The sequence below is a fragment of the Epargyreus clarus genome, unplaced genomic scaffold (assembly GCF_041222505.1).
Source record: "Epargyreus clarus isolate Ecla_fem2 unplaced genomic scaffold, WU_Ecla_fem_2.2 ptg000004l, whole genome shotgun sequence".
NCBI classification, from domain to species: domain Eukaryota; kingdom Metazoa; phylum Arthropoda; class Insecta; order Lepidoptera; family Hesperiidae; genus Epargyreus; species Epargyreus clarus.
In genome coordinates this window covers 4,784,342-4,856,430 of record NW_027332212.1, presented here as the reverse complement: position 1 = coordinate 4,856,430, position 72,089 = coordinate 4,784,342, and the positions used below count along the sequence as shown (strand labels likewise).

General features: G+C 35.1%; 1 protein-coding gene across 4 annotated transcripts; it reads right to left on the bottom strand.

Moving 5' to 3' along the window:
• Window positions 1–25,826: 25,826 nt before the first annotated feature.
• On the bottom strand, window positions 25,827–60,289 carry gprs (speckle type BTB/POZ protein). Of its 4 annotated transcripts, none has more exons than XM_073092964.1 (8): window positions 55,314–55,426; window positions 49,537–49,730; window positions 46,361–46,496; window positions 42,048–42,165; window positions 29,447–29,604; window positions 29,190–29,321; window positions 28,737–28,919; window positions 25,827–28,172 (listed from the first exon to the last, which is right to left on the bottom strand). In XM_073092964.1, exons 1-8 carry the CDS (start codon window positions 55,350–55,352, stop codon window positions 27,330–27,332), a joined length of 1,803 nt encoding a protein of 600 aa, XP_072949065.1. In that variant the 5' UTR covers window positions 55,353–55,426; the 3' UTR covers window positions 25,827–27,329. The 4 variants fall into 4 exon arrangements, with proteins under 4 accessions (XP_072949065.1, XP_072949063.1, XP_072949062.1 ...); XM_073092962.1 differs by lacking the exon at window positions 55,314–55,426 and adding an exon at window positions 60,052–60,289 and having other exon boundaries at window positions 28,030–28,343; XM_073092961.1 differs by having other exon boundaries at window positions 28,030–28,343.
• Window positions 60,290–72,089: the final 11,800 nt, after the last annotated feature.

Here is a 72,089-nt window from a genome sequence, read left to right as displayed (position 1 = left end):
TCCACGTAACGACCGCCATGTTGCGGTCTCAAGGGATACTCGATCCATTAGTGAAAACGGGAATAAAATGCGTTTGTAGAGACATTTTTATAAAAGTCTTTTATGTAATGGGACCGTGACATATTTTTATGAAATAGAACTAAGTAGCGCTTACTACTAGTACGAACGAAACACTGGTTTGACGGTATTGAGACTATAGACAAACTACAAAGGTTGTTTCTATGGGCTACTAGCATCAGATGTATACTGTTTTTGCTCTATTACATAATTTATTAAAATGTACTCTTACTTGACACTTCGGTGTTAACTCTAACAATGTACTGTTCTACTTTGAAGTCTTGTAATCCACACTTGCTCAGCATATGTCTGGACTTAATCCTACTCATTTTGAAAGGGAAGTCGAACCTAACGGGATGATCAATCTCGTCGACCCATTTCTGTCTCACTGCCGTGCATGGATCATTTCGCAGAGCAAAAGAATTTCAACCACGGTCCACCAAGCTGACCAAGTGATTATTGGAAGTCTTGAGATCGTTGAGAACTTTTTTTTAAGAACACTTGTTACTTGTAGGTTACATTCCTTCAGAGGCAGGTGACAATTTATTTAAACAGGTAACTTTAAAAAGTCTAATTAGCGTTCCTGAGATTTGAATCACGGACACCCAATTGAAACGCAGAGTTCCAACTACTACACTATCACTGCAATAAATAGACAATAATAAATATAAAAAAAATCATGTAATACATTAATACATTAAAAATCTTCTCATATCGAATGCGCTAAGAATATATCCCAGACACGAACATGTGCTACTCGTTTGTATTGTTGGCGACACGCCAGATAAAAATATGCACTTTGAAAAGACAACGCTACAACCTTCGTGCATGCAAAAAAATCTCATGTAAATTATCATTATTTACGTGAAGAGAAAAAAAGTACCTATACTTTACGCATAATGATATGGGTGTACTTTATTTACATTTTACCCCAATGTGGAGGGAAATGTTTTTCGAGTGTATGTATTTCTCATTCTTTAGCGCGCCCTACAGGCTAAATTTGGTTTAATTTCATACTATAAGGTGTCGTTGGATTCGTCTAAATTGTGGGAAAATCTTAGTAAATATTTATAAGCAGTCAGGTATTTTTGTTTTTATAATAATTGTTTTGTTTATATTAGATACATTGCAAAACGAACATGAACTTGATGGTAAATATTAACTATCGCTCATGGATATCTGTAATCAATCGCAGGTAAAACGGCAGGTAAAACCCGAAAGCCATCAAGGGTAATAATTAATTTGTGGCCGACTTATATCAACGTAACCACATAGGTATACCTCATATAAGTGATTTTTTAATATTCTTCAAGTCAGAAGACTAGTTCGTAGTTAAAATAGGAGATGCTGTTGTCGCAACTTGAAGAAGGAGTAATAACTCATGACAAAGAGACTAGTAATTAGTTTGTCATTGATTTCAAGTACATCTGCTGTTTAATATGAAATTATGCATTGATACCATCAATGCCCATTGCTCATGAGTGGCTGTGATAATATCATTGGGTGGACATCACGATATTCTTTTATTAAAAACTCTTTGAATCTGACCAATTCCTATTTTTATTTACAGGTAACAATTGTAGGTAAACAGTTAATCTGCAATTTCCCCTGGCCATTACGAGTGCAAACATTTCTACAACCGAGTCCGTGACATAATTCCGTAACAATTTACAGTTGTTCCTGAAAGATTTAATCTAGTTGTGGCATTGTGGAAAGGACGGTTCGTTCTGTTAATGAATAAATGGATTTATAAGGCAAATAAATATTACTGACGTTATGATGAAATTTGATCAATTTGAAGTTCATTAAAGTTGTCCATGAGTGACTATTTTTTAATTTTATACAACACGATTTGAAAGAGCAATTAATTTTTTAATTCAAAATAAAACATTGGTATTGAATATATGCGTTTGGGGGGGTAGGATTTGTGTGCAAACCAATGTTGTAGTCCGCGCCAAACTTCTACTCCGCTCTGAACTTTTTGCGCACAACTACAAGCATATATTCTATGTGCTAGGAGGGGTCACGCGCTGTTTTCGTCCTGCTAATATCTATAATTTGCTATTCGACGCGACTCGTTTCTATGTTCAGAGCGGACTAGCAGTTTGGCGCGTACTTTACCATTTATCTCCAAAACCGCTAGTATGATATTAATGCGGTTTGTATAGAGTTCTATTGCACACAATCATTACGCTTATTTTACGTGTAAATATAATTTTCCCCTTCTATAATTTATTACTTACCAACTTATTAAATTGATAATCCTAAAAATATATAGGATACTATACTTAAAGGCGATACATAATACATCATATTATATGCATAAATAAATATGTGTGTTCTTAAACGTAAACAGAAACAAATTCTACAGCAAAAAAGAAGTTCGAGTATCCTAAAGTAGTAACTATAAATATAATCCTTCAATATAACACTAAACAACACGAAGTTTTCAAGATTTTTGATGAAACAACTTTTATCATACGAAGCACTTTTAACGCGCCTTTATTAAAAATCTGAAAATATTTTCTCCTCTGTTAACTTACATTATGAAAACAAACAATGTTTATGCGGCCCTTTGTCGGTACTAAATCAGTTTCAATGTTAACTTTTTCAGTTACGGTGCATACCAAGATTCTACTTGAAAACTGGGTTGAGGTTATGACGGCCTTCTATAAATTATTTCTGCACCTCCAAGTATTTACGTTATGTTTGATAAGTTTCTGAAACTGTGGTTATTAGAAGTATATTCTAAAAATGTGGCCTTAACTCAAGCCTGCCTTAAGCCCTAAAACTAAAATAAGCTGCAGTAGAAATGTCAAACACGTCAGGGGTGAAGTGTAAGAGATGGTAGAGGAATAGTCAGAGTCCTAGGGTACATGTATTTTTAACATGGAGGTTAAAAAGAGAACATAATCTGAACTCTATCTATCCTCCTTCTCCATTTTTTAATAATAACTATAGAAAGCACGGAATTTGACACTGTCCTTTAAAATATATCATATATGAGCTTTCTGAATAAATAATAATAATAACTTACTACTTCACATTACGGTTATTAGAAATATGTTACTTTTGATAAATATTGATAAATTTACATTTATAACATTAACATCGCTTAAATTTAGGTAGATATCTTGAAACACGATAAAAATAAATAAGTAATTTTTCATACAGATTTGTATGACACAACAAAAGCTGTTAAAAACTGTTTTTCTACGCATATTTGCGTAATTTTTGCAATAGACAAAATTATGCGTGCATTTTTTGGCGAAATAATATACGATTCAGCTGAAAACTTAACACGGTGTAACAATACAAACAATTTCTATTTTACTTGTTGGTAACACAGCAACGGTTGTGTACAAAATTTCCATAATTCTTGGATTTTTAAGCAGAAGATTTTGTTAAGAAATATGCTGGTTGCTTATTTCTTTCGTTGTTAGATGCACGGAGATTCTATTTGAATATCACATCGTCGTCTTGAGAATTGTGTTTTATCTTTCTTTCTTTCTATTTTCTGTTACTGCTTTACTGTCTTAAGTACCTGCCATTTTTTTCTAAATTATAAATTAGTCTATCAGATGTTAACGTTAAGTGATCACTGTCGCGCATGGACAACTGCCAAAGACAAATACATAATACAAGTAGACCTAATATTAGTAGTAGTACTAGTAGTAGTAGTAGTTACAAATTAGTTATCACTTGCTTTACTGAATTAAAATGTAAGTGCGTTGCGGTCATCGACACGGTGACAAAATCCTTCAACATGTTATTCACACGTAACTGCAACTGAACCGAAATGTTGCCGCTGATGTTTAGTGCGGTGGTACGTGTGAGTAGACACTTGACTAAGTTAAATATTTGATACCGTCATGGAGTTGTTATTGATTTTATAGTATCTTTTAGTAGAATTGATGGGATCAAATTGCAACGCAATACATTCTTTCAGATCTCGAACGGTGATCACTCTTAATTATATTCACTTTATTCCTGGGGCGGCAGTCTCGACATTCGTAACGAATCTGACGTTAACTATCGATCGCTAAATCTTAACGAAAAATATCGCTTGCAGAAATCTTCTTTACGACAAATGCAAGTCTCGACTACTCAAATTCCACGCAAAGTCGGTACTTAAAACGTCGGTACGATAGCGAAATCCGTATTCATAGCAGTGACAATTTATATCAAGAAATTTTGCAACTTAAAAAATGTTAGGCAGAATTGGTGAAGTTAATTTAATAAAACTAATTAATTAATTTTGGCAATTACTAAAAAAGTATGTGAAATATTCTAAGTAAATATGTTTTTATAAATCTGATTCATTTTAGTGATATAGTTTTAACATATCTAGAATTGTAATAAAATCAGTGGACATTATAATGTATATTACTGCAACATTAGCCAATTTGACGTTTGCTATGTGACAGATTCACAATTTTTGAAAGGTTATGGAGACAATGTCAACACTGTAAACTGATTATACGCCAACAAAAAAGTGGTTCAATTTTTTGGAGTCTTTAAGTAAAGTCGTTGTAAAGTAAAATGGGTGCGCCGACGGCAACAGTGTGTTGCAACTTAATTGTAGTTTAAATACCTTAACGATCGTAACGATCACTTATCGGGCTGTCAAATTTACACGATAAATGTTTTGCGAATATCGTAAAGTTGACAAATGGATTCGATATGATTGCGATGACAGTCTGTAGTTTTCATAGTCGAGACTACCAAAAATCGTTAAATTACGATCGGTAAGACTTATAAACCGAATTCGGTCGCTAAGCGATCGCTATCTATGTCGAGACTGTCGCCGCTGATAGAGCTTTTAAAGTAAAAGGTTTCTGATTCATTTATACCATTTATTTCATTCATTTTACATTTATGTACCTACATTCTACAAAGTATTTTTTCGAATACATTTTCTGCAATTCAGCTCGTTGGATGGAAGTTATAAAGTCAAAAGTATTTGGGAATTTCTTTTTGATATTTTACCATCGTGTTAAAATAGAATGCAGTCTACATAATAGGTAGAATGCCTTTGACCGTTATATTAGCAATATTTTTTTAAATATTTCCTGCAACTGCTCATAGATTAGGTTATTCGGTTTAGCTTAAGTACTTACTTTGTTCCTGTCCCTGTAGTTCCGGGACTAGAATAGGGCTACGGTATCCCCTGCCTGTCGTAGGAGGCGACTAAAAGGGGGCTTCCGGGGTTGCGGACGGCAAGAGTGGGAGTGTGGAGGGGAGGAGTGGGAGCTCGAACCGTCCAGCAAGCGACCCCGGGAAGGACGGCGGTATGTGTGGTCGCATACACCGTATGTGTGGCCGTCGTAAACACTAGGTGGTGTGGGAGGAGCGAAAACTGCTCCCCCAGGGTAGAGACCGTAGGGCATCGCGCTTGGAGGACTCCGGTTGTGTTCCGTTGGAGATCCCGGAGTTCTCCAACAAGCGTTGAGGACGGCCACCGGGGGGGTTTTAGTGCGGTAAAAATCTCACATAACCCGGCGTCGCTCCCACGTAGTCGGGTACCTTTTGAAGGTTTCCCCCTCGAGAAGAAAAAAAAGTCGCATCTTTGGTAAATTTTATTTATGTAGCGAAGTGATATAATTATAATCACAATATATTTTATGATAATTAAGTGCTAAAAAAATAATTCAAAAAATGTCCCGTTTTCATTGAGTACCTTAGTTTCAAAAGAATTTTCTCAACACTAACAAAAACATTACAATTATATATAAAAATGTTTTTTTTTTTATAAGTTAAACTCATTTATCAGAAAAATAAAAAAACATACTAACCCAGCCAACCAGCCAGTTCCGCTATAAAATATGATGGTTGAATGTCAATAACACATTGGTGTCAAATAAAATATTTACGGCCTTAGCATCGTCGTAAATCCGGAATCTAATCAAATCATATACGGCGACAAGTTTTATAACTATTCCATATGTTGCAAGCTATAAACAGCCTTAGGGAGTCGTTATATTTATCGGCGATGATTAGCAAACTCTTTGTTACTTACTATTGAAACTTAAGCAGCAAACACGTTTGCAGTTAATCTGAAGGTAAGGTTTGCCGCCCACGGGTTTTTGTTGCCAATTCCAAATAGTAATCCTGATGTCAGCCTCAGATTTCCAATTTAGAATGCCTCATGCGTCTTGTCACACCTAATTATATTTAAATATCTCTTGTTAAATATAAAGGTAGTGTTTGTAATACAGTAATGGAGTTGTTTCAAAATCTCTGTGAAGTAAGGGATCGTAGTAAACGAAGTTACTAATTTAATAGGAAGTGTCGGTAAATAAATTAAAAAAATTACGTAGCAAATTGCTGGCATACCTACGACAAATCATCATAGCATCAAGAATATGAGTACATTTAGGAGACTGCTCTATTTAGACCATTGAAATAAAAATAAAAATTATAATTTATTTTCTTTGATTAAAGATGTGTGATATAATAATATCAATTCTATGTTTTTATTAAAATCATGGTATTTATAGAGTTCAATTCCATGTCGGTAGGTTTGATGACTCCCTCATAAACAACACTGAGTGAAGTTGGCAGAAGTTCGAAATATTTTATTACCCATATAATCGATTGCGTGAGACCCTTCGTGAAGGGTTCAGATGATATATTAGACGTTTTACGTTCCGCCAAATATTTACCGTTATGATAGAGCGGTATAAGGAAAATAAAAGTCAAGATTATTGGAGCATTAAAACTACCTAACTATTACATTGTAGGGAAAATCTTATTTGTACATTTTGAACAAAAGTGTTTGATTTTTTATCGAATTACATAAGATTTGTGGTTAAAAAAGGTAACATACTGTTGCCGACCGACGTCTATTGTCGCTTAGAGCAGGTGGCAATAGGCGACTGTATTTAGAGGCGATTGCCTGAGTCAGCTGGCGACAGTCGCGACTGTTGGAGACGGTCGTCAGCCACCGTCGGCCACTCCTGTCAACCGTCCCCGGTTCAGGCTCTCGCTTATATATTAGAGCGATATGACATATCGCTGCTTTGCAAGAATGGCACAACTCAAAATTCATTTTTCTGTTAAAGATACAATTGAATCCTAAATATTTCCTATTTTAACGTGTCCTAACAGTACTGTGTGTATAAATGTCTATACTATGTATATAAATAACTACTTATAAGTGAATTTATCATTTACATAAAAGATTTCGAAACGAAAACTTTGTTTAATTTTAAACTGGCTCTCCTGGAAAATTACCTTTTTTACTTGTGCCATTATTCTTGCAAAACAGTGATATATGAAAGCAGCGCCCGCGCTTTCTTTCACGTGGTTTAGGTTTTGCCTTAAGTAAGTATACGGATAGGTAAAGTAACATGAACTCCATAAAAAAAATTTTTCATAAGAAAATGCTGATCGAGCAAACTGGCATTTGAGTTAACTATCTCCTACATACCTATACATACAGCAGGATATTTTCTTATATAATATTATGACTACTAAAGCTGAAAACAATAAAGATTATGAAATAATGACTTCCTAGCTACCGCCTACAATAACGGAAGTCATCTTAAAGAAATTACAGGTTAATCTATAACTAAATAACCCGTACAAATACAAAGACAAGATTTAACAACCGGTACCTAAATACAACCGAAACCGATCATGCCTTAAATCTGTCTCGTAAAACGCTAAACAATAACCATTCATGCAAATATAGACTAACCAATAAAAGAACAAAGCAATCCATTTCATTTCAAAATAGGCCACATTACGGAAGTAGTTACGATGGAAATACTCGTAGGTATCTGCGTTTCAAATTTACGAGCGGAATTCCTGCATTAAACTCTAGGAGAGGGTTTGTTGCATGTTAGTTGTATTGTACATACACTAGTTTATCGTTGTAAGAACACTTCTAGGTAAGAGTACGGCTGTAGTCCCGGGAATAGAATAGGGCTACGGTATCCCCTACCTGTCGTAGGAGGCGACTAAAAGGGGCTTTCAGGGTTGTGGGCGGCAAGAGTGGGAGCTCGAACCGTCCAGCAAGGTCGGGAACGACGACGGTATGTGTGGTCGCATAGCGACGTAAACACCAGATGGTGTGGGAGGAGCCAAAGTGCTCCCCCCAGGGCAGACCCCGACCGGGGCAGTGCGCTTGGAGGACTCCGGTTGTGTTCCCTCGGAGATCCCGGAGTTCTCCAACAAGCGCTGAGGACGGCCACCGGAGGGGTTTTAGTGCGATAAAAATCCCACATAACCGGGCGTCGCTCCCGCGTCGTCGGGTACCTTTTGAAGGTTCTGTGTTCTTGCGCTGTCGTTCAGTCTCTTATAAGGGTCCTATTTTGGGAAATAATGTTAATGACAAACTAAAGGCCCATTTCCTTTCTTTTCTTTTTTTTTCTTATTTTATTTAATATAGAAGAATATAGATACAAGTTTATGGACATAAATAAATATACGCACCTTAAACAGAATCATCAAACATTTGACTTCACCAGGAATCAAACTTACAGCTACTTAGCACCCACGCAACGCGCAGTCGACTCAAGCGCCCGAGGCTCAAAATATTGAAACACATTGAAACCTCATTAACATATTCGCCGTTAACGAAATTGTGAAAGAGAAAACATTTTACGTACGCATTAATATTCATATCACATGTTAATATTGGAAATTGGGGGTTTTATTCATTGAATTTGAAATAGGGATGTGAACAACCCTTACCACCAGATTTTCTTTATTAGGGCGAGCGAAGCGAGTCCTCTATAATTCGAAAATCTTGCAAGCTTTCCATCCCTTTTTTGAAAAAACTACAGGGCTTATAAATTTGAAACTTAACATAGTTACTTAAGGTCATGTCTAGATTGGACCAACACGATTGAAATAAGGTTTTGTACACAAAAAAAAAAACATTTTTTTATCAAATTTAAATTTAGTGTTACATTGATGGCTGTATGACTTGGATTATTTTTGTTTAAATAATGGCAGAATAAAAAAAACCTCATGATGAATGCAGACATTTATGACATAATTATGTCAATCAAAAATATGAAAATGCTATCGTGGCAGCGTTTCACCGGTTTCACCGGTGTATTTTAAAAGCGTTTTGTTTCAAGTTTTTCTTTGTTTTATAATATAGGAGTAGCCGACGAGCATACAGTCCATATGATGGTAAGTGGCTACTGCCGCCCATGGACATCTGTAATTAACAGAGGTCGGCCACAGAAGCGCCGCTCCCCTGAGGACTAAACTGGAACGCCTCAGATAAGTTTTTTTTTTTAAATAATATATGAGTAGCAGACGAGCATGCAGTCCACCTGTAGTAAGTGGCTACAGCCGTCCATGGACATCTGCAATCAAACCCAGATAGGATTACATATTCCTACCTGAGGTCGGCCACAGATGTGCCGTTACCCCTGGACTAAACTGGACTAAGCTGGAACGCCTCGAAAAACCATGTTTCCCTTACCACACTTTTCGAACCAGAACACAGCGCTGTTGTTATGAGGCAGAACTAGGTGTAGCGGTGGTGCCGCCGGAGTCGAACCACATAGGGTTCTACCACCTTAATTTAAACTATCCGTCCAATTTATTTAGTGTCAAAGAAAAAGTTAATCTATTTACAATATGCGTACCGAAAATGTATCTAATTAATTACTATTAATCCATTCATATAAAATTTACGTATCATCGTATGGTAGGTACATTAATATAGCTCTGACAACTAATTATAGTATAGCCATATCTTTATGAATTGTATTCTCCAGGTTATACTGGTGTACTTATAGACTGTAATACTATAAAGTTTCATTCAAATCCGATTATTATAAGGCACAAACATCCATCCATACTCACAAACTTTCGCCTTTATAATATTCGTTGGATATTATAAATGTTTTGACGCAGTGCAGTTTCAAAAACTCCACATATCCGATTAATCTAAGTTTTTGTTTACAGTGGGAAATTATAAAACGATCAAATAAAAAAAAATCTTAGCGACTGATAATGACATACTGTTTTAATAACTTGTGCGACTACATTACTAAGTGAGCGACTGGAAATATAGAGAGGCAACTTTAGTATTAAGATAGATTAGGTTTTTGTAATTGAATTGGTTAGGTTAGGTTGGAACATATAAGACAATATAAAACGAAGCGAGCAGGGCGCGACAGCGCCCAGCGAGCGGGTGGGCCCAATCTGTATGAATACCCCTATACCTTACCTTACCTTACCTTTATTCATGATCAATGACATGAGCACACAATATTCTACTTATTATAGTATTTTTAAAAGTGATTTGCACGACTCATGATGCGAAGCATCAGAGAGTGCTTTACGATCGACAAATTTTTTTCGCTTCATTTTGGCGGCTATTTTTATTATTATAGCCTTGATAGTTCACGGAATCAAGATATTTTGCATACTATTGTCGAGATAATTTAATGGAGATTAATTACATACTTTTTAAAAATTGATTTACTGCAATAGAATTGGAAAAAAACACCAAAATAGGTCAAAAAATTTTCCTGTCCGTCATGTGTGAAACCTGAAAACACTGTAACTTGTGAAAAAATCCATCATTTGAGTTAATTTTTTTTTTAAATTCTAATCGACTATTGTAGGTCACTGAATGCGAATGATTAATTAATTCAGTGTCGTTTAATTGCAATTAATAAAAAACGAAAACTACAAGACTGTATATCTATAGATATTATGTACATTTATTCCACCAGGGGCGCTTGTGCAGTACCTTCTTCCTACTACAGCTGTTTTTTCGGCATTTAATTTTGAACGACTTAAGTTTTTTTTTTTTTTTTATATTTCATAATTAATGAGCATTATGAGTCGTGCACTTTTGGATTTTCCAAACTTTTTTGTATTCGAAACACTTCATTAAAAATAAAATGCTGCTCAGTATTAAAAAAAAAACATTTGCTAAATATTGAATAAAACCACAGACCTATATCTAAAAATAGGTCTGTGAATAAGACCCAGGACGTAATGTTTACACTTAGAAAAATATTAGGTCGCTCAAATTAATGTTTGTAAGTTGCTGTTCTGTTGATTTCTCGTCACTCGCAGCCAGTTGCTCCCTTAGTAATACTATAACCAAAATTCATTATTTTTGTCATTCAAAACTTTTATTTGCAGCCACTCGTTTAAATACTACCCGTTTAGAATCTATCTTCAAATTTCATTTCCATCGTCAAAAAATACTTTGTTTGTGACAAAAAGCCTTTTACGGAAATTCGTTCCTGTATTGTATAGAATTGGTTATGTTAGGTAGAAACATAAAAGAAAATACAAAACTAATTGAGCAGGCCACACACATAATTCATTAATTTAATTCATAAATTTAATAGTTAATTTAACAATTGATAAAAATGTTATTTAATAGAATTAATTAGTAGCTCATTCGCAGCTTTACGGAATGTATCCCTCGGAGCTTTAGTAAATTAAAGAAGTCGTGGTGAATTCAACATTCACTGATAAATGACCCAAATCGACATGAAGAGAATAATAAAGGTCATTCACCATCTCGTTGATTGGTAACAGCCCCAGGTTAGCTTATAATGTACTGCGTTTCAGACATCCACAATAGCTTATACCTATATATACTTAAAAAATATTTTTTGCAAATCAGACGCAATAATTTTATAAGTATGGCGGAGTTTAAATTCAAGAGTAAAAAGATACCAAGGATAAATCGCAAAAAAATTACAATCCCAAAAAATGGATCTAATATAAGTTATCCACCACAAGCATTTAAAGTGGTTCTGGTTCTGGATCAAAGGTAGCTTTGCTCTTCATAGGTCTTCTGACGAAAGGTTTTAGGGAAATTATTAAATCTATAATTTATTGTTAATTAATAAGTGACCACATCATCTTTGATATAGGATCTTAAACTGAATATACCATTGACGACACGCGAGCCCTTATAAAGCTGCGCTTTTTGCTAGTAATATTAAAGTGGTAAATGAGGATGCAGTCCCCACATCAGATGAATAGGGTCCATGGGAGTTACTCTATAGAACTCTATATAACAGTGGTTCTAAATGAAGCCGATCACAGTTGCGTTGATATACCTGAGGACTAACATGATCGCCACATGATATACATATAAGTTGGTAAGTTTCCTATTAGGAAGTTCATATAAAAATTGTTAATAAGATTACCATGGGTGTCAGTAATCGCTTTCTATCATATAGACTTAGGTTTCTGTACCCAAAGGGAAAATGAGGAACCCTATTACTACGCCTTCGCTGTCTGTCCGTCTGTCACAGGGCTCTATCTGACTGACTGAATGTTTACAAAAGATGCAAAACTGTGGCCGCTATAACGACAAATACGTATATTTCATACTCATATAAGCAATAAGCAAAAAATAATGAACATTTGGTGGTATGGAATTCGGTGCTCCATGTGCGAATTCGACTCGTACTTGGCGAATTATTTTCATATAAAATATATATAGAACATATTTTCATCATCGTTGCGGTTTTAATCATAGATTATAAAAAAAATATATTAAATATTTATATAGATACTTAATACAAATTTTCATTACTTTTGTTGCGGTTTCAACCATACAGTGGTATGGTGACACGCGAACGGATATTATCAAACGAGCCTCCTCTGTAATGGATGGAGCCATTTAGTCTGTCGTTAACTGGTCACCTCTTTGACCTCTCATGTCACCTTAGGGCACATAAAGTAGGTATGGACGGATTTACTTGTTATTATATTTGTAGTAAGGAATATATTCAGGGCAGGTGTTGACTGCATTGATATTAGGACTACACAATTCAACACATAAGATTGTTACTAGGATGCTCATTATATTTTTTATTTTTTTATATTAAGGCACTAAGTAAAAATATATAGAATATTTGTGTATAATTTTCATATCAGTTGAAATGTATGCGGATGATTTTTTCTTATTTTTTACTTAATTGTTTACTAATAAGAGTACTAACACACACCACGTTATTTACTAATAATTAAATTTCATATAATGGAAGCGGCAGTGAGCTTACAGTTCGTCCGAAGCAGTCTCTGCCAACTATGGACGTCTTTAACCGACTCCAAGACATTCAAAAAGACAGAATTCCTGTTTAATGTCAATCACAGTTGCGTTGTAAAGGCGGATTTGGTTGAATCGCACAATGTTAGTATCACTATAATTATGATAATCTAGGTTATCACACCATTCAAATGATTATGAGGCAGAATTTATTTATTTATTTATTTTATTGATCTAATTAGAATGGCCGAGGCCACTTACACTAACTAGACAGATCTAACATACAGACAACTCACAGAACTCCAAGCATACAGACATGATCAGCTTCCAGTCATCAGCAAGCACATCACAGTTTGGATAATTATCCATGAGCGCGTTTAAAGTCGCAAGTGTGCGCGGAACAGGTGATTTAGCGCGCGACACAGTGCGGGAAGGCGGAACCACAAATAACTTGTGCTTTCGGCTTCGTTGATAATTGTCTGGGACAAATATTCGGCAAAGCTGATTGTGAAGTTCCTGCGCCTCAACAGCATTATGTAAAATCTTGCACATAATTTCAATTTGGTTGAGGTTTCTACGGACCTCTAAAGAATTAAACCCTAAGTGACCCAAGAGGAATTTAGTTGGGTACAGATACGGGTAGTAACCGTATTCTTGTTTGTAGAGAAATCTAAGGAACGCTTTTTGCACTTTTTCCAAAAGGAGAATGTATTTGGCTTGGTGTGGGTTCCAGACACAAGCGCTTGTTTCTATTTTGCTGCGTACAAGTGCATAATAAAGAATTTTGATAACTCTGTTGGAACGGAGGTCTTTCGCATTCCTGAGGACGAAGCCGAGTCGAGCGAATGAATCCTTGGCCACTGCGATCATATGCTCGTGAAAAGTCAGTCCTGGGTCGAATGTAACACCTAAGTCTTTCGTAGAGTTAGATTTATATAAAGTACTTCCATTTAAATGATAGGAAAACGAGATCGGACGCCGCAGACGTCCGAAGCTCATTGAGGTACATTTGGAAGTATTAAACTCCATCCTATTCAGTAAGCTCCACACGTTTACGGCGTCTAAATCTCGTTGAAGTGTTTCGCAATCAGACACGCAATTAATAGTATGAAAAAGCTTAAGGTCGTCAGCATAGAGAAGACATTTGGCATGGGTTAAAACCGAGGGCAAGTCATTAATCATGACAAGAAAGAGAATAGGCCCAAGTATAGAACCTTGGCTTACTCCGGAGCGGGTATGATATGGTCTAGACTTGTACAAGCCTAATTTTACGTATTGCTGACGATCTCGTAAATAGTCGGCCAAAAGACGAAGTAGTTTTGGAGCAACACCAATGGCACTGAGCTTCGACAGGAGAATGTCATTATTTACTCTGTCGAAGGCTTTTTTGAAATCAAGATAGAGGACATCCACTTGATCTCCCTGATCCAGACCTGCAGAGATGTACTCCACAAGTGTTAGGAGGTTGATGTCAACGGATCTTTTGGGTCTAAAACCATGCTGTTCGTGCGATAAGTATGTATTAATTTGAATAGATATATTATTAAGAAGAATGTGCTCGAAGACTTTCGCAGGGGAGGACAGAATAGCAATGGGACGGTAATCTTCTAGAATAGAAGAATTTTGACGCTTCGGAATGGGAGTCACCCTAGAGACTTTCCAATGCGATGGATATATACCACTTTCCAGAGAGAGATTTAGAATATGCAGCAGAGGCGGGCACAGATGTTTTTTGGCGCCCTTAAGAAGAGCCGGGGGAATTTTGTCAGGACCCGCTGAGTTAGTTGTCTTCAGCTTATTAATACCTTTAATTACGTCTTGGGGCGTAATGTACTGGATATTAATATTGTAATTGTCGGACGACCCCAAAGATGCTGCTCGAGGATCGAGGAGCGGCATATCAGGAAGGAACACACTTGAGAAAAACTGTGCTAATGATTCTGCTGCATCGATCCCAGTAATTTGAGTTTCGCCAACAGTTACAGAAGGTTCAAAACCTCCTTTAACACGAAGACTCCCAATATGTTTCCAGAAGTTCCTTGGATTTGAAACAATATCCCGCTCGACGTTATGAGCGTGCATCTCGTATGCACATTTGACGTGGGATTTTAAGCTTTCGCGTAGATCTGAGAAAGTTTTATAGATTATCTGACATCTAGTGCGCTTCCATTCTCTATGAAGTCTGGTTTTTTTAAGAACATCTCTGATGATGTCCTTGGTGAACCATACTGGGTAGCGCACACATCTTGTACTCTGCCTCCTATGTTTAGGTATGCAAATATCGAACATGGAGTATATAGTATCATAAAAACATTGAGTAGCTTGGGGAACGTTGTCTGATCAATAATCAGAAATAAGTATGACGGTGATACCATCAGAAATAAGTGAGGAATTCCACTGTCGTAAACTCAGTTATTTTTTAGAACGTATATGATGCGTGTACTCTATCCCGAAGGAATATACACATGTGACATGGGAGCGGATATTGCTCAAACGAGGCGTCTCCCGTGATGGATGGAGCCATTTAACTTGTCGTTAACTGGTCACCTTCTCGCCTCATACATCTTATTTTATTTATTTATAAGACACATAACAGCATAACATACAAAATATATTATACAAAGTTATTCTATACACGTAGATTCTGGTATGCATGCCAGTTACAGGTGCGTACATCTTTGCTAATCTTAAATATAGAACATCATAATATAAAGCATAACATTAAAGTATATAGACCAAATAACTAATATAAAGTATCAATAAAGTGAGATATTGTTCTGTAATTCATTTGCAGAAATGTGCGCAAATAATTCTGTGCGAAATCTTTAGCAATATATATTTTGATAAAGTTTAGTTATAAATTAATTATGTGTAGATACAGTTGTGAAAAAAGGCCCGTGTGTCAAAAATACGCCATAAAACAGCTGTACCAAAATAAATCATTTTTAAATACACTTAAAACAATAAATTCATTTTGATGTTAAGTTCTTACAGTTATGCTATTCGGTCTAAATCATAAGGACATATAGGGCCTGAGCCCAGGGCCCTCATCTCAAGGAGGCTCCAATAAATTCGCTTATAGGTATGAATTGTATCTACTAAGAATTACGCACAAAATTCCACAATTAGAAATACAGATTTATCTACTAACTTACTATCTATTGATTAGGACTTGCTTTTTATTAACTTTTTTAATTTATAAATAACTGTAATGTGGACAGGTTTGATGTTCTCATATCTTAAATTATTACATTCTAATGGGGCCCTGAATTGTTGTGTCCAGGGCCCCGGGGCTGGGGTCTTAAGGGATGCCCCGCATTCCTTAAGCCGGCCCTTCAGGCCCTTTAGGAATAACTGCATCCTTGAACATGTAATTATCTGAAACTATAACTATAATGGTCTAAAATCCCGATATAAGACGACCTTCACCGAGCTGCTTAATGGATGAAACGTTTTTTATATCAAATTAAATATTTCAAAAAATATATTGCAAATGGGTTGTCTAAAAATTTCAGTCCAGAATAGTTATTTTTTATTAATTAGCTCAGTGAAGGTCGTCTTATATCGGGATCTTCTACTACATTACTTCTTTGCTTGAACAAGGCATTTTCAGTTGTTTGTAATATTGTACAATCGTCATAGAACATTGAATACAGGTTCTGAATTTTGTTCTCTTTGTTACTGTAGACATTTTTGTTATGTTTCTGTTTCTGTTACGTTTCCAGTCTGTTATATTCGGCCGGGTTTTCGTCACATATTGTGGAGTGATGTAGGTTATTATAGTGTGCTTTGTTAGATCCGTAGAGTGTTGAGTACGGACGATTTTGGTTTCAGATTTCGCGTGCCTTTTGTTTTTAAGCTAAAATATTTTGATACTTTTGCTATTTTTAACCGACTTCAAAAAAGGAGGAGGTTTCTCAATTAACCTCTATTTATGTTTGTTTTTGATTTATTTGTTTCGGTGTTAGTGTACTTTTTGGTTATTGGTTAAATAAAATTAAATTTATTGAAAGGGTATTTCGTCGTGGGGCATAGTTTTAAATGAATGGTAAAAATCACAATTAGGTAGCTTATACGACCTCTCTCAGGTCTTTAATCCTCCTATATTTTTGAAACATCATAGGCCCTTACGTGATGAAAGTTATCATGAACTAATTATAAGTACGTTGGTTGGTACTTTAGTGTCACAACGTTCAACAATCGACTATGATATACCCTTAAATACCGATGTAGTTAAATACCCTTAAATACCTTTTCGCTATTTCGATTTTACTCTTATTATTATTTGTTTTAAGTGTTCGTAAGGAAAAATAATTTCTTCCTAAAGTCATAAAATGCACGCGCGTATTGCAAGCATCAAAACATGTAACTGTATGTTAAATATAGTCGTCTAAATATAGGCCCATTTTGACACATGCCATCGCTACGGCACTAACTAATTGATAACCAAAGAAACCGATTTTTACTACAAATATTTAACAACTCCATATCGTACTATACCTATAGATTACTTAATATTTTGTAAACAGGATATCTGTTTAGTATTTTTCTAAATTATCTTAAGATTTAATAAAATAGAGAAAAGAAAAGAAATTATTTCGTAATTGCATGTTTAGAAGTATTTGACTTTCTAATTACGTGTCATCGTCTTCGATCACTAATAAGAACTAGATACACAATCCCATACAAAAATGAACTTAAAAAGTGGCGTCAAACGTGTTTAAAAAATTCTAAGTGACAGAATCTAAAATTAATACAAAATCAACTTTATCACCATTATTTCAAGGTGTTTTTTTTAAAAACTGCTTACCAAAAGCAATAATTTTTTACGACATAAGCTAGCTGTCATAAGCTACCATAAAAAATTTAACCTTATTTGAATGAAGTTAAAGTCGCATTTACAAAGCAAAAAAAAAGCCATTAAATTTTACGACCGTGGTTTGTCACTTGGACAAGGGATGAGTGGAGACGAACTGTCAGTACTTTAAACGGTTATTATAAATTATCACTTAATATTTTTATTAGGTCGAAGTAATTAATTCGAATGAAGATAATTATATTTTACCTGAATGTAAGTAATAAGATAATAATAATTTATCAATGAAACTAATATATATATGCAGTCACAAAATTTATATTATAAAATAAAAATAAATCATACAAAAAGAACAATGAAGAACACAAAAAGGATTAGTTATAGTTTAAAATTAAAATATAACCAAATACAAGTAATTTAATTAAAAAATCAACAAGCTGTTTCCGCCGTTGTGTCCAACGAAATATATTGCCGCCGACTAAAGAAATATGTACCAAATCAACATTTATTTCAATTATTTTTTACTCTGTAGTGACATAGAAGTCTGTTGTGTATATTTTGTTAAAAATTTTGATTTTTTTTCAACACCTACCTAAGGACACTTTGGTATTTGAGACGAATATAATGACAACTTAACTGTCGAAATTCAATATCTTTGAAGATATAGATATTGAAAAAAGACTGTGAAATATTATCGTCGAAACTCAATGAATCCGAATGTAGATCTGAATAGTGAATATATAGTGGGATATGGAGCTGGAGATTTAGTACGTTATGTAGTCAAAGCTACGAAATGTGACGCATGTGTAAGTAGTTTGTTAGCCCACGATAGATTGTTCTTTCACAATCTTATTGATGTCAAATATTTAGGCGGTCTGTTTTATTCATCTCTAGACGTTTTTGTGTTTGCAAAAAAACAGAAGTTACAATTAGGCTGTAAATTCTTTTTAGGACACATCTGTGTCCTAAAAAGAATTTACTTTCTATAATTTCCACCAAAGTATTATCATCATTTTTGGGTGATGATGTCTTTTCATCCAACTGCCACGACAATAATCATAGAATTATTACAATAAAGTCTATTGTCGAACGATACACTAAAATAAGATTGCATTACATAACCAAAAACGAAAAAATAAAAATCCATCGATATTATATTTTGTGCTCATATTGTGTTGTGCTGTATATTGTGTTGTGTATGTTGTGTTGAGCTCATATTGGACTTTACGCTGTTTATGTCGTTATCCAACGAAATATATTGCCGCCGACTTCAGAAATATGTACTAAATCAACAATTATTTGTATTTTTTTTTACTTTGTAGTGACATAGAGGTCGGAAGTATATGTTTTGTTGAAAAAAATCATTTTCCAACACCTATCTAAGGACACTTGGGTATTTGAGACGAATATAATGACACTTTAACTTTCGGAATTCACCCAGCCGTTTGTTGAATTCGAGGGAATAAAATGCAGTGCAGCTAAAGTCAGCTTATAAAGATACATACAAGATACGCGCGAAATACATAACCCTTTCTTGGCAGTATAAAAATATATTATATAATATTTTACTTAATAATTTAATTTTACTCATTTCCTATTTACATTTGGTATCTAAAACCTCTGCCTAACCTTTTAGGTAAACCAGGCATATATTTGATTATTATACAAAACAAATACAATTATAAAACAGAAAAAAGAAAAAAATAATTAAAGAAAAAAATATAAAACAATAGCGTCTCCATTCAAAATAGAACAGAGTCACCATGTTACCCGAACAAATCAAGTGGGCATGCAATAGTAATAATTGTACGCTTAGTAACAGACTTTACAATTTACATGGTTTATACATTCTGTTGATAATTTCGAAAACTTAAAAATAAATTAATTACGCACGATATAGCAGTATTTATAATTGAGTGATAGCAATTACATACTTATAATAATAATACTTACCGAAAATACGATATTCCATCCTTTTTTAACGTCCTAGACGTGTGATTTTTGCAGTTTTTAAACGAGCATTGAGGCATGTTTATTCTCCGATCGTTCAAACACTACTAACCTAAAAAAGCACCCAAATGTCAAATTGGGCGCGCTTTTCGTCGCGTCATTCTGTCGTCGCTGATTGTGTATCTAGTTCCTATTAGTGATCGAAGGTCATCGTTCATACAAAGTTAGTTCAAAAATTTTATGACATTAGGAAGGCATGTGTCAAAATGGGCCTATTAAATTGTGACGACTATATGTACATACTACTATTTCTTTACTACCTCAGTTAATATTGGATGAAAAAATCCCTGAAGGACCCTTCATTATGTAACTGATTTAAAATTCAAGCGCAATCCGAAAGGAAATTTAATTCGAACCTTTTTCAGAATATCACAACGAAATGACCTATTTCCGCTTTAACTGTTCCGTTTGGTATGACAAAGATATTTTTTGAAAAGTTTGTTTTTGATTTAAAATAAAGAATGCAATGGATTTGGTACTTTTAAGTAAATACATTATCTACGTAATACATTCTAATAAATAATAACTTATCAGGAGAAAAATCGAAACTTATACCTACGGTTAGGTACAACATAGATGAACACCAATTAGTGAAAAAATAATAATGAAGAGTACATGAACATATTTACTGCAAACACGGGATAGTTATAATAATCAAGCTTAACCAAAAAATAAAATTGCGTCATTTGTATTTTGCACGCTAAAGACCAAAAATTGAAACATTTCAATGGATTGGAAACAATACACGAGCGGGCATTCGCTGCGTTTTAAACGCGCCCTGCGCCCGCTGTATGCGTCCTTCGTGCGCTTTATGCGTATTTCGCTTTTTTATAATATGTATAGGAGTAGCAGACGAGCATGCAGTCCACCTACTGTGGACGCCTACGGACATCCGTTATCAACACCAGATAGGATTAAAAAATCCTACCCGAGGTCGGGCACAGATGCGCCGTTACACCTGAGGACTAAGCTGGAATGCCTCCGAAATGTATACCTCCCTTACCATATCCTTAAAACCAGAACACAGCAGCGCTTAACACTACTGTAATAAGGCAGAAATAGGTGTGGCGGTGGTGCCGCCGGAGTCGCACCATAAAGGGTTCTACCACCTCGCTGCTCGTACTATTTTTCCAAACATGCAAACAGTTGTAGCGGACGCCCTTTCAATGCAGTGCAGTGACCATCACAGTAGGATTGCAAGACCTTCACAAATACTTGTAGACAATTCTACTTCATTGTGTATTCTATGGATCTCATCACCTTCCATTACCTGAAAACTTTATATGACATCAAAATGTGCATTCAGCGCAGTGTAAAGTAGAGAACGGTGTAGATACTTCAATATTGAATCCCCGTTATAGACTTTCTGAAATATAGTGCAGAGGTGGGAACTGCGCGAAAAGTGCATTTTGATGTATCCTTGCATGTCGAGTATAAATCATGTCTATTTGTATGTTTGTCCGTTTATATCCGTATCTTTTGAGATTCACTGGCTTGACCTAAATGTTTTTGTTTTTGACGGACAGTCACCATTCCCCTTCTTGAAAGGAGATGTTAAAAATTTGAACAGCAAGCTAATGTTGATAACATTAGCTTGCTGTTCTTGGAGTATTTGTATTTGATACAGGGGATCCTAATGTACGTATAGTTTTGAGTAAAGATGCTGCAGATAGCTTTTGAATGACAAACTTTTGTCTACTAACAATCTAAGTTCAATTCAATATAAAATTTCGAAATATGCTTTAGCAATACGCAACGACAGCATATGGTAATATTTAAAGTGCAGAGGAACATAGGGGAGTAAAATTTAAAATTAATACACAGTCCATTCAACCGGCGCCGCGGTCATAGCTAGTGAAGCAGTAAATTTTTCATAGATGTGTTACTCGAATTTTATGTCATTTGCAGATTCGCCGAGCTCGCCCAATTACTTGTGGAAAGGTGAAAATTTTTCCTGTATGACCCTACAGTGCATGCGACCTTTCATACTCTGTTCTTTAACCATTCTTCCCATATGTAAGTACCCACAAACCTGTATTTGTTTTAGATACAGGTCTGTGTAAGTACCACTGTGTAGCAGTTAATCAATGTTAGGTACTTGAATTTATTTAAAAGCTTTATTAGATATTGAAAGTGCTTTACTTCAGTTATAATTGGGTGAGGTTAAGATTAACGTACGTCTAGATGTAATTAAGTTTAACGTTATACACATCATAATAATCGCATGATTTAGTTAGAGTAATATTATTTTGCTACTTAATTGCATTTCTTATTTTTTGTATGTGTTTTGGGACGTATGCAAGTTCGTAGTTTTATTCCCAACGGGTAGTGTATTAAGGAATATTTCGCTCGTATTTGGGGTATTAGGAGATTTGTTCCGAAAATCACTATTTCAAAAGTTTAGACAATTGCCCATTCCATAGATAAAAATAATTAGACAATAACAGATTATAAAGATAGTTCTGCTGTAATAAGCAAAAAATAACCTCGGCAAAATTTCAGAACTGCAACAATATAATGCATTTAATTTAATGTAAAAAACAAAACAAAAGTTATAGCGTCGACAACATTTCATCTACTGAAATGTAAACGAACTCATTAAATTTACTCCGAGTCAGACAGAAGTCGAAACAAAGCGGATTTGGCTTAACTCAAAATTCTGCATAATCCCTTACTCCGTTATTTCCATTAACTATAAACAGGATAACCCCAAAAACAGTCCCTATTTCTTATGAATTTAAGACAGAAATCGCGAATCAAGCGTCTTCGCGAGTTGCAAGAAATAAGTGTATATTTGCGACCGTAGATTTTATTGAAGATAAGCGCCATCTGCATAGATTTTATGATAACACTCGTTCAATGCTTCTTGTTTGTAGAATGAATGGAAATGAACGATGAACGAGCAGAACGAACGATAAAACGCTCGTTGTTCTTATGAGCGATCTTGATGGGATAGCCAATGATGTAGTAAGACAATAGACTCTTCATATAGATAAGAAATTTTCATAACTGGTCATTATGAATGCAACGCAGTACATACAGGCAGAGATTTTTTTATTATATAGAAGTAGCAAAGATGATTATATTCCTATCTGACGACGCTCAAAAATTCCTTGCTACCTCCGAGGACGATGTTGGGACTTCTCGGAAAAATATATCTTCCTTACCACACCCTTCAAACCAAAATACGTCAGCGCTTCACACTTGATGCCCCTGGAGTCTCACTACTTGGAGTTCTACCACCTATGGACTAAACACTTTTTGACTTTAAAAGTAGATATTGTTTTTTCCATCCTATCTATAGAGCGACCTATTAGATCTTAGATTAACTATGTACTATCATTTTAACAAAACAAATAAATTTTCTTAATATGACCACACAGTTTTAAATCTTTCCTTAGTTACACGATCATAAAATACACGAAACATTGAACAGCATTTACTTAGTTTGTGTATTTACTTGATTGATGTAATTTCAGAAAATGTACGTCCCGTCTTAGCAGTCTATTGTCTTACTATGTCAATAACACAACGAATAAATTTCACCTTATTGCTATTTGTTATCTACGCTAATTTACATTCATTGTTATTCCTGTCTGCTGCACTGTAAAATGTTTCTCATTTACAATGTAACTTGAATATTATGTTAAAATATTATTGTAATATCATTAAATTATCTGTCGTTGTTAATCATTATAATTCATTGTTAAAGTTTAGAAAACACATTTACAGCTTGTTAGTTTATTATTATTTTTGTTGTTATATTATAACGTTAATTATTATATGTAGGGTTTGCTTGTAAAATAATAGCACGAATTGGAACTGAATTGGAATACCCAGCACAATCTTGATTGCTACGAGATAAGTTTAATGATCGGTCAGTCAGTCAGTGAGTGAGTGACAAAATTACGAACTTTGACTACTTGTAATTCTTAAACTACTGGTTCAAATTGAATGAAATTTGAAATATACCGTGTCTATACAATTCTTGCTTGGCTCCTGAAAATTCAGGCTTCTAGCTGCATATGCAACGAAGTTACAGGGGGTCAAAAATGGGCCGAATTGCTTTGAGAAAAGAATGCTACGGCCGTGCCGCTTTTTTTGGCTTTGGCTCGACTTGGCGGAGGCACTGCCGTGCCTCCTGATACGAGACAAGTGAATTCGTGATTCGAAAGTCATAATAAACATGGTAAATTTAAATGTTACAATATTTAGGTCCTTTTTTTACGAGGGGGAAACTTTCAAAAGGTACCCGACGTCATGGGAGTGACGCCGGGTTATGTGGGACTTTTACCGCACTAAAACCCCCCCCGGTGGCCATCCTCGGCGCTAAGTAGAGGACTCCGGTATCTCCAAAGGAACGCAACCGGAGTCCTCTTAGCGCATAGCCCCGTCGGGCACCGCCCTGGTGAGCTTGTCGCTCGCCACACCGTCTGGTGTGTACAACGGTATGCGACCACACATACCGCCGTCCTTCCCGGGGTCGCTGACGGGCGGTTCTAGCTCCCACTCTTGCCACCCGCAACCCCGGAAGCCCCCTTTTAGTCGCCTGTTATGACAGGCAGGAGATACCGTAGGATTCTACTCCCGGAACTACAGGGACGACAATATTTAGGTCCTAGCGAATCTCAGGACACTTTTATTTTTTTGGACGGCAAGTGTCGGTTAGTGTAAATTTATATCCAATTTTATGGTGGCAATTCTTGTTCATATTCTTCACTATTTGCCACCACCTATCTTTCTCGAGGATACATTTCACGTGTGCATCTACGTGTAACATCAGAAATGTAGAATTTTCTCACACGTTATAATTTACTTCCTCGTCTGGTCATTCAAAAATAGGGTAAGACAAGCACTAGCAAATTTTGAAAATGACCAGTACTTTTTAAAGAAACAGAATCTTTACTTACTTCATCAGTTTACCATACCCTTGAAATTAGGATAATAGCTTTAAGTAAGCTTTATAAGCTTTAACTACTACTAGTAACTACGAAAGATTCTACTAAGGTGTCTATGTTTAGTATAAAGTTCTACCATAGACCAAAGGATAGTGCAGGTTTATAAAATAAAAATAAAAATGTGATCACATTTTTATTTACATAATACAGTTAGAAAACACAATATTAAATACAACAAATACATCGGTACAGACCCGTCAGTGACAACAATACACCAATTACTTTATAATAAAACGACAAACGTGTACATTCCCTTAACATTATAAAAAGTACTATATTTAGTTTGTAACACAAATAATTAAAATTAATTGAGGCAATATAGTATATTGTAATGATATAATCGTAGTAAACAGTAGTAGAGCATAAAGTAGAGCATAAACAAACTATTTAAATTGAAAGAACATAACAATACCACAGACCCATATCTAAAAAAATACAGGTCTGTGTAACATAATATAATTAAATATACACGATAACATTTGGGTCTTTCAAATTATGTGAGAATCCATATAGGGTTAACGTTTAAATGTCTTTCGATTTAAATAATTAAAAGTACAAAAATAAAGGGATATAAATGTAAACAAAAGCAAATAACTTAAAAATTAAAACCTTAGTCGAGGGTCTTATACTTGACATAAACAATTTTATACAAGTATGATGCAAAGAATCCCATATGACTTATGCATTAGTATAGTCCGCCCCTAACTGCTAGTCCGCTCTGAATGTAGAAATGGGTCGCGTCGCCATAGCAAATTGTATGACACCTGCTCGCAACAACTTCAGAGCAGACTAGCAGTTTGGCGCGGATTATATATATTACAAAGAAACCCGTAATATTTCTTATACTTAAAATACAAATACTGTTACAAGATTTAGAACAACGTCGGACATTCATAAAAATCTTAAATTATATCTTACACTTTAATACTTTATTTAGACAGCAAAATGTGTGAATGTAAAAATCTTAACTAACACTTATTTAATAAAATACGAGAGCTAGCATTGGTTAGTACAAAGCTTCACTTTCGACAGCATTTTGACTAGAATTTTTCAAACCAGACAGTTGTGGGCGGCATGTTTTAACAGACGTAGGAATATAAGTTAGTGAGTGTTGCCAAAGATGTGCAAGCTTGGTATCGGATCAACATCAATAATGTGTATCTATAATTAAGTGTAATATGAATAAGATTTTACGTGCAAAGCGTTTAATCAACAAGAGAAAGTCACTAAGCCATCGAATAATACTTAAGTCGTTTATGAGACAAACGTATAAAAAATCACCTAATCATAAGTAATCACAGAATCTTTGAGATATGAAGATTAGTTTCAAGTACTTTGCTCTTGAAAATGTATTTAAAATTCTTATGAATAAGCCCACAACACATCTTTCAATCTAGTGATGTTGCAGCCCCCGTAAAACTTCGAAGGCTTCTATGCCAATTGGAATCTAGTGAATCCAGCTGCGAGTCGTAATCATACTGACAGACTGGTGACAGTGATGGCATCTCGTCATGACGCGCGCTAACAGAACGTATGTGCTCAATCTCAATATTTTGATCCGACACTGAACTTAATATGTGCGACAACCCTAAACTTAAACTATCAAAGAAAATAACTTCCCAAAATATTAACACTTGATAAAATTAACTTACGATATAGGTGTGATATGCATAATTTCATAAACGAAGTAATTGCTAAGATAGCTTTAACTAATCTAAATTTTGGGCCAATGCTGTCGAAGTAAGCGGGACATTCAATACATATATACAATTTTATAAAAATACCTTTAACGTCACACAATTTGTATAACATCGAAAATACAGACACTGATCGGACTGATCGTATAAAAAGGTAGCATTAGATCTACAGTTATATCATATATGTGTTCAGATAAGACTTAGTGACGAATTTATAAAAGTGAGCTTATTGTAACAGGCACATTGATTATCAAGAATTCATGGAAATATTTTACAAGTTTGAAAATCAGCTTCGAAGGTTTAGGTTTAGTTTCAAGACGAATCAAATATGTACAACATTCATTATCAAGTATTCAATTCAAGCTTAAAATTTACTTACATTTAACACCATTCAAAGTCAATTGTAACAACATCATAAAAATAGGTATAAATATCTTACAACTGATTTTATCATAGCGTGCAAATTGTCCAAACACATTTATTAATCCACATTGATCATTTAAGTACACACTGGAATTTAAACACCTTTATTTATAATTAGATTAAAACATTCATCGTTAAGTGTAACATCATAATTGTAACATCAGCATGCAGCAATATGTCGGTATAATTAAAGCAAAAAGCCTGCCCTTGGAATTTATAAGTACATCAAGATCGGTAAATAGAATGAACATATAGCTGTTAAACATTAAAAATTCTAAACTAGCTTTTACTAAAAAAACGGAGAAAAGCGCGTTTCAAACCTCGAGTACTCCACCACATGCCAGCGGCCGCGCTTAGAGGAGGTACTCTCATTGGTCCGGTCTATCAAATGATGTGTTCGGCGTGCTCTCTACTTTTTTCAATACGATCTTGAAAGCAAACGTGTGCTTCGGAGATACAGACGCCGGACGAGGAGTCTGGGGCGAACGAGGCGGCGGGTCCGGAGGCATCTCCGAACGTGTCCTCGACCTTCGAGGAGGATTACCTATCACCGGTGCTGACGCCGGCTCCTTTGGTCGCTGAGGCGATAAGCGATTTGGCGACAATCGACCCGGTGATGGATCTGGCGTACTAGGTGGCAGCATCAGTGGCGGCAGATTTGCGCAAGGCGAACCCCTTGATCCCCGTCGTTCTTTCAACCCCATCGCAGGCGGAGGAGACCCAGGGGTGTCATCCTCTGCGGCCGCAACAACTACAACAGGCTCTGCCCTAGCTAATGGAGCTTTAGGCTCCGTAGCGTCCGACGTCACTGATCTTCTGAAGAAGTTCCAACCATTTTCAATTTCAGCAAGTGCGCGCTTTACGAACGGGAAGCTTTCTGAAATCTCAGAAGCTGATTTCCTTACTGGAAATTCCGTTTCGCTGTCGCGCTTGCGCGGCCTGCAGCGTTCAAACGTGGGGTCTCCGGACGCTGCCACCGTCTCAGAGACCTGCCTCGTCAGAGCTGCGTGCTTGATAGAGTCCGACTTTGATCTGGGCTCCCTCGTCTTCGGCGTAGGGGAGCGTCGATCGCCGAACTTCTTACTAGCGGCGCGCTTAATAGAAGAGAAGAGTCCGAGTTTTTCGGGAGGTTTTTCTGGAGCGGGCAGAGGAGCGGTGGGTGCAGTGGAGGGTCCGGGGACGGGATCAGGCGCGGGACGGGGGAGGTTCCCCTCGCGTTAGTTGTGCCGAGAGTCTGACGATGGAACATCGCTCGAGCCGGTGGAGGAGAGGGTGGTGTTGGAGCCATAGGGGTCAAGGGAGGACTGCACAGACATGGAGCGGCCGGCGCGCCGGACTCGAGCGGGGGAGAGTTTGCCGGGATCTACGCTGGCCGGGTCTGCCTGCAACAATAGTGTTGTTAACCTTCTACATGGTGTTGTTAACTATTTTTATCTATTGTGGGTAATATTTACTAATGGGTTATTTTACCGTTATACTAGGTGGATTTTATATAGTTATTTAGGACCATTTAATAGCTTTACAGCAATGTCAGTGATTGCTGATGTCAGCAGAATCTAATGAGTAATTTCAAAATTAAAAGTATTCTCGCATTGTGCCACCTGTGTATAAAAAAATAAATGATTAATTAGAAGATACTTATTAGACTGCAAGTAAAGTGGGCACTTCGATTTGTTTTTATGCAGGAAAATAAAATCATGAGGAATTTACATAACTTTCTCGAATAATTATGGTAAATACTTATAAATACTGCTAGATACTTATAAATTACGCACCTGGTAGGCCAAAGCGTTCATGATGATGGCGTAGGGCACCAAGCCTAAGGGATGGACCTCCCTCATGAGCACGTTCGCGGGGATCTTGTGGAACTGGATGTACTCCAGGAAGTTGCCAATCACGTCCTTCAGGGACATGTTCTGGTTGGTGTCGCAGTACTTCTTGCTCCACATCAGGGCAGCCTGGAATATACATTACCATAAGTAAATAAAATAATTGGTCAAATAACAATAATACTAATGCCTACTTTAATGACTTATCTTCTAAAGATCCTGCTATACTGGCATGTTAATGAAATCCTAACGGTCACCTAGGAAAAAGGATCCGAGTTTGATCCCTGGTCAAGTAGATATCTGAATAATTGATTAGATTTCTGTTGTGGGTCTGGGTCTTGATATCGCCCCACGATTTTGTGTTTGAAATGCATTATTAGATTATGCTAATCAAATTACCTGGAATTTAGTGAATTCATCAGCTCGCAGTTCCTCCCTCGCCAAGATCAACCTGACTACATGCTGGGGCAGCAGAGTAAAGGATCCCAAATTGAGTACATCATTGCCGTGCTCGTCAACGAACTCCAAAACCTGTAAAATAATAGCAAAATATACACAGCAGCGCCTAACACAATCTCCAGTGAAGCGTCTTCAAGTGTTCTACTACCTTCAAATTATTTTAATTGTAACTATCTCACACAATATCTTTGACCTACCTTCTGAACCAAAGACTTAGTGCACTTGTACTGAATGTACCGCTCAGCAGACGCAAGCAGCGCGCACACCGTATCAACAGTGATGCAACATTGGACGAAACCGGCGCAGGCGCGGCGAAGCTCATCCAGTCCGTAGTAGTCGGCTGCGTTCATTACTCCTGGAATTATAATAACTGTTATTAGTAACTATGGACCAGAAGCATGTGGACTTCCTTAATCCGTTGACACTTCCAGAACACAACATTTCGACTATATTCGGAAATTTCATAATTAACAGATTTGGCTGCGGCCATAATATGTTATTTTACTTGGTTCTTGGATACATAACCTTTCTGTTTTTGTCAGAAAGCCCATGAATAAAAACATTGTGTAGTATCACCTTGTGGGTAGTTTGATTCGAGCGTATACGACACGGAATGAGAGCGGACTGTGTGGGGGCAGTCATGCTAGACCGTCGATGAGGACGGGCGTATTGGTTCGTCAGCGAGCCCTATGGGGTTTAAGCGATACTACTATCCCGACGTTGAGTCGGTAACACTACACATTGGAATAAGTAATGCTGCTTAAATCAGAAATATGTTACGATAGAGGTTTTTCATTTGTTAAGACTCGTTAAGAAATGTACCGTAATTGTAAATGTACTTGAAAGTACCTCTATAACTGTCTCTTATAAATATTGCAGGAGAACCCAAGGTAATCTTCAAGTATTTAAGTTTTTGCGATCCTTAATAAATCTGAGATGCCTTCATGATCATAAAACGTAAGTGAAATTGCGGACACAACTCGCAAGTTACCCCAAAAACAGCAAATGTTTTATTCATCAGCAGAGTAGGTAAATCGAAATCCTCGTAACCATCCGTTCTATAGCGAGTGTTTTATTCAGAACCGCTGAGTTGATTGAAAACTTGAAAAACGTTTTCAGCCTTTTATTGAAACAGCTCAATCAAGTGACTCTTTCATGTGGAGATCAATCGGATTGCAGTGAAAAACATATAGTACAGGGGAAGCGATGAAAACTATTGACATTTTGGAGGATAGAATGGTACGAGATAAAAATAATTTATTTATTTATTGCACCTCTATAAAAATAACAGATACAATAGGGCAAAACTTAATGCCTGATGACATTCTCTGCCAGTCAACCCTTGGTGAATGGAGAAAATGGAGGCAGGTGTTAATTATAATGGAGTTGGTAGAACTCTTTAATTATCCCTGTAGTTCCGGGACAAGAATAGGGCTACGGTATCCCCTGCCTGTCGTAAGAGACGACTAAAAGGGGGCTTCTGGGGTCGTGGGTGGCAAGAGTGGGAGCTCGAACCGCACGGCCAACGGCCCCGGGAAGGGCGGTGGTATGAGTTGTCGCATACCGTCGTACGCACCAGACGGTGCGCCGAGCGATAAGCTCACCTGGGCGGAGCCCGACGGGGCAACGCGCTAAGAGGACTCCGGTTGCGTTCATATGGAGATCCCAGAGTCCTCTACACAGCGCCGAGGACGGCCACCGGGGGGGTTTTAGTCCCACATAACCCTGTGTCGCTCCCACGGCATTGGGTACCTTTTAAAGATTTCCTCCTCGTAAACAAAAAAATAAAAGAACTCTTTAATATGCGCCTGTAGCGACCAACACCACTGCTAACTGAATTCTGTCTTACAGCTATTAAGTGCCGTTGTGTTTTGATTTAAAGTATTTAATAAGGGTTAAGGGGCAATTTACTTTTCTGGGCATTTTTTAAGGTTCTTAGTAGCAGCACATTTTAACTAGTATCCGTAGATATTTGTGATGGGCTAGATACAGTTATCTAAGGTTGGCCCTATTTACGTTGTAACAAGTGATGTGCTTTGCTAGCTTTCTTAAAATAAAAATATTCATGTAACATCAACTTGGTTCTCGGTGACTGTAATTCTTATACGTTTGACATTTTAAAATGAAATACATATAATTAAGGGTATACTAGCCTTGGGAACACTTATTAAAGTATGTCATATATTTTCAGACATTTACAACATTTACAGACCGATCTTAGAAAATTCTTATTCTTGCAAAAGCTCTCAGGTTATTTTTATTGTCAGCTACAATTCTGAACACTACGGTATTGCAATTTTATTGTTATTATTCACTAACTCGCTCCTATTCAGTTGGTTACGCTTTCATAAGCTTGTATAGACGCAGAAATGCTTTAATAATAAACATTGAAATATGAAATGAAAATCAGTTGTAGTGTGTACTTGACATGTATTGTTTTGTAGGATATTATGTCAAGTAGGTGTACGGTTATAATCTATACATATACTAAGCTGACCCGGCAAACGTTGTGTTGCCATATAAATAAAACAATGTTAAGTGTGAACAACCCTTATCACTTAGGGGTATAAAAAATACATAGTAGCCGATTCTCAGACCTACTGAATATACATGTAAAATATAATGAAAATCGGTAAAGCCGTTTCGGAGAAGTACGGTAACTAACATTGTGACACGAGAGTTTTATATATAACATTATTTAGGGAATAAACAACAGCGCAGAGGAGTATGAGATTTGGCATAATAAAAGTTCACATAGAGGAGTACAGAAAGATAAAATTTATGCATATTAATGCGTAACACATAAATAAAATAAGGAAATTAAACAAAAATGATATATATTTGCAAAACAGTAACGTATATTATAATACGTAGATATGAATGTAATACGTAGGTACGTAGATACGTTTTTCTTTTTTATAATAAAGAAGTAGCAGACGAGCATGCAATCCACCTGTTGGTAAGTGGCTACTGCCGCCCATGGACATCTGTAATCAACCCCAGATAGGATTAGATATTCCTAACTGAGGTCGGCCACAGATACGACGCTACCCCTGAGGACTAAGCTGGAACGCCTCGGAAAAGTCTGTCTCCCTTACCACACCCTTACAACCAGAACACAGCAGCGCCTAACACTGCTGTTATTAGGTAGAAATAGGTGTGGCGGTGATGCCGCCGGAGTCGAACCACAAAGGGTTCTACCACCTTCAACGATTATTGACTGAAGCTTAATCGGTTACTGTTAACATTCAGTTGCAAGATTTTACCTTTATTATTTAACATACGAACCAAAGGCAACTTAAAGAAACGCTTGTAATAAACAAACTTGTTCACTAGAAATTAAAAATGAAGAAAGAGAGTTCTAGATTTATTTACTGAAATATAAGTCAAACATTAATAAGCCAAATTCAGAAACAAAAAGCGAAAAGCTGATAAAATTGTACAAGCTGCCGCAAGATCGCAAGTTGAATTAAATAATAGAAATATTTCATATCCGCGATCCCACAGATTATCCCCGAACCGCATTACCGATTAGCGATTAACCGATTAGCGAGTCGAACCGCAAAGGTTTCTACCACCTTCATACGTATTATAACATACCTAAAATATATAGAAATTTAGTACAATGCATCTTATATTTCGCTAAATCTAAAACCTAGCTCGTATTTGCTCGTATTTTAATTACCAAGAGACTTCCAAATTCGTTTTGATGTTACGGGTACGTTTATATTATTAACATACAATATTACTAAAGCATACTTAAGTAAGATATTAATTACGTGCGTTGAAATATGTAGCGAAAGATTTAACATCTCGTATATAGATTAGGTACTTAACGCGTAACAACAGGATGGCGTATCTTGTCAGAATAACAAACTCATATAATTAGACCAAGCAAGCTTGTTTCAAAGTTTTGTAGAAAATTTCAGCATTCTTTATTGTAATATCGAGGGTATCCGCGAGAAAGAATTTAAAAGTTATGTGAAATATTCAACAAAATGTTGTTCTAAACATACTTCATAAGTACAATAATAATATTCAACAAAAATAAAAATATTTTTTCTAAATTCTAGGACATAGGCTTTATGTAAATAAAATATACGTGTATAATTTCATTTTGAAAAATGTCACTACGTCGCCCTGTGATTGTTACACGGGTGAGTTTATTCTACGTGATTTTATAGTTGGATTTTTATATAGGTTACTAGCTGACCAGGCAAATGTTGTGTCGCCGTATAATTAAAAAAAAATGTTAAGAGTACACAACCCTTATCACCTAGAGGTATGAAAAAAAAAATTTAACAAAAAAATAAAACCGACTTCTATGTCACTACAAAGTAAAAAATAATTGAAATAAATGTTGGTTTAGTACATATTTATGAAGTCGGCGCTCAATATATTAAGTTTGATAACAGCGTAAACAGCGTGTCCAATATGAGCGCCGACTTCAGAAATATGTACTAAACCAACATTTATTTCAATTATTTTTTAATTTGTAGTGACATAGAAGTCGGTTTTATTTTTTTGTTAATTTTTTTTTTTTCACCCTTTTTAGTGATGATATGCTAACGTTTGTATTAATATTATGTAAAATTGTATAAAGGTGATCATGAATAAAGGTAATCTTCCATCATATGTCTCTACTCAAAGACCTCATCATATATTCGTAAGCTCCAAATGCCTAACTTGTATGATTGAGGCAGGAGGCACTTCTGCATTATCAGAGTTGAAGAGTAGAAGGTCAAATTTTCCATCATATATCTCTACCTATCAACCTTATTGAATATTCATAAGCATCAAATGCCTAACTTGTATGGTTGAGGCAGGAGGCACTTCTGCATTACCAGGGTTGAAGAGTTGAAGGTCAAATTTTTCATCATATCATGTTAACCTAGATACTCAATGTTCATTTTAAGTTTCATGAGAATTGAGTGGGCAGAAGGTAAGTTGTCATAAAATATGTAAAAAGCAGGGGTAGTGATGATGAGTTCCACCCCATAACTTAAATTCTAATCATCAGAGCATACTAATGTTAAGGTAGGAAAGTACCACGACGAAACTCTCTTTCATATGAAAAAAAGAAAATTAAAATTGCTTAAGAAATACTCGACTTATTCAAATTTATATGAAATCGGGCTTTTCCAATTTTCCGGGAAAACTGGCGGAAATTTTCAAATTTCCTCGAAATGGGACCCCCTGTGAAACTAGCCGCATATAATGGTGTATGAATCATATCGATCGGTCGCGGCTTCGCGAAAAAATCGCCGAACAAACATAAAAAAAAAAAAAAAAAATATATACGGTCGAATTGAGTAACCTCCTCCTTTTTCGAAGTCGGTTAAAAAATAGATAGTAGCGGATTGTGACACCTACTAAATATGCATATAAATTTCTCGTGTTAGTTACCGTACTCCTCCGAAACCACTTTACCGATTTTCACCAAATTTTATATGTATATTCTGTAAGTCTGAGAATCGGCAACTATCTATTTTTCATACCCCTAAGTGATAAGGGTTGTCCACCCTTAACATATTTTTATTTACATGGCAACACAACGTTTGCCGGGTCAGCTAGTATTATGTAAAAAGAAACTGAGGAAAAAAATGGAAATCAACCTGATGAATGAACTCCTACCTGAGTTCTGCTACAAATGCGTCGATACCTCTGAGGACTAATTAGGAATACCTTATATACCTTTATCAAATACCAAAAGAGAGTAATATTCATTTCATCAGTCAATTCAAATCATCGATTTTATCATATTTCCGGTCAATCATAGGAAAAACACTCAGTTTAGATTATCATGCTGCTAGATAACAGTGTTTTATTAATTTCGCTTATCATTATTATCTGGACATTTCCTATCAGTTTATCTATTTATTTACTGTTTTGGAAATCAAATATGAGGTATGATCCTTTGATGGTTATCCAACCTGATAACGTATAGGTCAAGGCTTAGGATTTATGTAAAAAAATATTGATAATATACTTACGTATGTGAGTACTCTTTTTGAATGTCAATACATCTACCGTAGAAGGTAGTATATCGATGGTCGATTGGAAAAATGTTTTGAAGTTCTTAGACACACACATGATTTCAGTTTTCGAACAGCAACACGACAGTGTGAACAGTAGAAATATCGACCTAAACTAATGAACACTAGCACAAATAAACTATAGACGTCACAAAATGTATTTCTAATAGATGGCTTTATACTCAACTAGCGCCAACGGGCAGCAAGTTAAGGGAGTGGCAAAGGACAATGCCCATGAAAGTATGGACCGTCGTCCAGAGCTGCATCAAATTGAAACTTGTTGTGGACGATGTATAATTAACCAAATACTACCACCAATAGGTAATTATTTTTTTGATCAGCACCCGGGTTCTGAAGTTATTTACCGAAATGTTACATAACCTCAAAAGCGAAATAGACGGTAGATTGATGGTCGGTTTTAACTGATAGTAGGTACCTATAATGTAGTTCGATTAACATATTCCATTTACTTTTATAGGTAGTGGGTAAAAAAAACGTAAAATAATTCTAAAAACCTAAATAATGAATTCCGAGTGTAAAATACCGCCATTTTAATTTTTAAGAACAACAATCAACATTTCGTCTTATTTTATCTTAAATGGAGTCCCCTGTTCAAAGAAACTATTCCGATCGACAAATTATGTAAAAAAAGCAAAAAATAATTTTAATATTACTTTCATTTTGACGCATGAGAACAATTAGTACCAAGAATGGGCATTCTCCTTTATAAATAGGACCTTTTTCGCTCTGAAATTGCAAAGACTATTCTTGACGATATTTTTTGGGCTACAGATTTTGGAGCGACGACAATTTTAAGCTCTGAATGTTGGTGTTTCTGAGCGCTTACTTCTGAAGGCTTCGTCTAAGATGTTGAAGAAGTGAACGACTTAGAAGAAGACGTTACCATTCTTCAGGATAATCACAAATTTATGAATGATCTCAGGTGGGACTTCAATTGTATTAGATATTTATTACACATTTTGGATATCCAATGAGCCAATAATTAAATGGACGGCATGTTGGTTTGTTATTCCAATTTCATAAAAAATAACATTTTACAAAACATCGAGATAGAATACACTCTACAAGGTCATAAATACAAATTGCCAAGACACTCTACACTTAAGAACCGGATCCTCATTACCTTTAGTAACTTGAACCTCGTCCTTACTCGAACATCGTTGACAAACTCAATTCCACACATCGACCCCAATTTGTAACGGTTTTTATGTTTCTTTACATTGTCTGTACGTTTTCTTAGTATCTAGTATCACTTAAGACTTGATACTCCTTATCTTGAAGATTTAATAAAATTTATTATCATTAATTAAATTGTAGTGGCAAACAAGTATTTGTATCTGATGGTAAGTGAACACACTCGAGCTTTTTACATCACATGGTAAATGGGCAATGCAAATAGTAATGGAGTCTTATCAAATATCTGTTATAGATGCGTTACTTGACGATTTAATAAAATTTATTATCATTAATTAAATTGTAGTGGCAAACAAGTATTTGTATCTGATGGTAAGTGAACACACTCGAGCTTTTTAGATCCCATGGTAAATGGGCAATGCAAATAGTAATGGAGTCTTATCAAATATTTGTTATAGATGCGTTACTCGTGAGGTCAAAAAAAACCTCATGAAAGTGTTTGCCTTACAACACCCTTAAAACAGTGCCTCATGTGGGGCAGTAATGCCGTCGTAATTCCAAGAAGAATACTAAAAAACATAAAGTATTAAGTACGGCGTCAGGAGTATTGATGTTTTATTCTTACGGCATCTGTCCGAAAGATTAGTAGAAAATGTAGATTGATAGAAAATTTTCTTTGATCAAGATCAATTTGGCTATCCAACAAGATAATTAATGCTAAGTTATTCTTATCGCATCTGCCTAACGGATTGATAGACAATAAATGTTAATTTTCTTGGGTCTAGAATTAATTCGGCTATCCAACGAGATAATAGCCTGCGTAGTGGAAACTCCGGCAAGTGACAGCAATTTGCATCACATATGCATAAATTATATACTATTATAGAACGTGTAAAGTTTCTACTAACAGGGACTATTAACAGGGTAAATCGACCAATATGTATAAGGGTAAGGAGTAATAACTTCCTTACTACAGACCTGTAATATCAGGTTGACTTTTAAGATTTATTTATTTTTTAATAATTTTTCACAGAAATTTAAATTTTCTAGAATAGTAGTTGTTCAAAAACTATTTAAACTTGAAATTTTTCACTCCAAGTCATTTTAATAGAAATACGTTCCATGAAAGTTATGCTGCAAACAAATTAAAAAGCTAATAGAAAATGTGATTTGACGTAGTCAAAGTGCTTACAAACTAACAAGGCTAGTTATGAAAGAGAATAAAATAATTATGTTACGAAATTGTCTCTGAGATAAGTATACCAAACATTTACCTATAACAAAAGCTATTGACTGAGGCAAACTTAATTTTATAGACCGCTACTTGCAACGACGAACCAATCATAGGGTAAAAGCCAATAACACATTTACTCGTGCCATACTGTTGCCAGCTTCTATGTTTCAGAAACTACGTTACTGAGTCTAAAACAATTGCCTGCAGCATCGGTATTTTATCGCAACTATGTTTTCCACAGCAAGTTATCTATGTAAGTAAATTCCTTTCAACGATTAACTAATAATGGTGGCGTCGAAACTATAGAATTTTGTAATACACATTATAAGGCAGTGATAGTTTTGTGGTTGAAACTCGGTCTTCCAAGGTAGGAGGTCCGAGGTTGAAATTCCAAGCAAATACCTCTGATTTTTCAAAATTACTTGCGTATTAGAATAAATTATCAGTTGCTGTAACGGTGCAGGAAAACGTCGTAAGGACCTATACTCCTGAGAGTTCTTTAAAAAAAGTTCTCAAGGGTGTATGAATTGTACCAATTCGAACTTGACAAACTTGATGGGCTATGGTGTAAGAATGAGAGGGTCATTCTGTAAGGAGACACACGTCCAGCAGTGGGGTATAGTGCGACAATGGGTTGAATATTGATTATATTATTTAGCTTCACAATACAAATTAATTTTTTATTTGCTTTAATTAAAAATAGCTTTCCATAAAACTCTTAAGAGCACAGAGTTTTCGCTTTTACAAATGCATAGTAATATAAAAATGTAAATTAAGTACGTCGCTAAATTCAATTTTATCGATCGCGTCATCTGAAGGGAAAATCCAATAATCTGCTTACGTCATTGTCTCCGAGCGAAGTCACTTAATATTCTTTGTACTAAGCTTTTAAAAATAATCCCTTTATTTCATCAGTTCATGTTCTCTTTTACAAGATACTGTTACTTTACAGTTTAATTACAAATTACTTTACAGTTTAATGTTAGAAAATTAATCCTTATTATTTTACAAATTATTTTTTACGTAGATAAAATTTCAACCTTACTAAAGTTTATGTATATTTTAGACTAAGTATGTATACCGACATGCACACGAAGTGAAACTATTACAAAGGGTACAAAATGACACGACACGACATATCGTGATACGATATAATACATACACGAAACGATTCGTCGGGTAAAATAATTTTTGGCTAAACTTGCAATATTTACTAAGTAACTACACGATGTCGATATTTTACTGTGGGGTTTGAGAAAACCCTTTCATCACTTTTAATAAAGAACTTCCAAAGACCTCTAAATATACTTCAATTTATTACTTGGTATTTTAATACTAAAGCTATTTATAGAGTTCATTAAAGGCTTCTCTTTAAAAATTATTATCATTAAAATGTCCAAGAATTTCGAATCGCCAAAAAGGGAACTATTAATTCGTTTGATAAATAATTGGAACGTCACAATTTAAATTGAAGCCTGTGCCTGGTTGTGAAATTAAAAGGAAATTGGAAACTACGTCCCGGCTTTCATTTTTCATAATAGCTATATTTTACGTCATTTTGTCACGTTCGCGTAAATAAATTTTAAGCTTTATTTTAAATGTTTATACTCTAGTTTGCCTTTTATGAGTCTTAACGTATTTAAACTATTTTTCAATACATAGTACGAATTCGTACGTTTTGTGATGTAAATTTCTTTACAATTTTTAAACAGTACGTAAATTTATATATTACTCAAAATTTACTAGAGTTACATGTTCAGTAACTTTATATTTTAAGAAGACAATCATTAAAATTACGCAATAATAACTATAAAAATCATACTTGTAAATACTAAACTTAATTTTTTTTTGTAAGTCTGCCCCTTTATATATAGCATACGTTTAACTCTTTATTTATTATTGTAATGTCACACCGTTTATAATAGTGTAAATCTATCTACCTTAATCATTTTAGGTGACCACAGTACCGACGAAGGTAAATATGAACATAAATTGGTTTTGGATTTTCGTTAACGCCTGAAATTGGGTCGCCTGGGGACAAAACCACAACAGGACATAAGCAGACAGGCGAAAATTTAGTTTGAAAATTCTCGGCTGTCAGTAACGAGGTTTATGAAAACCGCAGCAACAGTTTGCACGGTCACGACAGCTTGTACGGGAAACGAGGTGTAAGAACACGTGATGCGGCAAACGTAACTGGATTAACAGTCGACGTCGTACACCGGTATGGTTCTAAAAAATTAGCAAAGATGTACTCGTAAATTGAAATAAATCCAAGATAATATAATAACGACATCTTATACAATAAGCTAGTGCTTCTTAAGCTCCTATCGAAATAGACCATTTAATTTTTGTCTTGCCATGGATCTTGCGCTGTTCGTGTAATTGAGTTTGCCAAAAAATCGTTCTTTTTTTGGAATTAAGTATACAAAAAAGATATAATAATAATAATAATGTTATAATAATAATAAGTTCACATAAGTCTTGAAATTGATATTAAGTATAACATTTTTCACAATTACTGCCAGCGGTCTGCCGAACAATTGGTTCAGAAAAAAATGAGATAGCCTATATTAGCAAGTGGCAAGTGGCAAGCTAATAGTAATTTATGATATAAAGGTGGTGGAACCCTTTGTGGTTCGACTCGGGCGGCACCACCGCAACACCAATTTCTGCCTAAAAACTTCTTCGTAAAAAATTAAAAACTTTCGTCTTCTGGTGTAAAAGTTGTGTCGGACGGATCCGAACGCCTCGGAAGGCGTTCCAGCTTAGTTTTGAGGGGTAGCGGCGCATCTGTGGCCAAACTCAGGCAGCAATATGTAATCCTATCTGGGGTTAATTACAAATGACCATGAGCGCTGCATGCTCGTCTGCTACTCCTTTATTATAAAAATATCAAAAAAAATGCACAATAAGAATTAAATGAAGTTGCATAACGAGGTAATACAATAGCATATGGTGCTAATCCTCATTTAGTAGGTCATTAGTTGGTACTTAATTAAGTGAGGCTTAATTGGGCAGTAGGCGTAATCTTCAACAAATGCCAGTAATATTAACTAAACACTAATGAGGTATTTTCATCTCTCTATGCAGTTAGATAATGATAATATTTATAGCAATTGATTCGAAGTTAACTACTCATGTTTGTGTGTGCAATCGGCATAGAATGTGTTGGTATATTTTTTGTAGCAAATACTTTTTCAGTAACTAAGCTACCGAGTAACATAACATAACTTTGTACCTAATTTATACTTGGAATTGTTCTTGGTGCTATTTAGGACTAATTAAAAAATAACCACGCCCTCCTACAATTATTTTATTGATTATAAAACTAAAAATACTAAATTCATTTTGTATAGAATCAGTCAAGTTGATAATCTTAATTGATATATTCTCGGAAACTAGAAAAATCTACATTTTTATTCCACAAGTTTACTAGTTAAAAACTAAATATGTATACTAATCGTCAAAGTATTACACTGTGTGTTGTATAATTATTAAAGTTACTTATACAATTAAAGTCGACTGTACCTTTATGTACACTATTTTGTGAAAACTATCTTCACAAATTACAAAGGTTCTCAAGTATTTAAGAAGAAAACTCAAAGAAACTGCATTAGCTTTATCCTAAAAAATATCTTCAGTAATCTGAATATTATGCTGTTTACTTATTTTTATTTTAATTAAATAAGCTTAAAAGTTCCAATTAAAAAACTTTCACATGATTAGCCAAATAAATTTCTCGAAACGTTAAACTTGATATCTAGTTAGTACGTTGTCTGGAAACTTTGGGGGATGTTCGATAATCTCATTACATTGTAGACTGCTGATTTAAAATCAATCCAATTAATGGGATACGTCAAATTGTTACATTGGATCAGAAATCTGAAAATGTTAATATTATGATTAGAAAATTAAGTTTGCGAAAAGATTATTTGAATAATGCCCATTTTCTTTATTAAGTCATTAATGGTTACTTTACGAATCTTCTTGTGTAGGTGGGTCTTTTGCCCCATAATTAGTTATGATTTAAATTCATGTAGATTTTCCTGGAAACTAATTTTAGTAAATGTTTTTGGAGGTTGGCAATTGATGTCGACTGTTGTTGACAAAATGTAATTTGTTAAGTAGTGAAAAAAATAAATAGAACTCTACACAAAAACTCTAAAGCAAAAATCGTACCTAATTCTGAAAATTTAATTATTGGTAAAAGGGAAGATTTAGATAGGATATACCTAAAAGGTCCAAAATAAGAAATATACACACTAAGGACAATTGAAAGGAAGTTTCATAAATCTATGCCGGTGACAGTACTTCTTGCTAGTCACCCATGAGCTTATAGATGAATTAACAGATATCTTAGTAGAAACTTACCTAACAGAGTCCTAGGCTGCAACGTGACGCATCCAGTGTGGATGTACTCAATCAGCTGACGGAACACATCAGGCTCGAACTCTTCAATGATGAGGGTCTGGTGTTGCTGGGATGAAGGCTGTTGTATCATCAAAAATAATATTAGCAATTATAAAGAGTGACAATAATAAAATATATGGCCCTAAGACATACACAGGAAACCAATTAAGAAAATCAATATATTACATTTATTTATATGACGGTAAAATTATTTTCACACATTTAAACACAGGTTAAGATTATTTTCACTATTGGATTATTACTTTATTCTTCTTGAGACAAATAGGTTTGAGTTTTGAGAATTAATCACTTTTCGGTTTCTAAGAAAAGATACAAATGTAGTTCACTATTTACACTTTTCGTATCAAAAAGCATTATAATTAGGTACAAAATATGGGCTATGATACGAAAATATAGAACGTGTTGTGTAATTTTCGTTAACCGCGAAATAATATTCCTTGTACAATTATATAATTTTGTTTTAATTTAATTGTCAAATAAACTATTACCACGAACCGCAAAATCGTTTTAATTTAAAGTTAACTGTAGCATATATTTTCATAAAAAGATATTATCATGAAAAAATTTGAAATTAAATGTGGTTTACAAATAAGTAACTACTCTATTACAATATAAATTAAAGAGATGAAAATGTATAAACATATATTAAATCATTGAGTAAATTTCGAGTCTGTTTCTCTGTAAATGTCTCTCGAATTAACTTTAGTGGATCCAACCTCAAAGTCAAATATAATTTCTGAATAGAAGCATCAAAACTAACAACAAATTTCAATTAAGTTGTAAAATTAATCTGAAGTGTCTCTGCTCCGCAAATTAATTTCGTTAAGCACACATTATCTTACTTCCTCATTCAAATAAGTAGACAGAAGCAATTTAGTGAAGTCAAGTACGTGATACTGTGAGCTAAAACATAATCAATTAATTGAGAAAAGATAAATTAAGATTACATGCCGAAAGGTGCTTTAACAAAGCCGTATTTACAAAAATAAAGGATGATTTTTAAACAGATGAAGAAGACAATACGCCATCAGTCATTTTAAGGCTTTCAAACCTAGATGCTATAGAAAAATTTGAAACTGTATAAATTTTTGAAATAACTGCCAATTTTACCATGCATGAAAACTTCGATAAACAAACCTCAGTGAAACAATTGAGCGTTAACAGTCAAATGATTTTGTGTTTTAATTTGCCGTAGCTACAAAATAAATAAGAGAGTGAAAAACTGTACAGTACGACACCGAAAATTTGAACCGACGTAGGCCTACAACATCATGAGGGACTTGTTTCACCGACGCCGAGTAACGATTAGCGAGAACTATGTTAATTAAAAAGATGTACCAAAGGTTTAAATGAGGCACAATGTAACAATGTTGTGGCTGCAAGAAATTTATTTGTATGAACTTTATTATTTTTAAACCCAAATAATAGTTTGATCTTTCCTTATCATAGTATTTATCGCATGTCGTTTACCCGTTCGCAGTGGTACAAGTCAGTTATTTGGTGTTACCTCTTGTATCGGAGCCAATTGCTGCGCGAATGACGATCTCTGTGGTGAACAGTAAAACATTTATTGTGAATGATGAAACATGAGTACCTACTGAATATGTTTTAAATGTTTCTTTTGGATAACAAATTCACGAAGAAATATAATGTATATTTTGATACAACGTAGTCGACGCGACTTTACTTTGTATTTGCATTTGAATTTTGTGTCTGTAACAAAACTAAAAAATATTATCTTTCAGGAAAAATATATTACATTTCTCACATAATTTAGGAGCATACTTCTTATATTTGTTTTTATGTGGCGTTGGTTCTTCTCTTTCCTTTGCAAAAGTTCTGTCCCGGGATTTCGGTTTACTAATTAGGGTTTGTTATTAGACTTTGTTTTGCTTGTGTTTTACTTCTTTTTTGTCCTTTCTGTTTGCATTTTCCTAATATTTAATGTTCTTCTTTTGTTTCAAAGGTCAAAAGCATTACATTAAAATACTCATTACATTTTAATTTACTGTAATAGTAATCTCAAGGTTTTTGTTTTATAATGTGATCGTCAGCACGTTGTATTACGTTGTTGTGTTAGATCACTGTATACTAAGCAATATTTTCAAAAAGAAACTAATATTTGTATTTCTGTATTTAACCTGATGTTTCACTTTTAATTAATTCCACTACTATTTTAATTTCATATTAAATTGCTACCAGTACTTCACCGATATTAATTACTAAAACTTTAATCACAGCAAGACCACCTGGCCATATTTCAATATCTTTCAAGCAAAAAAGATTTCCGATATTGAAAAATCCAAGATGAAAATATCGTTTCTCTTATAAATTCTACAAGAGAAACTGAACTGAACGTTTTCCAATAAACGAGATTGCTTTTATAAGCTGTTTGTGTTTGAAGACCGAGAATACATCTAAATGTATTTAAACTTAGTAAAGAGTGCAAAGTTTCTATTACTTGTATAGAAAAATGGCAATGTATTTTTAAATTGAAAAGCGATCATTGAATTTGTAGACAATGTTTGAAATTAAATTGTTTGAAATGGTTTCATTGTAATATTAGGATAGGAATACCTGATGGTAGACTACAGTTGTATACCTGCAGCTGTAAAACTACTTTAATTATTAGAAATAAAACATCTTTAAACGGCTTAAGATAAAATTATTGTCTACAGATTACAGTGTAAGTAAATATCACGTGAACTATATACATTATCGTTACCTACTTCATACAACTTTTTGTTCAACTCAAGAACACCTCAATAACCGTTGTTTTCATTTCCTTCGCTATACGTTTATAGAAAATTTACCTTTATTTTTATGCATTGCTTACGTAACATTGTGGTCTAAGTATTAAAATGCTCATAATTATCTTAATAAAATTGTTGCAGACCCAGTAGTTCATAAAATTAATGGATAGTTTCGGCAACGCTGTAAAGATTTAATCAATTAGTTTTCCTATAGTTAGCCTGTGAATACAATTTACCTAAAGAGCTAAAAAATATATAGCTACTATTTTTTTAAAGAAGTGTTCCAGTCGCTTCCATAAAATTATATACTTCGTCGCCAATATTACTAGTATTGACGGGTTATTTTACAACCTTACCAACATTTGAAACGGCAGAATATATTATTATACTATGCAAATGTAAGCAATTTCGTAGCTTTTGTGTCGTTAAACGAAAACATGCACATGAAAACTTACTATATGTCTCTCATCTATGAGTCCGCGTACTGTCAATTTATTTTGCCCTATGACCCCTTAACCCACCGGTCCGTAATGAAATTGGAGGAGGGCATAAAATCAATTTTACGGTTCAAGCTATCTTCAGAGAAATTGGTGGGCGGATGTTTCAGCTGAACATTTTGATCTAGCCAAATAATGCGAGTATTCGAGTCAATATATTGTTTCAAATCGACTTGAGATAATATTTGTCTACGAACTCGCAGATTGTAATAGTTTACAAATAATTATTATTGTGTTATCGAAATACCTTGTACCTGATAGTCGAATGTTATGTATGTACTTCAGGTAATAACCCGACGTACATACATACATTCGACTGTCATGTTATTTAGTATGTTATATAATACTAGCTGACAAACGTTGTGTTGCCATATAAATAAAAAATGTTAAGGGTAAACAACCCTTATCATTTAGGGGTATGAAAAATAGATAGTAGCCGATTCTCAGAATATGCATATAAAATTTAGTGAAAATCAGTAAAGCCGGTAACTAACATTGTGAAATCAAAAAAATATATATAAGATATATAACATACTAATTAATTACTTAAAAATTAAAAAAAATCGCATGTTTTTTATGATTACACGATATGTTTAAGTAACTACTATGAATACCACAAACTTGTATCTAAAATGAATACGATAATTTATGAAATGAATTTTAACGGAATTCTCATACGTTCACTAATGAATTTAGTGAAATACTCATTTATGTTTAAAGCGGAACTTTGCTAAAGATATTTAATTAAATGTTCTATGGGATATTTATAATTGTTATTAGCATATTAAACTTACAATGTTTTTTTTATCAAGAATAGTAAATTTGTATTTAGCTTAAATAAATATATTTTGCGCTATAAAGTACTTACTGAATTAGGATAAATAGTAATACTTATTAAATATGCATTAGTAGGTCTATAATTTTATTTAGTCAAACTTTTTTTTTTCTTAAGAGTTATTTTTAATATTGTAGCAATAGTTATCATTCTGATGATGAACTTTACCTGTTGAGCGGCATTCTGGAGGTTGAGGAGGGGTTCCGAAGACCTCTTGAGGAAGAGCCGAAGTTTGTTCTCCCTCGGAGCTGGTTCCTTCTTCCTTTGAGGACTGGGAGCTTGATAGAGCATTTTTTGGAATACTCTGCCGAAATAATTCGTTATTTAGTAACAAATGAGACCTCACTTAACGAAATAAAAAAATCAATACTACATTTCGTTTTAACGTAGAGGATAATAAACCAGGAGTTGTAGTGCCGAAAACATACAAACTACAGTAAGGTACAGTGATGGATAGGTTTATTAGAAAATCTAAGTAAATATGCGGGAATGACTCATAATCTATAAAGTTATAGGAAAGCACAAAAGTAATATTTAATTAAATAAAAAATAAGATAATATCCCATATAAATGCAAACACGGAATAAAAAAATATGTCTCCATTCCGTGGAGTCATGTATGTCCCAAGTTTCTTCGATTGTAGGAAAAGACCCAGGAATGAGACATAAAAAGTTTGTTTTTATAAAAGGATAATTGATTCAGGGCTTAATAAAACGACAGTAGCAGAAAACTCGTTACAAGGCCATTGTTTTTAAATGGAACTCCAGTTACGTTGTATGCGGGGATTAATTTATTTTTGAAAGGATGAAAGTTTCATTTCCAGCCGGTATTTGTACCTGCGCTGCAGTGGAATTTAATTTCCGAACCATTCAATTTTGTTTTCTGACATAAACCTATTAAAAGTTGAATGGGATATTTTGTTTGGTTACTAATTGGAATAAAGGATGGAGAATCCTTCGTTGTTTGACTGCGGAGGTACCCCTGTCATACCTATTTCTGCTTTATAATTTTAGTTAGTTGTGATATAAAGTCTTCATTAAGACGTAGTTATACGTTGCGTTCCAACCAGTCGTAAAAGACGCTTACTTACCACCTAGACACACAGCAGAAATCTAAAGATATCTGTTTGACCGGGGATCGAACCTGGAACCCTTTGCGTAACAGACCGGTATGGTAACCGCTCCAACACGCGGATCGTCAGGTAAACATAGTAACGCATGCTTCACCAATTTCAAGTAGGAGTCCAATCCTAGGATTGATTACAGATGTCCATGGGTGATAGATTATATGTAAGTATGTTTGTTATTTCAATTAGGTCGAATCGCGAATTTTTATAACAGGCCGAGGTCTTTGTCGCTCGTATATCACTATCGCTCGTACGTTGTGAAACAAGTAACTTATACGTTTACGTGAAATATATGAAAGTATTAAATAACTCCAGGACTAAACAAAACGACAGTAGCAGAGAAGTTACAAAAGCATTCTTTATAATGGAATGCTAGGTTGTATGCGCTGTTTAATTTTGTTCTAAGTAGCCAAAGGGGTAGCATTTTCAACTTTACTCCAGTGGATTTTCATTTACAAACGATCCAATTTTGTTTTCAGACATATTAAAAGTCGTTTTGACATTTTCGTTTCATTTTTTTTCTTTTTTTTATAATATAGGAGTAGCAGACGAGCATGCAGTCCACCTGATGGTAAGTGGCTACTGCTGCCCATGGACATCTGTAATCAGATAGGCTTAGATATTCCTACCTGACGTCGGTCACAGATACGACGCTACTCCTGAGGACTAAGCTGGAAAGCCTCGGAAAAGTCTGTCTCCCTTACCACACCCTGCAAACTGGAACACAGCAGCGACTAACACTGCTGTTATTAGGTAGAAATAGGTGTGACGGTGGTGCCGCCGGAGTCGAACCACAAAGGGTTCTACCACCTTCGTCGTCTTGCACTCGGTGTATTTATAGACGTGTTGTATGTGCCGCTCACCTTAAATATCCACGTAGATTATATGTCACTGAGTGTGTAATGAGAAGTGCATAGTGATTACATCTCATAAAGTTGTGAAGTGAAAAGATATTACTTCTTATAAAGTTTTGAAGTGTATAGTGGTTACTTCTCATGAAGTTGTGAGTGCATACTGATTAAGTCTCATTAAGTTGTGAAGTGCGTAGTGATTACATCTCATGAAGTTGTGAAGTGTATAATGATTACTTCTCATGAAGACCAGGCCATGCCTATTTATTGGGCAGCATGACTCCTTCATGCGCATCACTCCGGCGCCGCTTCTAGTTTCTAGTTTGCAGACCGACTTGGAAGACAAGGGGAGTGCTTTTATATATTATTGTGTCATACCTCTAAAAATTCTATGTCTATTACATTATACAATACCTATATAGCGTACGATCTCTGTATGTATCCAACAACTTTATATTTCTTCAAAGTTAATATATCTACGCCCACAAGTTTAAGCTTTAAGTATGTCACTTAAAGTTTCATCAAATAGAAAGATAAGATAGAATGAACACTTAGCTATATTTACGCTGAACGTAGGAATGTAAGATTTAATTTCTCAGAACCACTAGATTTCATTTGCTTTAATGTAATGAAACAAGGGAAAATGAAGAAAATGCACAGTTGGCAGAAACCCCACTTAGCTATAGTGAAATCGGATTACGAAGAAATAAAGTTGAAGGGGACGCTAATGGATTCTCTAGATATTCCATAGATACATATAATTCTTTTTCCACCGTCTGCAGTGTAAAAGCTCTTTAAGCTTTAAGCTTGGATCCCGTGAAAGGGATAAAAGTCTTTACCCGGTCGAAGACTTTTGTGGGTCGAATATGTTAATATGACAATGTTTATGCGTAAGATACCCGTGGAGGGAATTTTGAAGGCACTTTGCGCTCTTGTGAAGGTTTATTAGAATATCTTGGTCGTTTAAGGGAAAATTGTTTGACCCATTTTTTTAGAGGGTCCATTCTGAATGGATTAGGTTTTTATGGCGTTTTTATTAAAGTCGGCTCGTTCAATCTCTTTGTTTATATATTTTGTGTATTGTCTAATTTATAATTATACTAGTAGGTTTGAGAAGATCTTACCTTTTTAACTGAGAACAACCATATACAAATAAAATATTGACTGAGTTTGAAAATTCGATACAATTATAAGTACCTACTTAGGTACTTATTTTTAAATACCTAAGTACTTCTACTATGATACTTAGCAAAAATATCTTAATAAGTGACTTTTGAATTTACAAAAATCATGGGAAGAACCGGTATCTGTGATCGATACCATTCGCCTGAATGAAGGGTGTAGAGATAAAAATACGAGTATCTCACCTGCTCCTAGCAGCCAGCACGGCTTTAACAGCACACACCGGTTCCCTGGTGTCCCCCACTAGGAAGGTGACGTCACACAGCTCCGGCATGGACGCGAGGAACTTCATGTCCTCGGCCAGCCCGGACTTGTTCTCGAACGTGCTGAGGTCAGGCTCCGCCTCCATGGCCGCTAACACCCCGCTTCTCATTGACGACTGGAACAAGTTTAGAAGTGGTAAAAATTTTGATGATGATGAAAATTAGTACCTATTAATTTTACACAAATTAAAAGTATATGAAACAAGCAATACCCCGCGATTAAATTGTAAGTACTCGGGCAACATTATAGGTTTTTAATTTTTTTGCGCGATCCCTATTTTTTTTTAAAAAAGTAAAAGTTTTTTTAAAAAAAGTAAAAGTTTTTTTAAAAAAAGTAGCCTAAGTTACACTCTTTATATAAAATAATTGAAAAAAGTAGCAGCCAATGCAAGTCTCTCAAGCTGTTTTTTGCTCAAACAGAAATGCAGTGTTCTTTCATAACTTGTTTTCCACCGAAAACAATACACGAAACAACCGAAAACAATATCACCTATCAACATGTATGTCATCGGTTTCAGCTAAAGTCTTAGTTAGTTCAGTTAAGACATTAGCTACAGTCGTATATGCAGTGAGTCAAGTCTTTATGTGGTCTTTATGTGGTGGTGGTAGACTTCAAGTAAACAAAAGTAGTTATATAATAAATTGTAAGCAATAATGAACTTATTAAACACTTGTCAAATTGCAATACAAATATTCCATTTGTCTATATATATTTATCTTGAATGCTGTTAATTAAGCTTCGAGCACGTATACTCAAAATCCAGATAAAATAGGCTGAATTATATTGGCACCTTCGATGAAAAGGCAGATTATGAATATTTATGTAAATCCAATTTAAAACTAATTAAATTGCGCGCTGATTACCCTCTATTTATATTCAAGCTTTGCATAATTTATTCCTTCAAATGGAAGTACTGTAAAGCGATATTGAGAGTTTATTGAAAGAAGGACTAATTGTACCTCATTATTACTGTACGAAAATTTCTTAAGAGTGATATTTACCTTCGTAATATTTTTATGTTAAGAATACATAAAAATATTACTAAAGTAATATCTCATACTTCATAAATATAAATTATTTCAATCTTGGTTCTTGAAAGTAGCAAAGCCTCTATGTTTTCAAAGTTGAATACTCTTACGTGGATCTACATTTCCTTTATAAGTTTTATAACAGCAATATAAAGTGCGTACCACGCCTATTCTGCCTAATAACAGCAGTGTTAGGCGCTGCTGTGTTCCGTTTTGAAGGGTGTAGTAAGGGAGACATACTTTTTCGAGGCGTTCCAGCTTAGTCCTCAGGGGCAGCGGCACACTTGTGGCCGACCTCAGGTAGGAATATATAATCCTATCTGGGGTTGATTACAGATGTCCATGGGCGGCAGTAGCCACTTACCATCAGGTGGACTGCATCCTCGTCTGCTACTCCTACCCATCCATTGCAGTTTATAACTAAATCAAGACTCAAGGAAGTACGTTAATAATGTTAGTTGAGTCTAAATTATTATACAATTTCAATCTCATAATGAGTTACAGTAAACAATTCCATTGTTCACAAACTCAATATTAACTATAAACGAACGCCTATAGAAGCAGTCGCGAATTGTAATCAGCTGTCGAAGTCAGTTAACCAAGTTTGATTGGTTTTGGAAACAGGTCAAAACGGTGACAATACAGTATAAACACAGACATAATGTAATCGCAATATAAACGAGGGCTTTCATTCGAGTACGTAAATATATAATTGTGTTGCTGAAACCCTTTTTATGTACCACTGACGGACACATGTACCGATGACGGGTGGCTAAATGTGGCTTTCGATCGTGGAGACCGCGCGGTTGGAGTTTTGAAGGTGGTAGAACCCTTTGTCGTTCGACTCCGGCGGCACCACCGCCACACGTATTTCTGCCTCATAACAGCAGAGTTAAACGTGTTGTGTTCTGGTTTGAAGGGTGTGGTAGGGGAGACATATTTTTCCGAGGCGTTCTAGCTTAGTCCTCTGGTGTAGCAGCGTATCTCAGGCATATCAGGTGGACTGCATGCTCGTCTGCTTCTCCTATTATATTTAAAAAAAAAGAGTCCGAAAGCGCAATGACGATAATGCAACCAAGGTCATATGGTCGTCTGTCGTCTTGGAAGTAGCAATCGGATATCAGCAACCCCGACTGCGACGGTACCGTCCGTCGTGCCGTTGGAAAACAATTAATATTAATGCGCAGTGCTAATAAGTTAGGCAGTTTGAATGGGCAGATTTTAGGCACTAATTATATTAATAATTCATCGTTAATCTTAGAGAAGTATTTTTAAAAACAGCATTGTCGTGTCATAGCCACGTTTACGTATTTCCCATATTTTTCCAATCAGTTCTGATACAATCCGCTAGGGACGCTGATTGGAACTGTATGGGTAAATACGTAAACAAATATCAAAACAGTGATTTTTATCAAAACGTAAAAACTCATACTAAGGGTACTGGTCGCGCAACGCGGTCGCTTGCGTTATTTAGTATTCCGTATATGAGCAGTCGATTGCACGTACCATAGTATGCCATCGTTGGTCGCGGTCGACAAAATAGGAATACTATTTTAAGAGTACCTATACTACGTTACGTTGCTCCAATGCGAATTAGTAGAGGTGTAGTTATGAGGTATACAATGTGCATCAAATTGCTTCTTTGCTTTACTCATATCACAGGGGAATAAGTAAATTAAAGAAGTTCGGGTATATAAAATAATACGCCGGCACTTTGTACACATTTTTACTTTGTGAGATATAAAACAGACGTAAAACGGTATTGAGTACCTATATCTTTTTACGATACTCAGAATTTAATTACGTCCAATACTGGAGATAAACGGATCGACCGAAGATCAAAGTATATAATTAATTCCCGACCAAACAAATAAACAGCTAATACCAAACTCGGTTTGCCAATATCCAATATTGAGAAAGGGTAAGTTCCCCAAACGACTTTGTTACTGTTACTTATTTTCATTATTATTTAAAATTACTTTTATTGTTGCATGTTATTCCAAGGTTCAGTTTTAATAATAAACTTTTATTATCATTCGATATTTCTTAGAAGTTTTCTCTTTAATATATAACATTGAATGATACAATGAAATGCATTATAGATGATAAGTTTTGTTAAGTATCGCGTCGTCAACTATCCGGAACTGGACAAAAGATGGGGCCACTAATATTGGCTGAATACGCTACTGAATACTCTATAGAGCTTTTCTCAATATTGCGTATGACAAAGACCAGAATTATAACTATCGGAGCACAGCCAATTCCTCAGCCTAAGTACCTTGTCTAGTTGGAGTGCCTTTGCTAAAAGTAGTGACCCAATTTAGACAAACGCATTTAATTTATAATTATTAAATGTTTCATAAACCCATCCGTAAGAAGTCATGCAGAGATGATTTAACTACTTATTATTTATTACTTTGTTGAAGTTCGTACATGTGGAGTATAATTACTTATCGATTATAGTTTAAAATACAATCAACCTAACTGAGATAGACTAATGACTGTAGAAGATAGAATAACCACTGGATACAAATAACACTTAACAATGTTCGACGTCAATCAGGGAATGCGTTTGTCCAGCAGTGGACTTTCATAGGCTGATGTACGAGTAATTTAAATTCATAAATGGTAAAGTTAACCAAATTATCTGCATGTATCTCTAAAATAAATACCCCTAAAATAGTAATCATACCTTAGTAATCGTAAAGAAAAAACATCTTGAACATAACAAACATATCTCCAAAAAGCTGTGTAATATTTTCCTTCATTGCTCAAGTAAGCGAAGAATCTAAGTAATATGCAGAAGGAATGCAAAATATTTTCCGTCACTAATAATTGAGTACCTGGATGACCGATTTCACTCGAAAAGAATAAAAAAGAAGGAACTCGAAAAAAAGAGAAAAGTTAAAAGAAACAATCGCACCGAGATTTGAACCCGGGTTTCCGTCGTTAATGCGCCCGAGTTCCCGACCGAGCGTAAGTAATGGCAAAATTTAGCGTATTCTAATAATATTGTAGGAGGTGTTTATTCAATGAAACCACGGTTAAAACGACAATTTCGAAAATAAAATCTAGCTAGATCGATTTAACCCGTAACCGTCAAGAAAATCGTTGGAGCCGTTGCTCGTTTAAAGGTATTAGATTTATGAACCCACATAATTTCGAAATATAATAATAGCACATAATACGGTAGTAACGCGAGTAACGCTATAAAAATGATGTCCCAGCTATAAATGAGATTGAAAGCAAATATTGACTGACGAGATTAATTGAAAATGACGTTATCACATGACGAAATAGGGCGATAATTGTGTGGGAAGAAAAAACTCATAGCTATGTTTACATCATACGACACGGTATCGAGATTATCGATTTTCATATATTTCCATTGACCGCGTTCTACCATGGACGCAATACCGAAGGGATTTTTTAGAAATTTGACTTTTGTCCTGTGTCGGTACGTTGTTAGATATATTTTATTTCTTCAGTAAAGATAATATTTCCAGTATACAAATCACCCACTAGACTTTAAATCGTTTTGCTACATCATGTATATATTTTATGTATTGTCTAAAGCGACAGTCTGGATACGTCTCGTAGAAAAATATAAGTCGTACGTAGTCTGTCGTATGGTATCATATCGTGTCGTGAGTAGTGAAAAGTTTTACTTTCTCGTCTGTATTAAAGCATTGTCCTTCTGATTGTGATATCACAGAACAAAAATCTCCCATTGAAAAGATAAAGATCTGCCTCTGTCTGTATTTGGGCAGTTTATCTTCAAAACACGATCAGTGTAAGTTTAATTATCTTCATTAGTTTTCCCTTGTTGGTAGAAAGTCCTCAATAACTACCAAAAAAAATTAAAGTGAAAAAATAAAAAGAACTGACAATTTATTGTTGGCGGAAATTGACAAATTTAGATCTTTAGTAGTACATAAATTCAATAAATTGATTAATTAATTAATTATTAAGGACTGTTGCCTATTTCCTATCCGAACACATTCATGACAGCACATAAGAGTTAGGTAGACTTTACACATGATTCACAACTTTAAGCTTCCTTTTATTATTTTTCAATACACACGTAAAGTGTAAGGTTCCCGTTATTTCATATTTTTGCGTGATTAGCAAAAATTCTTCGAACTGCTATCTCAGATACATTTTAATAACTTATCAAGTTATCACTGCCTTTAATTTGACTATTTTTAGTCTCTTCACAAAGATAAATGAACGTCATAACTTCGAAGTTGGGAACTAACTTTCAAAGTAAGATCAAAGAAAATGTTTTTTTTACTGTGCCGCAGATATTTTTATTTTTATTTCGACAAATAGTACTTAATTATGTACCGACAAAAAGATGACAAATACTTAAATGATAAGTTGTATTAAAACATTTTGTTATATTATATTAACAAGTTATGAGGCTTATTTGAAAAAAAAATAAAAGGCAGTTATCATACATTTTTTATTTATTTTATCAAATATAAAATTGACTTGAATGCAATATTCTTTTAAATGCTTTCAATAGTTTATGTAGGTATCTATTATTTTTATTCAAAAACTATATAACATGTAAAAATTAACAACACCATTTAAAAACAGCAAAATAAATGTTTATTTTTTAATTAAAAAAAAAAGAAAACGAACATCCCAATAAATAATTCACTCACCTCATCCAAGCTAAAATGCCTCGTGATAGTGATATCCATGTTTATTTAAGTTATAGATATGCAAGTTTTCGCGACAATTATTTGGACAAGTATTTTAAACGCGACCGTTCGCGCCAGGACTCAAACCCGAACTGAGAGAAAAGTGGAAATGAACGGGGCGCGTCACTGCGTTAACCGTATGGTCCAAGTTACGAGTGGGTGCGATTACAACTGAGAAAATAAATTTTAATATTAACCCGTTTTGCGGACGGTATTGTTATTCGAGCAAGTGTATGTATTTTCATTCCGTGGTAGGCATATTAGCTTGTGGTATGGTATTTCCTACATCCAAAACAAATTTATAGTGATTAATAATTGTTTTTTTATAGAATCTTGTAACAGTGATTACAGAAACGTGGCAAACAAACTGTTGTTTTTACACGATTTATTTTACGCTTGTATCTTGTCCCTTACACCGCTTCTAAAAACAAATGTTTGCGCGACAATTTCCTTGCGATAAGCACCTATTTCTATATTCGATTTTACTCTTTTTGTAGAGGGACGGTTACAAATATTTGATTTTACTTGCGAAAATCTAATTTATTCGTGGAAGGACTAACTCGTTTTGACAGAATTATCCCAATTCCCAGGATTTCATTCTAGGAATCGTTTCTATACTCATCAATTGTCCTTAAGGGTAGATGGTACCATGATGCGAGAAAAAGTTGTACGAGTATAACAAAAAGTAATTCAAAGTTGTGATAAAACTTTATTTTAGGTCGGAAACTGGCAATAACTTTTTCTTATATTACTTTTAAAAGAAAAATGAAGGTTTTTTTTTATTTTTTCAATATACTGATGGTGATATATTTTTATTAAGATTTTTGATGTATTATTATGTTGGAAAAATCTCTAAAGATAATACTAAAAATGTAAACGTAAAAAGAAAATTACCAAGAAAACACACATAAAAAAGATATCCATATCCTAAGCAGGAACCGAACCCGAAGGGTTGCGCGTTGAACTATGACTATGTGTACAGGGAGACCTTCTTTTCCGAGCCGATCCAGCTTAGTCCTCAGGGGTATTTAACCCCGAATAAGTGCTGACGCGCACATCCGATCGATGGGAACTTTTGGCAGTTTATTTGTAATGGTAAATCCAAACTCTCTACGAAGATTCAGCTTTCCCAGATTTTTTGTTATTTTAATTGTCTAAATTTACCCAACTAACAGCCCTAACGGCTTGATGGATTCTGACGGATCCGTCTGAATCGTGCGAGTAACATATGCTAAATTTGTTAGTATTCGGGATTTTTGTCTGTATAAAATTCTCTAGTAATATGTATAGGCATTTTTATTACATTTCCTACATCTTCCGGTTACTGGACTAAAAGCGGCCAATTTCCTGCTATCAAAGGGCGGATATCACTTCATCCAACCAACCGTCGAGGCCTTTGACTTAGAGCTTAGTCAAGTTACATATAAACTGATTAAAATGTCTGGTACCACAGATTAATAAATAGTTACTACGTAACTGGTACACTGATTAATATAATCTATATACCCCCTTTAGCTTAACCGAAAATATTATTAAATTTATTATTATTTTTGCACAATTAAGTATATAACTTTGTAATTAAGTTATATAACTTTAAGTTAGGTTATAGTATGCATATTAAAATAATAATGTTAAGAAAATATGTCACTTCCTAAACAATAAAGTTTAAGTTAAAAACAGTGGGGGTGTTAGGCGTGGGCGGCGTGGGCCACGTCCTACGGCCTCGCGACCCAGGAGGCGTCGCACCTCTAACAGTTAACGAAAAAAAAGCTCGCCAGAATGAACACATGTCTATTCTTTTTTATTTTATTTTATTTATTGAACACCATTTGTACATTTATACAGATTAGATACAACAAAACACATAAGGGGCTAGCTTTATGCCACTATAATTAAAGGTGTAGACTACATGCAGGTTAAGTATAAACAAACATAAAAGATAAATAAAAGAGAGAATAAATTGAATTAAATGAAGCACAATATATAATATCTATAAACATATTTCTCATTAAGTGTCACAATCATAACACAGTGCAGTACACTTGATTTTATTAAGACTAGTAGAAAAGATGTGAAAATTTGAGTTCCTGGAGACAGTATTGCATTCTTTAATGGTTTTGTTAATAGGAGCATGCTGTCCGAGATTTGATTTATGGGAGTTTACAGAATACCCATACAATTTCTAAGTTCTGATATAATCCGCTAGGGGCGCTGATTGGAAATAGTATGGGCAAATACGTACACAAATACCAAAACAGTCATATTTGTCAAAACGTAAAAATTCATGGTAAGGGTACTGTTTACATTATTTTGTAGCAGAGGGCCCCGCAACATGTATTTTGCCCACATAACATTTAGGTTTTACGCCGCCACTGGTTAAAAGATAAAAACACTGTATTTAACCTTGAAACTTGTAAATATCCAAAAGTCAATTAAAAATAAATTATCAGTAATTTAAGTTGCTTCTTTGCTTAAGAAGTGCTCAGTACTTCTTAACCCTCTACCACTCGGTTCTCCAATTTTTTGGAGTTTGGTTGATTTTATTCATAAGTCAGTCAACAGTTGATTATCTAAGCATGTGTATAGATTCATAAGCTACTAAATAATCGCGTAGCAAGTTCTGACAGTCGCGTTATCCACTACTCAATCGCTCAAGCAACAAATTAATTCGATAGTAGTCGGTCAGCCTAAATATTCAAGCAAGTTTATTCTATTCACAACACAATTAACACATTAATTAAATTTCGTTTTTAATTGTTGTTAAATTAAAAGGTGGTAGAACATCTATGTATATATTTTCATATAAACTTTTTTTCATGTAATATCTCAACCAGTACTGATCGGTAACAGGAAGATAAAAAATCTTCTCAGATAAAACTAAATCCATATAAAGTTTGCCACAAACTGTTTAACATTTAGCGGGAAACCGCTGATAAACAGTTGCTGTCGCATTTATAATAATACATATTTAACAATACGTATTATTATAAATGTTCCTATATTACCATTATTATCGGTGGATAAAAAAAATCATAAAACAAAATGAAGTCAATTACAAAAACGAGAGAGGGCTACGTGAGTAAAATGTACAACCGCGGCTTTACTATAACAAATACCAGAAGAATAAATGTCAATTTCATCCCATCAATTACGGAAGACTGAATGGAAAATTTCCATCCGTCGAATGAAACACAATGAAGCTCATGTAATGCATATTGTGATTGGACTTATAAGGAACGCTGAATATATAATTTTCTTCGAATCATATACTCTGTTGTTTTTTATCTTATTGTTCAAGGCTCATGGTTTTAACGTACGTAACGTAAATATGTAACGTAACGTAAGTCAAATTTACTAGTTTGTGGATATTTTTTCTATGAAAAAATTGTCGCAAAGAAATATACATTTTACTATTAGGTCAGTAGCCAGTGCTGTTTGCAATAGAATTATAAATAGAAGTATGTAGTGCATTAGGTGGACTAAGTGGCCCCTACCACCCACGGGCAACTAGTCAACATCAAATACGAGTGCTGTCTATGGTCGTCCACAAATGCGTTGATACACCTGAGGACTAAGTTGGAATGCCTTGGATGTCTCTCTTACTATGTCCTCCAACAATCATAGCAGCGCTTAATGTTGCTATTATTAGGCAAAATTGTTGTGTCGGTGGTGCCCCCAAGTCGAACCACAAAAGGTTCTATGTTTTTTTTTATAATATAGGAGTAGCAGAGGAGCATGCAGTCCACCTGATGGTAAGTGGCTACTGCCGCCCATGGACATCTATAATCAACCTCAGGTAGGATGAGATATTCCTACCTGAAGTCGGCCACAGATGCGCCGCTACCCCTGAGGACTAAGCTGGAACGCCTCGGAAAAGTCTGTCTCCCTTAAAAACGTAACACAGCAGCGCCTAACACTGCTGTTATTAGGTAGAAATAGATGCGGCGGTGGTGCCGCCGGAGTCGAACCACAAAGGGTTCTACCACCTTCAGTATCACATTTTTAAAGCTTTGTTGTTAAAAGAACTAGTTATGATGTAAGAACCTGGCTCTACAGTCTATCGTTTCCGTACGATCATTAAACGTGATTCCATTAACCTGTATATGGAACATGAGCAATGACCCGTAACTAACTTACGGGGCGTATTGATTTTGCGCCAATATTCCCGTTAATGGACATCGAACGTGCGTTCATTTAATGGCGTGAATAGTTGATGAATAAACTTCATAATCAATTAATGAATAGAATGAAAATAAATTATTTTTAAGTACCATGACCGATACAATTTCTATGAATAAGTTATAAGACAAAGTTTACAATGAAATAATAATACATACAAATTGATATTTCAGAAATGAATTTATTTACTTTTTATACAAATAAGATAAATGAAAAGCTTAATTAAAGACTAAATATTATGAATAACCTTTACCTTACTATAAGACACAAAGATGAAAAATAACTACATAGGAAGGTACTTAGACAATGAAACTAAAAATAAAGCGACATGAAAAGGAAAAAGGCAATTGTTGCCCTTTTAAGGGCATAGTTCCCTAATTCTGATAAAACGTGAACTTTGTTCTTGAACCAACGGATCTATTTACTAACGGCCGTCTACGCGAAGCCCACCTACGCAACGTCTGGAGTAACGCCCACAGCAGCCATTGTTATACATTATTAATAAACAGATATAACATACCTGTTGATATGAACTGCTTCGAACCAGAAAAATCTGCCTTGCTTCAGGCTAGGGCTCACGTAAACGCGAAAAATCACGAAACTCACTGAAGATACTAAGCAATATAGCAAACGATAGCACGTTATCGCAGCTATTCAAACTAGCGCTATTTATTCCGCTATTAATTTCTATCGCTAGTTTAAGAAATGAAAAGTGATAAGCTTATTATTTAGCCTTGACAGCTTGGGTAGAAGTACTATAGAAGTGACGCTAGAGACACGCATGCGTGGACTCCGCGCATGCTCTTACATGCCATCAATATGACAAACAAGGTCGGGTTGTTCAATGGAAGGGAATGTACATGAATGAGAACTGTTCCAAGGTATAATTGAGCAGGTGCATGACGGATTATGAATTGAGCTGTGGATCTATTTGTGACTTCATTAAGGCTGTTATATAATAGCTTATTTTACGGAGATTTTTTTAAATACTTTTTATTGATTTATTCTGCAAATTGGTTCCATTTTGTTCTTGATAAAGTTGTTTTTGTATTTCGGTTCTTAGCGACAGGTCTCGTTGGGTATAAAATAGTAATAGTCACATAGAAGTTTCAAGTTTCATGAATATTAAGTAATTTTAAATTCAAATAAGTTTTACAGACTTTTAAATTTTTATTTTATGCTTGATACATTTCTCTTTTAATTTCATTAAATATTTATATTTGACTTATATAAAAAATAAATATCTTATTATTCAAAAGGGATTATTTTAAGAATATTTTAAATGAACCGAAAGTTCTCTGAAATGTTCTGAAGGATATAAATTAATAGAATATAGTGACATCTATGTTAGCAGCTCTGAATTAAATCTTTAGTTCACTATCCGCCCGCCTTATATACAGTCAACTTCACTTTCACTGTAACAGTACATTTACTCGTACATTCCATAGAACATGAAGTTTTTCGCTTGTAATCATATCACCCCCTGTTAATTTTTAAATAACATTTTATTTATTTATTTATTGCTTCATTAACAAAATTACATGCAACAAAACCTATAGATAACACAGGCCAAAAAAGAATAACATGGAATTTCAACTAGAAATGAAGACAGCTAACTTATAAAAGTACATAAACACACATAGATGTAAACAACTAATAATATAACAAAAAATAAAAGGTAGCTTATAGTTTAAAAAAGAAAAAAAACATTCAGTTAAACAGAATAAAAATATAGAAAATACTTGCTAAAATAAAAAACAAATGCCATCTACCGTGCTTCAAGTGAACTAAGTACATTTCTATTTACCTCTTCACTTGTTGATTACGAATTCACCCACCCTAAGTGCGCCCTCAAAAACCGAAAGTAAAGGATACAAAAGTTCTTCCTTAACAGTAGAGATGGCACTGTTCCTGTATTTATTATATTCCTTTTTGGTTTTAAAAATATACTGTTTTATATAATACAGGAAATTATTTATGACTAACTTCCACATATCTGACAAGTTACATCTAGTGTTTATAAACATCAAAGACATATCTTTTACTAGTTTGTTACGTTGATTCTATATATAAAAAAAAATTAAACTATTTCTTACTAATAGTTTTAAGCGCTGCCATGTTCTGATTTGAAGTGTATGGTAAGGGAGAAATACTTTTCCAAGGCATTCCAGCTCAGGCCGATCTAAGGTAAGAACCTAATCTTATCTGGGGTTGACTGATATACATGAGCGGCAGTAGCCACTTACTATCAGACTATATGCTCGCCTGCTATATTATAAAAAAACTAAGGAACTAGGAACCAATTTCGTAAAAGGCGAGTAAAAGGGGCTTCCGGGGTTGCGGGTGGCAAAAGTGGGAGCTCGAACCGCCCGGCCAGCGACCTCGAGAGGGACGGCGGCAAGTGTGGTCGCATACCGTCGTGCACACCAGACGGAGTGGCGAGCGTCATGCTCAACTGAACGGAGCCCGACGGGGCAACGCGCTAAGAGGACTCCAATTGCGTTCCTTGGGAGATCCCGGAGTCCTCAACGCAGCGCCGAGGACGGCCACTGGGGTGGTTTTAGTGCGGTAAGAATCCCACATAACCCCGTGTCGCTCCCACGGCATACTTTTTGAAAGTTTCCCCCTCGTTAACAAAAAGAATGTTCCAAATTTCTACAAGCATAATACGAGTATTTATTAATTTTTTTCAGTCCCTGAGTTAATTTTGGAGACTGTATAAAAAAGATTAGTGCCTTTACATTTTTCGATCATATTGGGATAAAATATTTCAAATTTTGTTCAATAAACAATAAGTGTTTATAGGTGGTACCACGAGACTCGAACCACAAAGGGTTCTACAACATTTAAAACATTTGATGGATTAATATTACTACGCCGCGTTCCTAACAAAATTCGTTACCCAAGAAACACGATGTCGGATTTACTCAGACGCTGCGGGTACCTCACAGCTATTAATTAGGAGCATCAGCGCAAAATCCTATAAGATTAGTGGTGTAATGGGGATAAGTCTACGTAGGGCGAGTATGTGCCACTTCGAGCGATGTTTTAATGAAAATGGATAACTTAAATTTGGGGAGCGGCGAACCATTATTTAAAGTAAGCTGAGTAAGCTTCGTGTAGAAGTTGTATGCGGATGTGTGCTATGGAAATCGTTTGCTAAATATTGTCTACAGCTCTTTGTGTGTTGCGGCGTGAATTTTTCCATAATAAAGTAATACTTAGTGCATTTTTAACGCGCTTTTTAATATATTAGCTTGGGTTATATGTACGTAACTATGTAACGGAATATTTGAATCCGATTTCTATCCACTTTGAACGTTCAGTTTAATTCAAAATTTTGAAGAATTATAAAAAACCGATGACAATACACGATTTTAATAATTTTGTGCCATTGTCCTTATCAACGTCCTCAGGATTAACAATTTTAGAGGAGAGATTGTTGGAGCGCCTTAGAGAAAGTTCATCGCAAAGTTACTAGATTGCAACAATTATTGCTTTTTAGTTTCAATAACTGTTACAGCGTGATTTTTAGTTTTGAAAATAATAATGTTATTTGCTACTATTTATGTTTTATTTTTGTAGCGATGGTAAAGAATGGGTAGGTCACTGACTCGAGGCAGATATTCTTGAGGCCTTTGATAAACTAAATTGTCGACTGGTATCAAATATCAAATTATAATAATCATTGAGATGAACGCCTAATGATTTGAAAGTTGAGTTGACAATGAAAAGGCCCGAGATTCAAATCCCAAGAAATCGCCTTTAAATTTCCAAGGTTCCGTACAAAAATGCGTATTAGAAATTAATTACTACTTGCTTAAGAAAACATCGTTGGGAAACCGGAGATATACCTGAGAATTTAAAAAATATATTCTCAAAGGTCTTCAACAAGCACTTGGCCAAGACCCCGTTCACTCAAGCAAGAGGAGACCTATGTCCAGCAGTGGGATATGGTTGACGACGAATTTAATACGCTCATTTGATATATATTTTAAGCTGCGATTCGGTAACTTTACTGAAAATTTGAAAATATCTGATGTGAGTTTGCAAATAATCTGTACTTCCCTCAACGAAGGCACATAGAAATAGTGTGGTATATGCTATAAGACTTATCAAGTTATGACGACAGACCCGCGCAAGATATGGGTACATTTTGACGCCATAGTGACGTGACGCGACCCTATTTCACGGGTAAGTGCATTATCGGATGGATATGAATATGTTTTGGGCCTCAATCGACTAAGTAGAATGCTGCGAACATGCTATTTTATCACTTAATGAACTGGATGCTTTGTTGGATTTTTTAACTATAACATTTTTGTTATAATATAGGAGTAGCAGACGAGCATGCAGTCCACCTGATGGTAAGTGGCTACTGCCGCCCATGGACATCTGTAACCAATCCCAGATAGGATTAGATATTCCTACCTGAAGTCGGCCACAGATGCGCCGCTACCCCTGAGGACTAATCTGGAACGCCTCGGAAAAGTATGTCTCCCTTACCACACCCTTCAAACCGGAACACAACAGCGCCTAACACTGCTGTTATTAGGTAGAAATAGGTGTGGCGGTGGTGTCGCCGGATACAAACCACAAAGGGTTCTACCACTTCAAATTACATAGCGAAACATTAACATTGCGTATTAGAAGACTCACACAACTTTGAGATTAAAACTAAAGAAGTATGTTAATTAATTTATTAAGTTAAACTCTAATTATTTCTTTGTGTTATATCTATGAATTATTTACATATGTTATAAATGAATTGTTAGTTTCCCAAATAAATAAATATACTTTCGAATGAGTCGGTTTGCTCACGATATTTTATACCGTTATAGCAATGAATTTCGACAATTCAGAATTTCCTACCAAACATTTATTACCTATAACGGACATTAAATGTTAATCTATCATTAGAAAAGAAGGCCAATGAATTAATCTCCAAAGGTCCAAAATCCGGGTACACTTCAATCGCTCAAGTGACATGAAACGACCCGATTTCATGGTTAATTGCACTGAAAGCCTTTTGTTTTGACCAATAAATCTGTAAATGGTAGGATAGAAATTTGTTTCATTATGAATACATTATTTTATTTGTGATAAGTGGTAGTGAAATTTTTTAAATTAAAAAACACTATTTTTAAAGCAGGAGTGAAATTTTTAGGTTCTATACAAGCATATATCTTAATTTTTTTAGGCCCTGTGTTAGTTTTGGAGAAAACTGCATCAAAAAAATTATAGCTTTAATACAAGTATTTTTGAACACTCTATATATTTACTAATTTAAAATTATACCCTGTCAATGTATATAGTTACTGAATGAAATTTGAATAAAAAATGCAAATTCCGTTCAATCCTTACTAATCCTTACTATCCTTACCAATATTATAAATCCGAAAGTAACTCTGTCTGTCTGTCTGTCTGTCTGCCTATCTGGTTGTCTCTTCTTCACGCCTAAGCCACTGAACCGATTTTAATGAAATTTAGAACAAAGATAGTCTGAGACCCGAAAAAGGACAAAGGATAGTTTTTATCCCGGAAATCCCATGGAAACTAGGGATGGCGATCTAAGATCGATTAATCAGAGAATCGATCCTTTGGACCAAAAAGATCTATTATTTTAATCGATATTAGTAAGGATTGAATAGTTTACGAACTATGCATTTGATCAAGTGATGATCTTTAGCAAAGTTGTGGTCCATGAGCCCACGAAGGTTCCAGACTTGGTAAGACCAATTTTCGCCAGATGGCGCCAATGTCGTTCCAATGAAGGTACGAATTTTCAGTTTTATATAGGTTAGTATGTCATATATAAACGCGGGCGAAGCCGCAGGCAAAAACTATTAAACAATAAGAATTTTTGCATTTTTAGGGTTTCGTAACCAAAGACTAAAAATGGGACTCTATTACTTATGCCTCTACTCTCTGTCTGTGCGTGTTTTACAGGATTCTATCTCTTGAACCTTAACAGACAGACACTTGACTTGAGAGTGTGTATCATTATGACCGATTTATTATACTATGATATGTTATACAAAACAAAATATATAGTGTTATTTATTTCTTATTTCCTGATGTTACGGAACCCTCGACGTACGAGTTCGGCTCGCCCTTGGCCGATATGACTATTATTTTAAATCATCATTCGAGCTCATACATAAGATACCACATTCCTCAAGACGAATGTTGTTTCTAATATAACAACATCTATCCATCCATAACAACATCCAAAATAAAACGTTTATGCCGTATTCAAAGTTCAGCGGTGTCTCGTAAAAATAACGGAAGGCAAACTTTGTTTGTATTGGCTGATGAGTTGTTTACTTTGCAAACGAGTCCCGTATTTTATTTATTCAATACGCAACCGCATACATTTTAAATACATACAAAAAGTTAAGATATCAACTAACGCAATGGTTTGAACTTTGATTTGGCTGGATTTCCGAGATGTGAATTCTACGCACCACTGATTTTGGAAAATTATTCGCTTATACGATGATTCGCTTATATGTAGAATTCTGACATTCGTTTACGGTGTAACAACTGCGCGCGTATTTCTGTCATATATCTTTTGTATTTTTATCTGACTACGGTAATGTTTTTCGGGCGTATGTATGAATGTTTGTCTCATTCCTTACATCCACAGTTTATATAAATCCAACGACACCTCTTATGAATCCGTCAATCCGTATGAGCTGTAGGTCGTGCCTGTAGTACAACAATGTACCTAATGATGTTGATGATCTATAACTACAATTCAATACATTGAATAGGTATTCATCGTATCGGAAATCAGTACACAGCTACGTGTTCTATAACGTTGCCCCATTATTCTCAACGCGGGTGACGTCGAGATTAACTGCGGGTCGCGGACGCACCCGTCCGCCATTGGTCCGGCTGAGAGATGGATTATCGGTGAGAACGAGATTAATTCCAATCACTATTATTGCGGGAATACTCGGACTAACCATTCTGTTAGCCGTGAATGATAGCAAACTACCAACCAAATGTACGTCAAACTGAAATCTTTCATCGTGACAGTGAGAACTCGCGGAGCGTTTCCGTCTCCGCTGCGGACGGGAAATCGCAACACGGGTAAAAATACAAAAATGTATATAAATAGCAGTCGTCGTTTTCACGGCCCGTTCTTTTTGTGTGGCATGTGCGGTTGTCTTCTGTCTTCGCTGTAAGGGTGAATAAGGGATATCGTACTTATTTCATCCAACAAACGATTATGTTCTGCCGGGTATGCGGGCGCCTCCATAATCGCAGTGGCTCGTAACTGTAAGAAACTGTGGTTTCGTGTTTTCGTCCGTCTGCGTGTATTAATCGTATCGAAAATCAGTATTACATAAGTAGATGTTCTATAACGTTGCCCCATTATTCTCAACGCGGGTGACGTCGAGATTAACTGCGGGTCGCGGACGCACCCGTCCGCCATTGGTCCGGCTGAGAGATGGATTATCGGTGAGAACGAGATTAATTACAATCACTATTATTGCGGGAATACTCGGGCGACCGGACTAACCATTCCGCTAGCCGTAAATGACAGCAAACTACCAACCAAATGTACGTCAAACTGAAATGTTTCTTCGTGACGGTCGAAAATCTCAGGGTTTGTGTCCGTCTCCACCGCGGACACGGAACCGAAAGACGCGTAGAAATAGGAAAATTTAGGTAAATGAGAACTGCCGTTTTGACGTTACGATTCACCCACGTGTGCTGTTCCTGCTATAACGCTGGGCAACTTGTGATGATGTCTTTTCGTCTGATAAAAGAATCGTGTTCCACCAAGTTTCCGGGCGCCTCCGTAACCGTGGCGGCTACGTAACCGCACAAAACGAATATATTCCGCGTCCGCGTCCATTATACTATATTATGTCCACTCCTGTGGATATAGTATTAGGTAATCCATGGAAACGATTACAGTTTTTATACGCTAGATGGACAACAACATCTCTCTTTATAACTACTTATCTATTAACTATCTTGAAGACATCTACGTCAAGTAGACTTCAAAGACCGCTAAGTAGACCATCGACAATTACCCAAGGAATACAGATATCATTTAACATGGAAAGAACCTTGTTAATTCCGCCCCAAAATAATTTCTTACAGAATATAATCAATACTACGATAATTATAATCCATTGAACCGGCATGTGGTAACTATGGGTCGTCCGGGCATTGAAAGACGGATTACTGCCAGACTGGGATTAATTACGGTAGATCCTATTGTGAACCAGCGGCATAGGTTCGTTTCATCAGCCATTTAGGTTCATGTTCCCTTCGTCGATATATGAAATGAAAGACACGTGGACACTGGGTTCACGAAAATGTGTCTTCACTGTTCAAGGATTTTAGATGTCTCGCTGAAATTAGAAAAGGAAAAACGTATAATAATTACTGTCGTATTATTCGGCACCACTTTCTTTTTCCTTCTTCTTTCTAAATAGAAAATATACTCCATAATACACCGTACTGGATACATGAAAATTGAAAGACTTTACATACCTATGAAAAAGTATCTTAATCATTTTCGCGCTTGTAAGATTGTTTTTCGTTTGTCGCACGGTGTTTTCTTTCACTGTTTTAAGATTTTAGAATTTACAGTATAAAGCGTTTATTTACCTGGGATTTGAACCTCGGACCCTCTCAGTTACAGGCCGAATTTTAAAACGTTAAGTCTCACTCATTGGTGTTACGGATTTTCCGGATTTGTAACGTGAATACGCTGAACTAAAAAGAGAGGTACATTTTAGTCAAAATCTATTAAGCTGTTGCCCAGCTTAATCAGTGAAAACAGATTAAAATTTTTGGTCCGTGTAAATAAATTTAAAGCTGGAATATAAGAGAAAACCGTTAAGTTTTTTACCGGTTCGTTCCAGTGGCGTTAATTTTTAAATCCAATCAACTTAAGAGAAAATATTATTGTAACCAACAATTTTCAAATATAGTAAGCGTACACAAATACATTCCCATTTATATTAACCATTTGATTTTATGGTATGAATTTAAAACAAACGAGCATGCAGTCATCCTCTAATAAAATTAGATTCCTACCTGAGGTGGACTTCAATGCCACGCTACCTCTGCGTACTGAGTTGGATTGCCTCGGATAAGCATGACTCCCTTACCCCACAAATCAAACCAGAGAACACCAGTGCTTGACACTTCTGTTATAAAGCAGAAATATGTGCGAACCAGAACCCTTACCATGAGTTTTTACGTTTTGACAATAATGACTGTTTTGGTATTTGTTTACGTATTTGCCCATACAAATTCCATTCAGCGCCCCTAGCGCATTGTATAAGAACTATAGTGTCAGCAACGTAACATTAAACGTCTAAATTGACAAAATGGCGCTTTATGTTCTGTCTCTTTCTTTTGCAAAACATGTGAAGCAGACAAAAAGACTTGAGAACTTACTTATTGTTATACTTACTCAGTCTACTGAAGCAAACGGAACAGAATAATGGATTGAGTAAACGTAACGTAAAATTATGATTTGTTTTTAAAACTCATGGTAAGGGTACAGAATACGACAGCACTTACTATATAGGCATGGCGGTGGTGCCCGTAGTCAAGCCGCAAAGGGTTTTACCACCTTCTAACTTTTCGTTCGTCCATTCCATCCAGTTCGTCCACTGCAAGCCGACAAGTATAAAACTACTATTTCTAATCTAAAATAAGTAACTATTATAGTAAGCCATTTCAGAAAGTTAAATCAAAATCCCCACAAAGCTGATTAAAGTTCGAAACAAATGAATAAAGATTAATGGGCCTGTGTAAGGCCTAAGTCGTATTAATGTTGAGTCTCCACAAACATATTCTAAACATTAATAATGCTTAAATGTGGTTTCACCTGTACTTTAGATTGTGTGTCGCTCGACTTAAAGCCCTGTCTGAGTTAAACCGATTTTTCTAAGTTTTGCTGACCTTAATACAAATATTAGAACTTTTGTGAAATCTTTGATCAAATGTTGGCGCAATTTAATTTGAAGACATTTGGATATCGTCAACGCTTTACTTATTCATTGTTAGGTCGTGCACTTTTTAAGTCGATTAGGTTTCATCACGATGTATTTTAACGTTTAAGCAAGGGATAATTCATTACTAAAGTTCATAATTATATGGTGAGTTATCGAAATGACGTCAAACAAAGTTTACTAACATTAATTGTTATCAATTTTCTATCATATTTTCAAACAATAATTCCAAGCAGAAACAATAACAGCCAAAAATAATTACAATCATTAGCAACTTGAGATTTCCCATCAAAAGCAAATCACAAAAGCTGAAATCACGTTCCACGTAAACCAGCATCTGCTACCAAAGTTGCGAAGTAAAATAAAGCCGTGGAATTATTCGACGCGCCTTGTAAGGTAAGCGGTGTTGTCGAAATGAGCGTAACAAGCTCCCAGTTGCAAAGATAACACGTCAAAATGATTCCTTGAAGCTCCGAAACTCGTTGAAACTTTGCGGGAACAAATAGGAGTTTCGCGGAATCGTTCTAGGAGGTCTACTCTGTACGTCACGAAGATTCGTCCGTCCTATAGTTCTCCGCTATCGACTATGTTATCGACTTTGATTTGAGTTGAAAATTAAGGTTAAGGACTAGTGTTCTCAATAGTGGCAGTGCATCTAATCTTCAGGTAAAATGCTTGTTCAATATAAAAATTGCAGACCTCCATTGGTGGCAAATTCGAATTACCTTTATGGACTGAGTGTTCATTCACTAAAATCATTCAACCTCCATTATTAACTGGAGGATAGAGGAGATCTGAAGCATACCATAATGTTCTTCCAATGCAGATTGTTGGAGCTATCAACATTGTACATTTATAATAACGACCACCATACTTAACCATACTTAAAAACAAAGAAACAGGTGTCGATGACTGGTGTCGTTCTTCGTCTCCATCCGAAAAAAATCTAAGTAACCTAGAAACAGGAGCTGTTGAATGATTGATATCGTTCTCCTCCTCCATCCGAAAAAGGACGTCCGTCAGTAACCTTAAGTACAAAATACCCGAAACTTCGGACGAAATTACGGATCGCGCGTGCATAGTAGACCCTCGAGGTCTAAAGTCGGAGGTGCGAACGCTCCATTTTGCAGATTCCGTTGATAAAATAAAATTGCGCGTCGTAATCTGATTTGCGGCCGAAAACACCGAACGCTGTGTACATTCGCTAACAAATTGTATTTGTTTTTATACTTTAAACGGCCTTTGTGCCCTGATTTTGTATTTTGGCGATGAAATCCCAGGGGAATGTAGTTACGTGTTTTTGTCGGTTGTTATTCGTGTAAATTAATTTCTTACTGTAATTTCAAAACATTGAAAAGCAAATTTCTTATTTTGCCGCAAGAAAGACTATAATTCAACTTCTTTTTATTTGTGTTAGGTATTAAATTGACATAAAAAATATTTTTTCGGTATGACATTGATTATTGCGTGATAATATTTAAATCTATAAAAATGTTTTTCATTATATTACTAACATTGTAAAAGCGATAAAATATTACTACGTATGATATGATATCATAATACAGGAAAAATTAAATAAACTTTTTATATATCTGTCCAATATTAATCCAACATACTTAAACGTATTAGGTGACAATAAAAATAATACTCTTCGTGTTACGGGTAACCTTCAAGCTATTCCAAGATAGAATATTCATTAAACATGATACAGATCGAGATGCAAGTAATGACAGTTGTGTACACACGGGATTTGTTTAGTGACGGGACAGCTCAAACGACCCTATAATTTTGTATATTTTTACAGTTCTTCAGAGTGCTTTCTATCAAAGTGGAGTAATATAAGTGTTTAAGGGCATAGCTAATAAAATACTTAGCTACATCCATTGCCATCCTGAGGCCGCATTCATAGCCCCAATGCTTAGCTCAATTCCTCCATTTTTAAAATTTTAAGCAGTGTTTTAATAATTTGGGTTAACACATTAACGGTGATATTTAAAATATCATTTAAGCCCCAGTCACACGACCTAAGATTACTAATTGATGGATTGTTTTATTGTAATACCTGTAATAGAAAAAATTACAAAATCAGATTAAAATACAAGTAGTTATTTTTGTCCGAGTTTTTGACTAAAATAAAGTCTCGTATGTATGTACATATTTTAGCTGTTGCTGCCTATCGAGATAGGTTTAAGTGCAAATAAAGCATGTTTTAGCATCGCCCCATAAACTTTTACGACGATCTGAAACACACACTTTTATATGATTTTGGTGGCCACATAAAAATCTTATTTGACCCACCCTTCTGAGTTTGTCGTGAAGAAACTTACCAATTTGGATTCAGGTAACTTAGAGAATATTGCGAATCAAAAATAGGTCCCCTATAATGTCTTAGTACTGTACGAGTAGTTAATTCTAATAACGGTTATTTCAAATTTTGACAATCAATCTACATTATTAAGTAATATTCATATTAATAATATAAATATTTCTTAAGTAAATTCTTGAAGTTGAATTTAAATTAAAATATATTTACTTGAAGGTATTTTAAGCAATACGAATACTATTA

What these genes read in the sequence shown, in the direction of transcription:
- gprs (XM_073092964.1), bottom strand. Translation starts at nt 55,352, where the DNA reads ATGGATATCACTATCACGAGGCATTTTAGCTTGGATGAG. An exon ending in GGCATTTTAGCTTGGATGAG is followed by an intron (nt 49,731 to 55,313) that starts GTGAGTGAATTA and finishes AACTTGTTCCAG; the next exon opens with TCGTCAATGAGAAGCGGGGT. An exon ending in CTAAGTCTTTGGTTCAGAAG is followed by an intron (nt 29,322 to 29,446) that starts GTAGGTCAAAGA and finishes ATTATTTTACAG; the next exon opens with GTTTTGGAGTTCGTTGACGA.